This window comes from Vanessa atalanta, chromosome 14 (assembly GCF_905147765.1).
Source record: "Vanessa atalanta chromosome 14, ilVanAtal1.2, whole genome shotgun sequence".
Taxonomy (NCBI): Eukaryota; Metazoa; Arthropoda; class Insecta; order Lepidoptera; family Nymphalidae; genus Vanessa; species Vanessa atalanta.
The window spans coordinates 9,564,008-9,636,096 of NC_061884.1; the positions used below are offsets into that span (position 1 = coordinate 9,564,008).

Genomic DNA, 72,089 nt, shown 5'->3' on the forward strand with positions numbered 1-72,089 from the left:
TTAAATTATAAGCGTGCATTAACAAATAATATAACCAATTTTTCTGTCTTTATTATTACATTGTCCTAATGTATCTCACGTAAACAAAGACACCTTGCAAGAACTCGTCAATGATACATTAGTGGAGGGAGAAGGCGTGGAGGGGCTCCTTTGTAAGTGAATAGATCTATAATAAATAATAGCTGAAAGATAAATTTGAAAGAGTCATCGCAACATACGCCGTGAGTTGAATTATCTCGTATAATTGAATTTATATTTAAAATTCAATTCTTACACATGTTCTATTTGATATATTATTATGAGTAGTAGTAACATCGTCATGACGTTACGTCATAAAAAATTTCAAACCACAGTTTAAAAATGTTTGCATGAATATTCAAAACCGCTACGCGAAGGATTGTTATTACTGTCTTTGTTGTTTGTTTTCGTTTTTTTATCTGCACGTCGCAAGATCTGGATATAAGCTGCGGAACCTCGTAATGAGTACGAAAGTATAAGTTCGTATACATTTGTATGTGCAGATGCAAGTCTTCCCGCGTCTTTATTATTTACGTCGCAACGATGACACTCGTTAAGGTCGGAATTCTCTACTGCGATAGTAGATATAATGGTTTATATCGCGATATGTGTTTTTTTAATTAAAAAAGATGACTTTCTTTGTCCATCGAGTATTTACTGCTTCGAATTCTTAGGATCTCAAAAATTGAAGACGAAGATTATAAACCAATCCTAGTGGCGATTTAATTATTTCTATAACTTGAAATAAGAAAAACATAAACTAAATAATAATTATAAAAATTGATCAGTGATAAATATTTTTAACTACAAACTGATGGTCTTTGCAATCATCTTATTTATTTTATAGACAAAAAAAAATACTAAAATAAAAAAAAACTCGTTTCTAACATATAATCTTTATTTGTTGCAGTCAATTCAAAGTTTTTTTTTTCAAGATGCGTTGGCAAAACTTGACCTTAACATCAAAATATGAAAGCCCGATGAAGTAGCGCCATACATGCGCAGTGAAGTAACAGACCGCACCCTTGCGTTTTACGAAGATTGCTTTTGGACAAAACGTCGTATTTCTGAAAAAAAAACAACAATTGTAAACATCTCGTCACTATTTCACGCCTCACTGGATATGGAACGCCAAGACGATCTCATCTGTTTTCTTAAATCTTCTCAGATTTTCCACGTACTTTTTGGTGTGGTAATTTTCATTGTATAGACATGTGTATTCATATATCATAAGAAAGCATAACTACATTATTTGCCTCAAATGCAGTAAAAATACAAACTTTTACAATAGTATCTAAGAAACAATGTTTTTATTCTGAAAGTAGACTGAATGAGATTTGGTCGACCTTTGCTCAACTTTGTCAACTTTGACACCCTGTGAGATAAATCTATACTAACATTATAAATGCGAAAGTAAGAAATCACTGAACCAAACGTGTTGAAACTTGAAAGGAAGCAAGCTTGGACCCCATGAATGGTCATAAGACTTCGCTCGCGTTTTCGGTGTTAGCTACTTACGTTTTAGGTCTTAGGCATATAATGTAGCCTATGATAATCCTCGGAATTCAATCTTGCTTAATAAAATTTTCATCGAATTCGGTAGTTTCATATTCCAAAAAATATGTATTCGGAGAGAGTTACTATAGATTCATATGACAAAATATATTGACGTTAAAGGCCCATTTGTGAAGATAGGCATATACTTAAAATATAAGATTACGCGGGACGGAGTAGTAGCGTTTGACGTAGGCGAAATTTCGCGGAACTAGTTAAATATAAAATTGAATCTTTATGTTCTGGCCCTTATGTCCGATTAGAAATATAAAATTGAAAGAAATACTTAAAAGTCACAATCAGTATAATTTAAATGAGATATTTTACAAGTACTCGATAAGTGCTTTTGTACAATATATATTTTGTGTAGTGCAGTAAGTTATAAATAAACAAAAATCGAGGTTTTAAGGTCAAGATGGTTGAGCGGTTAGAACACATGAATCTTAAACGATGATAAAACCAAGATACTGAATTTTCATGTGCTTTAATTGTACTTATAGATACTCTAGTTTAGGTGTCGAAGGAAAACAATCGTGAGGAATTCTTGGCGGAATAAGATCGAATACCTTCTACAAAAAGTAGAAGAAGTCCAGCTGTCAGACATTTATTGTTTTCGACTTCTGTGACAAATCTTTGCAAAGAAAGGGAGACTTTTTAGAACACATTATTACGGCATATAAGTGTGTACGCAAACTCAGCTGCACTCGCTGTTCCCTCACTCTTTTAACCCGATGAGAAGAGAAATTCAACACGACCAGAAGGAGTCCAAGCACAGAAAAAACGGCTTTATGTGCTTTCCGAGGCACAGGTGTCTACACACTTCAAATTTCCAAAAGTCGGATGATTACAGAAAAACCCTAATGACTTATGATCCTCTTGTCCTAGGTTTTGTATACAGAACCTGCGGTCATATTTATCCACTACACAAAGGAGGCGATCAATTTACGATCACTGTTAATTAATTAAAATACTTTATCATTCATCAAATAATAATAGTATATATTTATGAAGAAAATTTTGAAAATCGAATATTAATACAATAACCGTTATATACAGCCTAAGCTCTAGCGATAAAATTTAGAGACATTATTATTATCTATCATACGTGTGGCTTATAGTGTTACTAGATGGAAATTAACTTAGCGATAATGAACGTATCTACGCCCACATTACTATCCTGTATAGCGTACACATTCGCTTTAATGGCATACGTTACATCAAACGCCCAATATATAGGGTGTTGATTAAAGATATAGCAAGTAATCTAATGATTTACGTTATTTGTCACTAAAATAATGATTATTAAGCATTAATAATATAATTAAAATGATGTCACTGTAAATTTACGTGGTTTCCAATACAATTACATCCCGTAAGGTAAAAGAGATATACAATCCAGTCGACGTCTCTTTCTTTTCTCTGTGTCTCTTTCACATCACATATCACAAATGTATACTGTTTTAAATAATACTAAATGAAAACCCGACTTCGTTCGGGTAAATAAACTAAACAAGTGTAAATATAGGTACTAACTGCCCGAATTTATTACTTGAAAAACACTTTCTAAACGCACTCGTCAAACATGGCCGCCCTTTGAAATGTCATGTCATTGAATTCAATGGATTGTCGTCGACTAGAGAAATAATCATTACTTTTTAACGATCTATAATTGTGGATAAGTTTCGATCGGGTCTATCGAAGACTTGAACGAAATTATTAATATAGATTATTTAAACATTTTTTTTTTATTATTTTAAATTTAGACAACATAAGAGACAAAATAGCGGATCTTTAATAAGATTATTTTCTATCATCGTTAATTTGTCTCAACAGTTGTTAATTTATTTTATTGCGTCTGGTTTTTAATACAATGAAATGAAAATTAAAAAAAAAAAACATATTTTTAAGTCATTTTCATCATTAGATGTAGAAATTATTTTAATACCTTTTATTAACTCTCTTGTGAGAGAAATTTAAATTTAGATTTATAGAAACCAATAAATAATTATTTGAGTTTACTGTAACTAGGTAAAACCATTTTGCATTTTTAATGTGATGAAACTAAAATTTACTGTTCCTGAGATATTCTATATAGATATTCAGCGACCTTCTTCGAGTTAGCAGAAGAGATTTGCTTGAAAAAAAAATTATTATGTATTTTACTAACACAATCCAGTACTCTAATCCCAGACCTTGGTATTTGTGGCCTTATAATGTCGCTACTAGACCAAGACTCTCGTATACTCTTAATAACGCTGATTTATTAAAATCACAGCCCAAGATACTTTACTTCAATTATATGATGAAATACTTGCTAGTAATACTTAGTTATTGTGTTCTAGTTTCGAGCCTGAATGAGTCAGTGTAATGTTAGCCACAAATCTGAGTTCCCAAAGTTGGTGGTAGGGGTAAGGTATACTATTAATTCTTACAGTGCCGACGTCTATGGGCGGTGGACCCCTTACCAACAAGTGGCCCGATAACCAGCCTACCTATTACCTATTGTTTTGGATTTTTTTCCGTAGAAAATATAAACGTAGTAATTAAACAAGATCATCTATTATTATGATCTCAATAAGAAAGTCACTATTATATGCATTTATCATTATGATATATCTTTCATCTCCATTCAAACAACCTTTCCAACACAAAAGTTAATCTTATTGCGATTGTAAACTTAATAGGCAATTACATCTTAAATAGAACGTTTCATTTATAGCTCTTATTTCTTACGAAATAAAGGTCATATTTGTACAACTTAGCGAGCTCTTAACTAACATAATCTCTTTTATTAGATGTACTGAACCATGCTTTCCGCGCAATAATAGGGTACATAAAAATAAGATAAAATATAATTATATTAACACACCAAAAATGTTGTGCTAATCTTATCAACCTTATGACCATAGCATTAAAGTTCATTCTTAAGCAAAAATTAAATGATATTAATTGTAATTTTTTGCTTGTTAAAATGGGATTGGGATGAATCGTTATCCTTTGAAATGTATTTGATTAAATTCTTAATTTCTAGGCTATAACGATATCCAAATTCAACATTTCTATTTCACGATATAAAGACTGATTAAGAGTATCTTTAAACTCAAATTATTGACAAAGTACGTCGTGCAAAGATAATCTGTTCCTGATAGATTATAACACCTCGCCTGCACTGGTGACAGGAGGGCTGGTTCGTTTTTTGCCCAGAGGATAGCTAAAATGTTATTATATAGCTATTTTAAATTCTTATCTGTTAAGTAACCTTAAGTGTTAAGTTAGTATATATTTAAGGACTTAATGTAATTCTTTTGTAAATAAATGTTTCTTCTGATAGACTAACATTGTTATTGTTTTAAGCAGTAGAGTTATTCCGTAGAAGTTTCACTCGAAATGTTTTAAAAACCGACGCTATCTCGATTTATGGTTAATTGTAATAATTGTTACTGTCACCATGGCATACAATTTTCTGACATTTAATGCTAGTGTTCTTCAATGAGTTATAGAATAGCTAGAGTTATGTATGAAATTATATATAACAAACAAGACATAATATTTGTGTCACGAAAATTAGACAGTTGTGGGACCACGACAGTCGTTGACACACTAGCTTGATTTTAAATTCAGTCGACCGCATCAATGGCGAGAGCCGCGACGTCCATTTCGAAATATTCTCGAGGGAGTTAGTCTGAAACGTCGTTGAAAGTTTAATTTTGACATCTGAATCAAATGGACACGAGGCTCGGTTTCTTTTTAAACATTTAAAAATAACGCACTGCCGGTTAGACACTGGCAACTCATCTGAGCTTAGCCACGCCAAGAAATACTACCAGGTTTTTAGTGATGCCATATCGATGTCACGTCGATTTGTTTGTATATACGGTATCTCTAGTCGTTAGTGTTATCGGTTCAATAACTTTCGAAATTGCGTTTCCGAGCAACAAAATGTAAGATATTCTCCGTTTAAACTTACGTTAACTCAACTGACCGATGCCCAGTTTCTGAAGTTTCCAGTTACAATATGTGTGAGTGACTCACTAGTACACACACGACAAAATACAAATTAGATTTTACTTGTTAAATTTGTTTTATTAAAACGCTAATAATTTGAGGTGTAGGGGTTTGCCTTAATAAGTTTGAAAGCAATAGTTAGTTCCTTAATGTGTCACTGGACAGTCCGTAACAAAGAACAGAGCCTTAAATAAAATTTGTTTTTTATTTCATTATTAACAACCAATAAACTGCGACTTCGCTCGCATTTTATTGTTTGTTGTTCTGGTGTTAGGCATTTAAAAGTTAACTATGTTTTTTCCTTGTAGTTCAAGCTTGCTACATATTAAATTCTATCAAATTCGGTTTAGAGCTTTAGTTGCCTTTGAAAGAGAAACACACAAACAAAAATATATATAACCAGACAGACAGACACAGATAGTTACTTTCGCATTTATAATATTAGTATAGACGTTATGCAATGCCCAGTTTTTATTTCAGCTGCATAATAATAAAGCGTTTCATAAATATTTTCAATTATTTACAAACGGCCTCATAATATCCTGACCAGCTGCGTTAAATAATTTAAAATTTCAAAGATAATTTAGATTAAATTCGATGGAAACATTGAAACATATTTTAATTTCCGCAAGAGCTATTCAAAGTCTACATTGATGCTAATATCGCAGTGGACGGTAAAATACCAAATTTATAATAAAATGTCAAAACTATGTTAAGCTGAGCGTATACATTGTGTATTATAGAACTATTTTTTATATTGAAATTTTATATGTTTATTTATTTTTTATTCTACACAAAATTACTTAAATTAAAAAAAGATAGAGTACATGAAATAAAAATATGTGCAGCACAAAAGGCGGTTTTTCGCTTACTGGCGATTTCTTCCGAGCAACCTCGTTTAAGAAATGTTAATAATAAAAGAGTACGTGCAACAGACATTTTACATAGACACGTTACGCTCACATCGCGCCTAACTAAATGTTTTGAAATAATACCTACTCCTAATTATTCTTACTTCGGACAATATAATACTGTAAACATAAAAATACCCGATCTATCTTCCGTTTACTTATCGGGATGTAGCATTTTAAATTGTATTATTACAATCGAAAAGTTTAAACGCGTTAAACAGACAAGAATTTACTTGGTGGTAGGGATTTACCGCTAAACAGCAACACTCATTATAACATTTTACGTCCTGGTGCAATATTGTGATGTATGGAATGGTTATTAGTTCTTACAGCGCCAATTTATATAGGCGGTGGTGACCACTTACCATCAGGTGGTCCATTTACCCGTCCGCCTACCTATTACATAAACAACTGTATTGATGAAATATCAATACGGGCAAATAAAGTTAAACGTACAACATCAATAGCTGTTACGAGTATTTTAGTTGTGTGTGTACACCGCTTAATATCGAGCTTTCTGCTTTAAGGCTACGGATATTGAAATTCTACAGCGAACGATCACGTCATACGATGTATGCAATGTTTAAACTTGCATGGCCGAAAGAATTATGCATTCATCGATTTCCATACAACCATACAAATATGAGATGGACTCAACAACGGAATTATTAATGTATTGTTAGCGTGCATATTTTTACATAATTTTAAATATTTCGCATCGTTTTATCGAAGGTTATTAATTTTAACCGTGGATTAATTTTTATATTAAACTATGTTATAATTAATTAAGTAGATTATTTTTATATGATATCGATTCGTTTCACTGCGCGCGACTACGGTATATTTATATTTCAACGTGTACGCAACCACGAATATTTATGGACATTTTTTATGTTGGCAGACTGGCAAATGGACCACTGGTTTATAAGTAATTACCATAGACGTTGGTGTCGTTAGAATTTTGTTATGCCAATCGCCAATGCACCACCAACCTTGGAAACTGAGACTTATGTCTCTCGTGCAATATTGTGTTACGCTGGCTATTTCAGCCTTCAAACCGGAGTATGTTATTGTTATTAATGAACAGGCTTGCAGCCTACTTAGCTAGTAAAAATGTTGACAGTAACTTGATAAAAATGTTTTTTTTTTTTTTCTTTTTATTTGAAAATTACTGTAATGCGTAGTATTAAACTTGGATAAGTTTCCATATTTGAATGCTTATAGTTTTTTCGTTTTACCTGTTCACCGCGAAAACCGCGTTTTGTGCTGCACATATTTTTGTTTCAATAAAAATAATAAAAAATAAATGAATGTGTAAAAATTTCAATATAAAAAAGAGTTCTGTAATACACAATGTATACGCTCAGTTTAACATACTCATTATCTATCTTAAGAATTTCAATAATGTAGATCTCAAATTAAAATCACTTTTTCAATGGATTTGGAGATCGAACAATTCGGCCTTTATGAAACTGCAAGATATACATGCGGCATACAAGATATTTCCTTCGTGTTTATCATTACACCAACTCACTAACTCATTACGCAACGCACCAATATACAGTGGTACCCAAACTTGGGCTTGAATAAATCCCTAAATCGAATACAAAACTCCCACCCAACGAATCGTAGAATACTGAACAACTAATAACATTTCATTCAACACGCATGCAATTGTTTTTACGACGCGAATAAAAAAAAATACACTATTGTTATAGTAATCTATGGTACAATACAAATCAAACAATGATACCGAAACTGAGAGCTTACTAGCCATTGAAAAGTTTCACTACCCAGTTCGGTTCATTATCAAAGCAACTCAATGATTTCGAGCCATTGTATTAGAGACATACTTGTAAAGTTTCAAGTCGGCATAATAAACAGAAGTAGATTAGAATATACTTCCTGGATTTGTTTCTATAGTGTCTGTATTAGTTAGACAAGAAAAGCTGATAGAAAACTATGTAAAAGTAAAGTCTATTACATATGGGACGAGTAAAGGCAAATAAACAATTTTGAAATTTAACTGAAATGATATAATTTGTCGAGATCTTTAATAAGCTATGGTGTTCGTAATAGATGCGTTAAGAAATTGCGTTTTGAATGACGGCGAAATTGTTATCAGTACTTTGGAAGAAAAATTAAAGTGCATATAAGTAATGAAGTTCAATCGTATTGTACTATTTATAAGACATAGCAGTCGTACTTATCTATATATCTATAATATCGAAATAGTTCTTATACAAATACATTTTCTTTTTTAATATAATTACTGTCAATTATATAAAATGCACAAAAATTGTTGAGATATTTCGCCGCAAAACAGCGGAAAACTTTAATTGATTTACACCACGTGCACATACATTAACTAATCATATTACTTGTTATGTTTAATTAACATATTCCTATAGTAAATGTACAGATATTTAGGTAAATGAAAACTATTATTAATTTGTACGGTACTTGATCAGTTTTTATTTACGATAAAATAAGTTTCGACATACTTTAATTGCAAATATTTGCATTTGAAATACTTGAATCTTAGCATAATAGTGAAACATTATTACTAAAACACACTTACCACACTTTATTGATTTCACTGGTGATAGGAGGTCGGATAATTTTGCTCCCAAATAGTTGAAATAACATTTCAACAGGAAAAGATTTTTAAGGCACTTTCTGCCTCGCACAACCACTCTGTGGAACCAGCTCTCGCCGGCGGTTTTTCCAAACCGATACGACTTGGAAACCTTCAAGAAAAGGAAACCTGCAGTGTTGCAGATGTCTATGGGAGGAGGTAGTCATTTTACATCAGGTGAGCTTTCTGCTCGTTTGCCACATATAAATAAAAAAAAAGGTCTTTACTTTATTGCCATCACTCTACGCGATCCTGATTTGTTTAGTAGCAATTTTTCATATAAAGTAAATACTTAATATTAATAAATTCAATAGAAAAAATTATTTTCTTAGTAAACATATACACAGGAATTATAGTAAAATGTTATACGATAATAAAAGTTCAAAGAAATTTATCCGGCTTTCATAGTATGATAGTAAGCAGAAACTAAGTCTCTACTAGCTTCGAGAGACACCTACAACATCCTATCTTTACAAATGTTTTCGAGGCTAAATACATTTACAAAGTTCCATAAGAAGTTAGATTTCAAAGTGTCCAGTTTTGAGTTATTTCGTCCGCGGTATTTTTGGACTTTTTCCAGTTTTCAACGAGCTATTTAGTTAAAAATAGGTCAATATATATAAAAGAGTTTAATGCTTATATTAATAATATTTATCAATTTATTCAAGCCCGTCTACCAGGTAGGTACCACCCACTCATCATATGCCATACCACCAAATCGGTTCTGTTCCGGTTTGGAGCGTGATTTAGCCAGTGTAACAAGTGACATAAGTTCTTTGTTCCCCAGGGTTGGTGGCGCGTTGGTGATATGAGGAACCATTACTATGTCTTGCAGTATTGACACTGTAATATTTATGGTAGTGGTGACCACTTATCATCAAGCGGCCTATTTTCAAGTCCGGCAACCTATGACGTAAATAATAATATCTATCTTATACATAATTTAATCGTTTTCTGGTTGGTTTTTGATCTACTCAATAGTAAAGAGCTACTATTGGGAATAAAATAAGAATTTAAAGCCCCTTTTTAACACTGTCAGCTCATTTTTATTATTTTCCCAATCAAAAATCTTCAAAGTGGAACACAATGCAGTACTAAATTTATTTATGTTGTGTATTTTACCTTTGCACAAAGCATTACCATCAGTGGAACTAGTATTCAGTTAAGCTAAAAAGAATATATTTAAAAAATAATTGCTATCGAACGGTTTTATTATCCTATTTGTAATGCATAGAAATTTACTAATAATATAATTGTCAACGGATGATAACGATAAATGTCTCCTGCAGTCGGTGTACAGTAACTCAACAGTAACTCAGGCTGTACGTAGTTTTCTGAGTCAAAGGCAAACACTACAATTTATATAGACCAGAACAGTAATTCTAACTGAGAATCTCGGGTTCTGAATTCTTATCGAGATAAAATTATCTATCTATACCATCAAGTTGTAGTTATCATAATGTAACAGAGCGTTATTAATAGAATTAATTAGAATAATTAATTAAATGTGCTTCTAAACAACAGTTCTAAATGTTCTATAACTTTTTGCGTATCGCTTTTAGTTTTACCTTTGTACATACATAAATTGCAGCTGATATGGCTCAGTGGCGACAGAGCGGGATTAGAGATAGAGATTAAAAAAAGGGGGAAACTACAATATGAGCTTTCAGTTTTGAAATAAAAAAAAAAAACCGGTAATTCCTGTTCTGGTAAAGAAAAATAGATACACATTCATCAGGCATTTTTTGTACGACGGAGCTCTGAAATATTTGGAAAAATTACATCTATTTGAAAATTTGCTTAAAAAAAATGCATTTTGTGCCTCCCTTTTGAACGTAAGCAAACTATACATATAGCGTGCATCATTAGCAAATCATAGTACGGTAAAATAATGACAAATAAATAAAATTACACGCGTTTGGTGGTTGAAGATTCCATTGTGGACATTTCATGTCGCCAGTGAAAGTTTGGTATGAACGTATCTACAAAAGATCTCGACCGGGTATTGGCGGACTTATTAAATATATTATAATTTTAGAAATAACACGAATATTACGTTTAAAATCAATGTAACGACGCTTTCTTTATCTTTATTAATTATCGAAAAATGCTCGACATGTTTCCGAGAGAGTACGGTTCCCACGGTCGTAAAGCGGACTCGAAAAATAGTCTATCATCATTTTGCCGAATCACGCTCGCTCCATGTCATGTCGAACATTTCTCGATAAATAATTATGGTGGAATCAGAATACTTAATTATATACTCTATGTAGTCAGTATTGATATAAGTGAATTTAATAAAAACATATTATTTTTAGCATTAGCAGCCTGTAAATTTCCCACTGCTGGGCTACAGGCCTCCTCTCTCTTGAGGAGAAGGTTTGGAGCATATTCCACCACGCTGCTCCAATGCGCGTTGGTGGAATACACATGTGGCAGAATTTACACATGCAGGTTTCCTCACGATGTTTTCCTTCACCGCCGAGCACGAGATGAATTATAAATACAAATTAAGCACATGAAAATTCAGTGGTGCCAGGTTTTGAACCCGAAATAATCGGTTAAGATGAACGCGTTCTAACCACTGGGTCATCTCGGCTTGAAACATATTATGGTATGATTAATTGTCACGTGGTATTGCCGCGTTTTAGAGATTAGTTGTCAAATATATCTTTAGAGTTCATGATTGCTTCATACCAATATTCAACTATTTCGATTCAGTGGTTTGGCTACAGACAGACAGACAGACAGTTACTTTCGCATTTAATGCAGATAATCATTAATAATTCATTCATACTTATAAATTTTATTTTATTTGCAATGTTTTTTAATTTGTTCAGAACAAATCTTGTAAATTGAATTGCAACGATGTCCTACGAAGTTAAGAATTTACATGTTGGTTAAATTTTGTTGATAATCCATTTTACGCATTTTGCATCCAACCCCAAGAATCAATCGTTTGGAATGAGTTGACTCCAGACGAAGGAACTCCTATAGATCAACATATAGACGAAATTTAATGTATAAAAGCTTTTTAAAAACACGCTCTTACTACTTACTGTGTAGTTTTTACTAATTGTAATCTTGCGAATGACTCAGCTTGGATAAGCAAAACAAACGTAGTAACAATATTATTTTCAGTAAAAAAATATAAATATAAGTAAAAGCAAGCCGTTTTATACTTAACAATATCAGACAATGATTCAAACGGTCTGACCGTACTGGAGGGACGATGTTTTGAATTCGCTGCAAACTTTCCATTTATCCCGCACTTTATTATCCGAGAGGGTACTTGTTGCGTGCAACAACACCGTGTAAAGAAAAACAAACGATGCCACATCGTAATAAAAACTGTTATACCATACATCTAGATCTTGACTGTGCAAGTTGCAGTTTTATTACTTTATTCAATATCGGGTTTTATGCAAAATGTCTATGTTCCCTTACACTTGGGAAGTTATGATGTTCGAAAATTTTCATATACCTATAAGCACAATCGTTTTAAGTTTTTATTTTAAATTTATTTACGTGTTTAAAATAAAAATGCACCGTTGATAACTACTGTTATCGAGCAAAAGCAAGATGTTTATTTATGAATTGTACAATTAAAATAATATTTATATGTTAAAGAGACGAATATTTCTTAAACAAATGTGTGCTGGTCTTCTTTAAGACGGTTAAATATAAATGAAATAATAATAAATAAAAATATATACTGAGGTATTTATATAAAACGGAAAATTTAAATTTGGAACAAGTTTATTTATTCTGCATTTAAAACGGTTCAGTTAAGTTCACGTTCAAAATTTATTAGCTAGATAATGATTATGTACAGCAAACCAGATTTGTGTTTCAAATCAAATAATTTTATAGGAACTTATTATCGTAAAGCTACCACAAGTAACTCAGTAGTAACTCTTTTCAAAGTACAATTACTTTTATAAAATATATCCCGCCATATAAAAGTAAGAATGTATTGGTCAAAAGGATTAGCGTCACGCTTTTTTTATCATCTATATAATGTTGTGTTCAATGTGTCTTATTTCTTAATGGTTTTTAAGAAACAATTTGAATTTATGAATCAGGAAAGAGAGAATAAGATTTAAAAATAGAGAATATAACTTCATGTAGCATAGTAACAAGTAAATATTTCACATCCGGCCTCAGGCTTTCTCTTCTCTTAAAGACAAGATTTATAGCTTATTCCACCATACTACACATGTATGGTGTACACTTTCAAGCGATATTATTCGACGCTGAAAATGTGTATACGCCAAAATATTATTAAGGAATCTGATCCTTTAGATCTAAATACAATTTTAAATTACGCCGTTTTTAAATTAACTTAACAATTTATGTTACCTTAACACAATAATTAATGCGTAGTTATTTTTCTGTCAAGTCTTAATCACATCAAATGCAATCATAATAACTGTAATTCGATTTCCCCATTGGGTAAAAAATACGGTAGCAGATTATTCTTGTATTGTGGCAATATAGTATTGAGTCAACAACAATAGAGTCCCAACAATAGCGGGGTGGACTATTGTAACAATATTGTCGGAGGTGAATTCGTGTGCGAGAAATTATAAAAATATATTGATATAGTTTCGGAATTTTTTAATAGTGTGACTTTTATTTTTTCCATTAAATTATTTATCGTATAAATATAATTTAATGTTTTGAGCATTAAAACATATCGATTTAAAAAAATATAAATAAATAAATAAATTTGGAAATTGTGTATAATGTATATTTAGATTGATAGAAAAAATTACTTGTGACACAGATTGTAGACAATTAGAAATAATAAAGTCTAAGGTATAATTTAAAAATCCAGCCTAAACATATTTGATACACAACCAAAAAAAAAACGAAAAAATGTGATCACTATAATTTATTTTGTATTGAATCATTGTATCCCGAAAATTTATTGTGTATACTTGATATTGTTGACATTTTGTCCGCTTTTGTTAATGTAGTATTATAAAAGTGCCGAGTTTCTTGCCACATATGTTAGGTTTTGTAAACGTTAAGTTGGAGTAAAACGAAGGATATCTTTATTTAAAACTAGCTGTCCCGACAGACGTCGTCCCGTCCTGACTATGGAAATTGAATTATAATTGGTATAATTAATTGAGATATATTTTTTTATTATTCTAATGCTTTATGATACACAACGTTCTGAGTTTTATTTTCTGGCGCTTCTAAGAATAGTTTTGTACTTTTTCCGACTCAGAAACAGGTGACAGTTGTATAACTGTAAGTCACTTGTACATTGTAAAAAATATGGATTTTTAAAGATCGATGCTACAAGCATTTATTGCCGTTGTGATATATTTATTGACATTGCATAACATTTAAATGATAGGAATTGATTATTTTATCAAATTCCAATTCAATATTTTATCATCAATCGCGGCAACTGTCAAACAACAGACATAAATGTCAAACGAATAAGAAATGTTAAGGTCGTTAAGTTTTCTTAAATTTTCTAACTGTCCTCCCAAATTTCTTCTTTTTCTTACATAAGACTCTCTGACAATAAGAAACCCAACAGAAAATGTATTCGCGAAACTGATCCAGCCGTTCACGCGTGATGCCGTCACAAAGGAAAATAGGGATTCATTTATATAAATAAATTCATATTATAAATATTTCTAATAATAACCAAAAATGTATTAACTATAAAATATTTTTTATACTAATTTCCTCCCGCGGTTTCGCTTGAGTATGACCAGTGTAGGCGTCAGGTATGTTTTCTATATCTCTGAAAACTTGTACGCAGAATCTCATCATTATCATTTGAGTAGTTAAGAGGAAACAAATACATTCGATAGCATTATAACATTGATAAGGATTACTAAGATTAATATAAAAATAATAAATAAAAAATTGTTAGATGTGTTGGAACGCGTGCATCTTAACCGATGATTTCCGGTTCAAACCCAGGCAAGCACCACTGAATTTTCACGTGCTTAATTTGTGTTTATAATTCATCTCGTGCTCAGCGGTGAAGGAAAACATCGTGAGGAAACCTGCATGTGTCTAATTTTAACGAAATTCTGCCACATGTGTATTCACAACAACAACAACCCGCATTGAAGCCGCGTAGTGAAGTCTACTCCAAACCTTCTCCTCAAAAGGAGAGGAGATCTTAGCCCAGCAGGGAGAAACTTACAGGGTGCTAATTTAAAAAAAAAAAGTTTCAATTTTATTCATAAGGCATAAATTTTATGAGTCTCCTCCTTAGAGTATGTAAAATTGAATTCTGTTAGTTTCGAAGCATGTCTATGTGCATGTGTTACGTATAAGATCGTTTCTTTTGTCTCGCACGGTATATTTATTACAAATTTTCAGACCAATTGCACCCAATGCGTAATTGCATAATGAACTTGATTAATTTTTCATTACATTCGAATCAACCGTATTTTTTAAATTAATACTGCATATTGTCTGTTTCTGTAGTCACATGGAGATAATATTTTGGAGTATTCCATCACACTGATCTAATGATACAGGCAGGTGTGGCAGAATTTCATTTTCAACGCGATGGGTGACCTACCTACTATTTCCCACTAGATAATCTTGGCTCTAATTTATTGCTTATGAGAACCATGTGGCCTTGGAGAGCAGTGATACATTAACATTAAATTTTTGACTTAACACTCCGTAGTTTCTAATACAATTATATACATGTATCAATTCCTATCTTGTGCTAGATAGAACTCTTTTACAACCTCGTAAGATTTCAAGGACAATTTGACTTTTTCTTTACAACGATACGACCACGGACGTAGGACATCTTACTGTATTCCCAACTACAATTAATTTGATTCATGCATATTATCGCAAATGATGAGAATGGGAAGACTTGGTAAACCTCCATACAATTACAGCTTTTACAGTATTATTTTGAGATCACGCTTTCCTACGGTCTCGGACGTGAATAGGGACGGAAGTGTGTAACAGGGAACAGCGCGCGCTATTTGATTTGACCAATGAGAGCGCGTTGCTAGAGTTTACTCAATCATTTTCATGAAATTGTGCTATATAAAGTAATATTTCAATGAGTTCAAGTATTTAATACCATTTAATTGACTTCAATAACAGATTATACGAGTGCAGCAGCTATAATATTTTTAATTTGTACTCTCGTCACGTAGATGTAAAGTAATATATTTTGATCCCGAGAATTTAGATTTATAAACAGCTAAATATCATAATATATAAATAACAATTGTCATCATTTTTCATTGCTATCGATTCATAATATAAAATGATCACGGTCACGCTTGTCACTTAAATAGTCTAAATTAAGAGCATGGCAACTGCAAAATGTAGCTACTTGTAGAATAATATTTTATACTAAAACCTTGTCCGGAATGCATTGTATCTTCAAGTATATAAATTTTATATATGTCGGCTTAGTATTTTTTTTTGTAAGCAATTAAAGCAAAAAAAGGATTCCCTCATGCATTAGTATAGATCTAATAAACTTTTTCATTTTTGATACAACAACGAAGAATACGCACAACGAAGATGTTTTTTTTTAAAAACACGTATTTTTAAATAGTCTAAAACATAGTCTACATTCATTTTTTTTCAATTAAAATAAAATCAATAATAATATAGGTACGAATGCTATAAAATAAAGTATTAATGAAATTTTACTCGGGTGAAGCGTTTATGGTATTAAATATTACTTGTAATTTACACGGTGAACTGTAATTACAGAAGTCGAGTGATTGCAGAGTAATTTACGTTATGTGACGGCTACTGGCGACAATTTTAATTCATTTTGTTTATTTATTAAGATTGTAATAGTCGTTGTAAACGTGGCCTAAGTTAAAACCGTAGAGGTTATTTTGAATTGATGATTAAAAAATTATATTTGTCAAAAATGATTGTATTCATTGACCAACTTACACTTCACTTAAGTGGGACAAATCATTACCATTTAAGTGAAGTTACTTAAAGATTATAACCTCATTTTGAATTATATGTTTTCCTGATAGTTTGGTGGCTGATTTTAAAACTTTATGTCTTATTTAAGTATACTTGTAAGTGATTTGAAATATCCTAAAATAAGCAGTAATTTTTTGGGTGTTTTGAACTATGCTGAGTTGCTATGATAAGGGCATTTCGATTTTGCAACTTAGATAAATATTTAAACCTTTTCTATATCAATGTAATTGCTAACAATTTTTTTCCTTCATAAAAACTTTTTCCTAAGGTCAAAAGACTCGTGATTAAGGTTAGGATTTTTTAAAAAACTTTATCAATTACAAATTTTTAGAAAAGTTAAATTTAATAATTGAGTTCATTTAATTTTAAACGACTTTTTGACATTTTGAAAAGATCTGTCAGAATTGTTCGCAAATTACGGGGCGAATGCTCTTAAAAAACATAGCCAAACATATAAGGTAGGACACATAATTATAATATGCATTAAATTGCTTTTAATTATGGACAAAGACAAAAATCTAGTATTATTTTCTTAAAGTCATTGGTAGGCGGACCGGCAAATGGGCCACCAGATGTTAAGTGGTCACCACTGCCCATAGACATTGGCGCTGTTAGAAATAATTACCATTCCTTACCTCGATGTTATGTCCCCTGTGCCTGTAGTTACATTACTTACCCTCCAAGCCGGAACACAACAATACCAAGTATTGCTGCGTGACGGCAGAATATCTAATGAGTGGGTGGTACCTACCCAGACGGGCTTGCACAAAGCCTTACCACCAAGTAAACATAATTACACCTAAAGTATGAAAATGCATGCAATTGCTAAATATTTTCATGAAATAGAATGTGAATAATTTTAATGTCATATTTCGTGAACAGATCGTCGTATAAAATTTAATTATAATATTTTTAAACAAATGACAGTATTTATTATATAATATATTTAATCATTTATTTTATATGCGGTCATGTGTATATGTAGCTACTTGAGGGCTTAACGTTAAGAAATACATTAACTTTACATCCAGTAAAGTATATTGAAATGTTACCGCGTAAAAAAATTGCGTGTGTATGTAATATGAAGGCATAGGTACATATGTACATAGGCATATTCACATATTATATAACTTAAAAAAGATTGTTTCGCTATAATATTTTGAAAAGAAAACTTATGTATATATATAATAAAAAGAGGAGGAGTATTATAGGAGTAACGTAGGAGATTTAGTTGGAACGAAGTTGGTTTAGCTGGTTTATATTAAAATAAATTAAATAACAATAAAATTAGATATATTATTACATATTGACTATACAAAAGACGATAATAACGATAGGATTAAGTTTGTTAGACGTTCTGTATTATTAAATAAAACACCCACACTATTAAAGCAAAATTATCGTGACGAACTCTTAGCTTTATTTTATCCTTCTCTTATTCGCTAAGTGGAGTATAAAGTACGATAAGAAAGTTCGTTCCAAAAACTTAAAATACTGCAGATCAAAAATTGTAAAAGTACTGAATATCCCATTGAGCTCAGGCCTTTAGCCTCTCCGCTTGAGCGGAAGGTTAGGTCATAATTACACCAATGGTCCAATGCAGATCGGCGGATAACTAGGTACACATGTAAAAGATTTTTACGTGACACATGCAAATATCACGATCTTTTCTTTCTTAGCCTAGCGCAAGATGAAGTATTAAGATCAATTAAGCACTCTGTAAAAACTAAAACTTGAAAAATTCTGTTGCCTGGTCTTGAACCAGCAATCTTTGTTTAAGTTTCCTCTGGGCCATCTCATTGTACTTTTTTCTATTATATATTGTATGTATCTAGATAAGGTATATAAGGAAGTAATCAGTATCCACAAGTAACTCACCGAACCTTCCCGTTCCCAACGGACGTACAACCAGGCCTTACAATGCCAGTAATATCAATACGAAAACGCATATCTTTTTCGTATATAATATTTTATTTCGATTTTCCTCCGAAGCCGTGTTAGATGTTAAGGAAATTGATATTACAATATGGCGATAATGTGACCTGCTTTTTGTCTTCTCGACGACATTCAATGTATCTTCTGATATTATTTACGAAATTTAATGTTAAGTTCGTCTACGTTATATATAATATTAATACGCGAACATCGAGTATAATCATTTTTTTATTATGGAAATGTTATTTTTATATTATTTGATGGATAGTTTGACATAGATGTATGTATGCAAAAAAAATGCTACTAACTTTGACCAATATCGATATCAATGATAGGACTTTGTCGCAGTCAGTCTAGGTTTTTTATCAACAAACACTAATACTTGGTATTGTATAGTGTGAACTGAAAGGTAAGAGAGCTAGTGTAATTACGCACACAAGGGACATAGCATATCCGTACAGAATAATAGCTTATTGACGTTCTATAAAACGTATCTATATTACTTATACTGCAAATATAGTATTGCTATCGTTTCCAGGTGTTATTGTGTCATTCATATATAAAGAACATTTATTACTTAATAATTGACAATTATTCATTAATCATTTTTAATATGAAATAAAATTAAATACGAGAGATAGCGTACGACTTTCAATCATTCTAATATCAAATCTTAGAATTATTTTAATTTTATTTTATTTATCTAAAGGTAACAAAGATATAAAGAAAATTACCAATAGCAGTAAAAATACTATTTTTACGTTCGACCCAAAATTTCTAACTCGAGTGATCTCCAAAAAATTCAAAGCAAAGGATGTATTAGTTTTAACAAGTAGTGACCCTTAGTTTCGTTGGACACCTTATTAACAAGTTCTCAGCGTGTGAAACTGAGGTGCTAGCTCGGGTCCGTGTTTGTTTAAGTAAACTTTTCCCGTGTCCTTTAATAATGTTTTGAAATCCCACTATTTGATAATATTTACGTGTTGATGTTAGACCGCAATAAATTAACACATATTAACAGACAACTAACTGTACACACACTTATATACGAGTAAAGATACACCTACATACTTCCCGGACACGTTATAATTTCCATATTAATATTCCACGTTTTTTTTACCTTGGCCTATCAATACATTTAATTCTCATGTCAAAAAACTATTAATAAATAAGACATATTACTAAATACAAGAACATTTTAATGAACGCGTGGTCATAGTACTTGTTGATTTCTGGGCAGGAATACATATTTATATACCATATACATTTAATTGTATTTGATCGCCATAAACTCTATAGTTAAAATAGTGGATTAGAGTAACTACTGAGTTGGTGGTTCTTCTCGGTTGAATCTACTTTCCGAACCGGTGGTAGATTTATCTTATGGATCTACTTATTAAATTATTTTTTTCAATATTTAATTAATAAGCGTTTTAAAACAAAGTTAATATTTTATAGCTATGGTTAATTATAATGAATCCTTCGATCGTCTAGTGGGTAGCGCATAAGAATGCAGATCTTTAGGTCCTGGGTTTAAACTCTATGTCAGGCAAATAAAACTTCAATAAGTCAAACCTTTAAATTTTGGTCTAGCGCCTGAGCTCTGTCCGTCGTGTCGAATTACCGTACAATCAGATCATGAGAGGACTAACACTTATATATATATATGTATACATATATAATAAGGCTGGCTTGGCTGACTAAAAAACATTAAGAAAAGAATAGAATTAAATTGATAGTTTTAATGAAAGGGGATGCGATTAATTAGTGGAATTCCCTAGGCCAATCACAAATGCGAATCACAAGTCTATCGCCGTAAGGAAAGGGACGCATTTTAAACAATATACTCACTGGAGAAAAAGTACTAGTCTAGCACTAGCGAGTCTATTTTATACACATAATTATGCAAAATAACTGTGTATGTGCTTGTATTATAACGCTAAGTAAGTGAGAATGTTCTATATAATTAAAGATGTTTTTGAAACGAAGTTCTTTTGCGCGGCTTACAGAAGAGTAAACTGATAGAAACCGTCACGTACTGAAAATTGATGTGCCCCCCTCCAGGTGATATTTTCCTCCCTTTCTCTATCTCTCTGTCTCTTTCTATTGTATACGACTTAAATAATATTATTATTATTTTTTTAATCGAAAGTTTTCTTTGTCATTTTTTTTTCAAATTTATACTATTAATTTTAGTTCACTGTGTTTGTTATTTTATATATATGTATATTGCGAAAGCAACTTCGTTTCAACATGTTAGTCCGCTTTGCGTTCCGTATTAATCGTCTGACTTTGGTCTTCTCTGGCTGTGCATATGCCCAAAAAGGTTCCTGGATAAAAATAAAAGGAGAAAAATCATATATTTATCAATCAATATAAAACCTTAATGTAGACTCTTATTCTAAATGTACTAAGACAAATCGAGTAGCTTGATATAAGTTGTATAATATTTTAAAAAATGGACGCTCGTCTTTAATTGGATAACTGGATTAGTGTAAAACCATCTACGTTTAAATCACTCAAAGGTTCAAAGATGTACCGGACGAGAACTGTTTGCATTGAAAAGTACTAGTTTCGTATAATTTATTTCGTTCATGGAAAATGTATTAAGTTCCGTTTTCTTCTAAATTACATAAAATGTTGCAGCTTAAGGCGGTTCAGACATAAACTTGTATTAAAACGCTATCCGTGATCTGCCAGTTTCATGTAAACTTTGCAGATTGTTTTGTATGAGAAAAATAATATACATTTATCTTAATAATCCATCCAGCTATTTCGTTATTTTATGATAATTTCTTATGGCAAAAGATGTCGTTTTTTATGTCAAATAAGTAGACTGGCACATTGACCATTTGATGGTAAGTAGTAAATATTAAGCATTCCTTGCTTCACCAATGCGCCATCGCCCTTGGAAACTAAGATGATGGAGATGATGAATGGGTGGTACCTACCCAGACCGCCTTGCGTAAAGCCCTACGACGAAGTACTGCCGATATAAACATAATTTCTTAGAACCCATGATTGTCTTGTTGATTTCTTGCAGTATCTACTCATGTATATGGGCGTAGAGAACTGCTCCTTACACGTGTTATAAAAAAAATTGTTCCGAATTACGCGGACGTAATGAGTCTTTTATATGAATTGTATAGGAAAGTTTATTGTCTCGAATTGTTTGTGTTTGTGATCAATGAATATAAAATTAATAAACGTGAATCAATTATTACATGATACTTAAACAAAAAAACGACTGAACCGATTTCGATGAGATTTTTACTGTTACATTGCTAATATTTTAAGGATAGAATTCTTAGGATACGGTCATTTTCAAAATCAGAATTGCGATTCCATATGAAAAAATAACACCAAAAAAACGTGTTCAACCAGGAATATGTACCAAATAAATATATTCAACTATTTCGGAATTAATTTATTTAACGAGGAGAAAAAGTCTCAAAAAAACATATTATATCATATAGATATCGCTGCTTCTCTATTTTACACCACAATAAACTATCGTGTTTCAACTTATAAGTAAATCGAATACCTATAAGCAAATGAACGCTTGGGAACAGCAATTCCTGTTATATTATATGTACATAAAATATTAATTGATTTGAGTGTGCTAAAATGGCGTCAGTTAATCCCTGTTTTAATTAGTCAGCCATATCTTATAATTGTGTAATATGAGTCTAATATTATATAATCAAAACGAAGCCATTTAAATGAGTTTGTGATTAAAAAAAGGTAGATATTAAAAAGCTCGCTTTATGTTTATTTTTAAACGAATATAATTTTTAATTCTACATGACTGCTAATGTTACCATATTTTTTGTATTAAAAACGATTTAAATTGATGTTACAATAATTGTTGTCTCCTTGTCATTTTTTAAACGTTTATTGGCATTTTACTTATTTATTTACTTTATAGAAACTGGTGCTATAATTTTTTTTTAATTTAACAAATAAATATCGGACAATTTTTTATTCCATTAATTATTATTTGTCAAACAATAGATTTAATAATAATATTCGTTTGGTTAAGTAAGAACTTAAAAACTTTATTTTACATTACTTCACATTAGCAGCCTGTAAATGTCCCACTGCTGGGCTAAGGCCTCTTCTCCCTTTGAGGAAAAGGTTTAGAGCATATTCCACCACGCTGCTCCAAATCTACCAAGATTCACTAGTGGTAGAATTTCGTTAAAATTAGACACAGGCAGGTTTCATCACGATGTTTTCCTTCACCGCCGAGCACGAGGTGAATTATAAACACAAATTAAGCACATGAAAATTCAGTGGTGCTTGCCTGGGTTTGAACCCGCATTCATTGGTTAAGAAGCACGAGAAAAAAATAATTTTATTCCTAAATTAAGCGATAACATTTGACGGAGCATTCTAAAAGTAAAAAAATTGTGATCGTTCATAAAACTATAGTTTATAGAACAAGATGATCGTCGTTTGAATAGTTTCTGAAAAAATATCATTTATCACACATTAAGAAATGGAAATAAAAGTAAAAAATGTTTATACCATTTTTGAATAAAAAATACAAATAACGTACGTACTTGGTGAGGTGATTGTCTTAATTTTGGTTGTGAATAACTCACTGCTGAACTCCACTTCTTAATACGGCATATAATGCATGTTTGGATAGATAGGTAAATTCTCATCAGGCTTAATCTCGATCCTAAAGTTCGTGTGAATTATGCCTTATTTGAACCTGAAATTTTTGGTCAAGATTAATGTTTTCCAACCACGGAGCCATCTTGGCTACATTTTCATATCAATAAACCATTATAGCTGAGATATTCTTTTTTGCTCTTTACCAGTCCATCTGGTAATCCTATCCACGCAATAATTAATCTAGCTCCAAACATATTTTGTTGGGCGTAATTTTTTTTTGTTCCAACGGTTGCTAAGCTACGGTTGTTTGTTAAGAGATTATTAATTCTTCTTATATTACCTATATATTTTATAAATTTACCATCAGGAACCCTAAATATAAAAACAGAGTTACTTCAACATGACTATTACAAATATAAGTAATTCTCAATTTATTTAAAAAAACGGCTAATTTCAATTATCTTGCTGGTTCTTTAAAGAACCTCTACTTCATGTATCACAAGATGTTCCTGTTGTTAGTATTTGGGAACGAATGATTTGATAATAAAAATTAGAAATAGTGTCATGTCTATTTTAAAGTATATAAATATTAATTAAGATATAAAAGTAAATATAATCAGTAGCAATAAGTGTGAGTACATTGGATTTGAGTAGAACGCGTAAGCTTAATAATATTAGCTCTGCGTTTAAGTCTCCTTACCTAATATTATTTAAAGGCTTGCTTAGTTAGTCCTTCATTGATCTCATAATGGAAAAAAATGTAATCATTGCTCGAAGTTATAAAGGATTGGTGAACTAATATATTACATATTACAATATACTCTATCCAAAGTCCGAGATGTAAATTAACCAAAATAACAGCACACAAATATCGAATGTCACTTAAAAATAATTTTGCTATTTCACAGTTAAATTTAAACAGATACGAAGTCTTTTATAGACCATTCCGAGGATCGTTTTAATCTACTGAATACATTAATTGAATCCTATAAACGTTTTATAGCTGATGAATTTAAAAATGTCACTGACACCGTTGATAAATAGGCTAAAAATATTACACCCAATTAATCTTTAATTCTTTCTGTTATGAAACAAATAAATGCCTCTGTCCAAGAAATTAAAAAAAATGTATTAATCGGCAACAAAGTTCATCATTATCCTATCAACTGAAAGACGTCCACTGTTGGGCAAATTAATCCCCGAAGAACATCCATGATGGCCGTTGCGCTTTTGGCACATATTTGCGATTTCTCATAATATTCGAAAGATTAGTCGAAGTTGAGTTGCTGGCTACGCTGCGTCTTTCTATCGCTACTTCAGGACACTATGCTTTGGCGTCGGTTCTAAGAGTGATGTGTACCAATGCCAATTAGTTCACTAGGTTCCATTTAAGTCACAGACTTAAACTTTATTTACTATTGCAAGATTGAGCAGTTTTGCTCCCAAAATTGGTGCTCCTAAATATCTAATTTGTCTTTCATTTTCATTTTAAATAAGCTTAATTTAGAAAATTATTTACGACAAAATGAAACTCTCTACTGAAATACTTACAAAGCTTGGTTTTGGTGTTTTCATGAGCGGTTCCGCCACGCCAGACATTATTGAGAAAGATGACTTAACTTATACTAAACTAAAAGTACAATTACGCAAATACAATTGTACTTTCTTTTTTTGCCCTCAGTATCCAATAAGGCGGCAATCCCACAGGACCGAAAAGAGTTCAGGCCTAGTACTAATATTATAAAATAACATGTCCTGACTGACTGATTCATCATCGCCGAGCGTATACTATTAAAGTTAGGGCCATGAAATTTGGTGAGTAGGATCGTTTTTTTGAGTAGACACCCACTAAAGATGAAATTCTGGAAATTATATCCCTAAGGGAGTCAAACAGGAGTTGAAAGTTCGTATAAAAGTCCGTTATTTTTTAAGTTAGAAACTTAAAACACGATTTTTGGTATACTGATTAAAAATGAGTAGATACGTATTTAAGCGTTTCTGCATATTCTACCTCTAGGGGGATTGAATAAAAGTTGAAAGTTTGTATGGAAGTCCGACATTTTTTAAGTTAGGAACCTGAAACTTTATTTTATGGGCTACTGATTAAAAATTAATAGATACGTATTTAAGCTTTTTTGGACATTCTACCCTCAGGGATGAAATATACACCATGTGGCATACAAAGAGGTCTTAAATTAACGTAATACGTTAAGTTAATCTGTAAATATATTCAACTTCAACGCGAGCAAAGCCGCGGCTAACAGCTTTACTAGATATTACCCGCGTTTTATAAATATTTTCCATAATAGTATGGTTTTGTATAGAAACGATCAACATAATGACTCGTTGGTGAAGTTTTGTAAATAGTTATGAATGCTCATAAGATATTCACGAAGTATTCAACAAAATTAATATATATTTTGTCAAGGAGTTGATTTGTATACCTTCTAAAATCCTAAGTAAACAAAAGATATTGACTCCATTGTAAAAGATCCTGAAACTGAATTCGAAGACGTTATTTTCGGACACTTGAAACTTGTTTTCTTCTTTTTAGATATTATTAATTGAATTATTTATTACTTTAAGGAATAAATAGGTAAGCCTATTAAGTAAAATTATGTTTAAGTATCCACGCTTAAGCGTTAATTTCTAATATTTATTATTAAACAAATTACTTCAGGAATTGCTCTATCTTAAAAGCATATTAATATTTTAACAGGAAATACCACCTTGACTTGTTTAAGATGGGATCCAAAAATTTAATTCTTGTTTAGTTATTTTAATTAGTTACTGTTTTTTTATATAGATTGTACAGAATACTGCATTTTAATAAATTCTCTATTAGTATAATTCCATTATATTTGATGCCATAAACGTTATCATCCAGTGTTCACTATGAGTGCAGTGTGTTGTTGAATCTTCACAATATTTTAAAAAACATAGTTTCTTAAGGTCAAGCATAAATCCTTTTTTTTACGTCCAACGTTGATCTCCGTACTTAACCCTAAACTTCGTGTATCAAGTTTTATTCGCGGCAATTCACTCACGTGATTATAAAAGCTATGGTAGTTGGAAATAAATAAAAATTACTTCTTGATATACATTCAACTTTTATAAAAATAACATTATTTATAAAACAATGCTCAAAAATTGTATGCACTTTTTTTTCTTTTTTGTGGCGTTCATTTTGGAGCCACATATACATTAGAATACTCTCGTTGATTTTATACATAGTAATATACAACGTAGATAAAATAGTATGTTCCGTATTCAAAATTCTGCCTCCTTGAGTTTCATTAATGGTTTCTAAATCCATTGAAACCGCCTTTTCTTAAATTGGAACCTGGTTTCAGTTTTCTATAGTTAGCAGTTAAGTAAAATATGATAAACAGCAATCTCCTTTGATTTCGTAAATCAACTCTATTTCAGCCTTGTTATAGAATTATTATATTTGTAAACCTAAACGCGTACCTAAACATCGATAATAGGGTACTATTTTGTAAAATAAGTACTACTCATTTTTCAATTTCAACATTCGATTTACGAATTTATTTCGGTACAAAATTCTCACATACTTCATTTTCCACATTAATCTAGTCTCTATTCGATTGTTCCTGATCATCCGAATTATCTTCCTACAACTTGAGGTAAATAGTTGCGTCCTCAAATTCAATTTGGTCTGTCGCTTAACCAAGGTCACTTAGATCTTTGATAATAGTTTTCTTATCGTATGTAAAATAACGCACTCTTAACCTACTTTTAAGCGCGTACAAACATTGCCCTTATGACAATAGTGAGAAGATATATCACACGAAAAAAGTGGTTGTTGTTTGTGTCCTAAGTGTTTAGGTATTGATGTAAATGATACCGCTAAGTACACACCACAACAGCCCCAATTAGGATTACAAACCAATACTCCATTTACAATTCGACGAAGCATCCGAGGAAGCATATCTAAGAATTTTCTAAGAAACTTTCATGACTAAACCATTTAGTGTTGTTTTATGTTTGGTTCTATACGCCTTTTATTAATATTATTATGCAAAATTTCGAATGGTTAATATAACTTGTTATCATTATACCACTGGTACAATTTATATAGTATGGCAATGTGTAAAATATGTACATGTATATTTCGGATATCTGACTTATTATATAAGCGACGTTGGTCCAGACGCTATTCGAGAGAATACTGCTAAAACTTTTACAGATATAAGAAAACTTTGTCTGTTAGATTTGTAGACCAACGGTAACCATTTATTTGTCTAAAGAAAGGGGAAAAAGAAACGATAAATTACACATTATTATTAATTCTTAAAAATTGCTGTATATATTTGCAATTTAGCCAAGCAATTTTTACTTTTAATTGCAAAGATTTAAAGAATGGTGTGAAAAAAAAATAATACCGTGCTATGAGCATTATCTTAACCTGATACAATATTAGCTGTACCAAGATTTAATTATTTAAAGCATTTAATTCGTTTAGGAAAATGCTAATTTGATACATGTTAAATCAAAATCTGATATCATGATAAATGAAGAGCCGAGATGGCCCAGTGGCTAGAACGCGTGCATCTTAACCGATGATTTCGGGTTCAAGCCCAGGCAGGCACCATTGAAATTTCATGTGCTTAATTTGTGTTTATAATTCATCTCGTGCTCGGCGGTGAAGGAAAACATCGTGAGGAAACCTGCATGTGTCTAATTTCAACGAAATTCTGCCACATGTGTATTCCGCCAACCCGCATTGGAGCAGCGTGGTGGAATATGCTCCAAACCTTCTCCTCAAAGGGAGAGGAGGCCTTTATCCCAGCAGTGGGACATTTACGGGCTGCTAATGCTAATGCTAACTTAAAATAGATGGTCGAAGATAATTGAAGCTGTTACTAAATAATAATGTTTTTGTAGCGTATTTTTAATTATATAAGTAGGATAGATAAAGACCATTGGCGCTGTAAGAAATATTAACCAATTCTTACATTGCCAATGCGTCACCAATCTCGAGAGCCAAGATAATTACATATTATGACCCATGTACCTGTAGTTAAACTGGCCGACTTACTCTTCAATTCGTAACATAACAGAACAAAATATTGCTGCTTGACGGTTCCTGCTCAGACGGGCTTACACAAAACCCGAACAACAAGTAAACTAACCTAACTTATGTACTTGAAATTGTTAGCTGTCATGATAAGAATATATACATTTTAACACAAATAACTAAAACAAGACTTGGTTTTTTATTTATTCCTTCTTTATTGACTTAATTATTGTGTTATAACAATATCCTTATTATTAAAGAAGTCTTGTTATAACGTAATATGACTATTTTAGCGATATTTAAAAAATACCGCTTATATTTCGATCGTAAATGTTTTTCTTAATTCCATATATGCCGTAAAAAAATCGTTCAGAAATTTAATAACTAAAACGTTAAGCTAATTTACAGATATTCAGAATTATATTTCAAACGTTTTCCCAGACCATGTATAAGCAGTTACAAAAGCGTCGTAGAATCATTTACGCCAAAGGAAACATCTTCAAAAGACCCGTAAGTAACCCAATCAGGAATGAATGAGTCGGAATATGCTCGGAAAAATACCTTGGAGGTGACGAAATGTGTTATGCCGAAACTCATTTTCTTTACGATACAGAGGTTTCTTGAAGAAAGAATAATAACGATAATGGTGGCCACCATTTACCGTTACAACGAAACATCGCATTAACAGCTATGGTGGGGATTAGTGAGAACTACTATGAGTTCTCACTATTTTATAGTTGAAAAAAAAAAAAAAATGTTGTCGGGTTTCGGTAAGCTTCGTTTTTTAGCAGAATCAATTCATAATATAATACAAAGTCGCTTAACTCTGTTTGTTCCTGTGTATCCTTAGATCTTTAAAATTACACAACGGATTCTGATACGGTTTTTTAATAGATAACCATTCTTTATCTTTTACTTTTTACGAAATAATGGCTTATTTTCGAACCGATTTTAAGTAAAATAGCATTCATCCTTATCCAATTAAGAACCTTAAATACATTTTGCATAGATCAATATGGCCTTTTACAGCATGTAATGTAATATGCAAATGAATATTTTCGAAAATATTACAGATTAAAACGCAGGGATGGTGTTTGTATTGTCTAATAACTGATAAATTGTGAACGTTGTAAGACATTCTGTAGTATATTTAGTATTAGCATTGCACCTGTGCGAAGCCGGGGCAGGTCGTTAGTTGTAAGTATAACTTAGCATTATCAAACAAATAAGATATTCCTTCGTAGAAGTGAATTATAAATTTGGAGTAATAGTTTATATGAACGAAATTGAAATACTTTTTGCATCTCTGAAGATATGAGATAAAATAACTCTTAAAAATGTTAAGGGACCAAGGATATTTCTATTTATGCGGCTAGTGTAGCTTTTTTTTTTGGTGTAGTCTCTGAATGACGCTTTGGGTGCCTTTAGCTATTTTTGAGGATTTTCTTGAGACTGTAATCCAGGTAAGATGAGACGCCGGTCATTTAAACGGAATATAAAGGAAATATTCTCATTTCTTTGGGAGCAGGGTTATATTTTTAGTTGAATCTAGACAGATTTTAATAAGGGAAGCGAGACCTCATTTGCATGCGACGCCGATGCTCTAGTGTTTTGATTACGCGATTTCAACGACGCTGGATTTTTCTCATAAAATCCGCCCTTCATAAAACGATTTCATACTATATTTTTTCTGTTTAATTTATACTTATTAAAAAAAAGTAGAACGAATAATAAAACCACGAGTATTTACCATCAGTTAGGGGGGGGGGATACCTTATAAGTGATCACAATTGACTATAGATAATTGTAAAATATTTTAACAATTAATTTCTACTCAAAAGCGTACATTATAAGATAGCGTTTTACAGTTGTTTTTCGCAAAAACAAAATATAAATAATGGAACTAAAGAGTAATTATAATAAATATACTTATATTTATTATAATTACTCTTTAGTTCCATACTACGTAGCTTTCCTGTTTACCATGTGACCTTTACTAATTTCAATTGCATATTTCGGATACACTACATTTTAGTTAGATATAATTAAAACTCTCTCCTAAAATCAGTTTGAATAACTTCATCGGTACCGATACTGTGGAGTCTATTCCAACGAGAAAAAGGTATAAAAGTGAATTAACCTTGACAACTTAAACTTTGACATTGAATTAACGCGACATCATTGGTCGAGGTCATAAATAACCTATAATATTTATTATGGCTTCATGATAAAATTGCGTTTGGAATGTAGGCGAAGCTGTTATCAGAACTTTGGAAGGAAAATTATTGAGTATATTTTTAGTGAAGGAGCATAATTATAAATGATATATAACGATATACCAATCAAGAATCGTTTATAGTGTAAAATACAGCTCTTTCATCGATTGGAATTAGGTATATTTTTACCAGAATAGCCAACAATTACATAGGGTACATCCAAATTAGACGAATTGTGTTGGACTGCTGCTGCACGGTTGATACTCTTGATTTATGTACGAGGATATACTACAGCAGGACGGTACCAGTACTTTTTTTTTTTTTTTTTTGTATTGTTTGTTCTCGGCGATGGAAGTCGACACGGAGTTATCGTCCGACGCCCTAGTTCGCCGAAAACGGCCATATGGGGGCCTCACTATTTTTAACTCCGATTCTGACACGGAGACGGAGACGAGAATGGCTGCGAAAAGCAAGCCTGCTATTCGCGGCAAAACTGCCAAAGGTCGTGGCAGTGGCCTCGCTCGGGCTAAGGCTGAGCTGAAGGCTAAGACCAATGAGGCTAGAGAGGAGGCCTTCGAACGATCGCTTCGTAGTCGAGCGTTTCGAAAGGAACCTCCTCAGACTGTTTTGGACTCCGAGGAATCTTCCTCCTCGGATGTCCACGCCGAGGATCCTACGAAAATGGGCGCGGAGGAACTTCGTGCACAGGCGGGCCGAAGCGCAGCCCTCATTTTAGAGGTGGCACAAAAGTCCTCCAACCTAAAAGGAGGATTTGGCAAAAAACTGCGGGAGTCGGCGGCTGCACTACAGGCCATTGTAGATGCCTTAGCGTCTCGGACAGAAGCCGAGGAAACTCGAAAGCTCCGCGCTGATAATGGACGCCTGCGCAAAGAGGTGGACAGCCTTAAGGCTGAGGTGAAGGCTCACCGCCGCGAGTTCGCGGAGATGCGGACCAAGGTCGCTGTGGTAAATGAGGCGTCCACCAGCTCCGCACAAGATGCTCTCACGGTGGATAATTTAAAGGCCTCCATTATGTCATCGATAGGCGTAATGCTCAACGCCCGATTTGCCGAATTAGAGGAGCGCCTCCCTCCTGCAAAAATACAGCGCCCTGCATTAGCTGCAGATAAGAGGCGGGAATCAGCGCAGCAAATTACTGTGACCCACGCGCAGGCAGTTCATTCGGCTCCACCGCCGAAGTCCGCAACTATGCGGGTGCCACCAGCTGCTCCACCGGCACCCATCGCTGGCCCTTCAAGCGTCCCGATCGCGCCGGAGATGATTCCGCCACAGATGGCCCAGGAGATGTCCTGGTCCACTGTGGTTAAAAAAGGAAAGAAGGGGAAACAGGCTTCCCCTCCAGTTGGTCCAGCTGGAACAAAGACCACGGTGTTTAAGGCACCTCAAGCGGTTAAGCCAAAGCTGACTGCTCCTCGTACAGCTGCAGTGGTGGTTACGCTGCAGCCGGAAGCGGAGCAGAAAGGTGTCACATATGCCCAGGTCTTGGAACGCGCTGAGCAAGGCATAAAATTGCAGGAACTCGGGATCAATGGCGGGTTAAAAGTCCGACGCTCGGCGACGGGGGCCAGAGTGCTGGAGCTGCCGAGAGCACAGTCGAGCCAAGTAGAAAAACTAGCCGACAAACTCCGCACAGTGTTGGATGGGGTGGCCAACGTCGTCCATCCCATACGGAAAGTGGACATAAAGTTGACGGGGCTAGACGACTCCGTCACCAAAGATAAGATCATCGCGGCAGTCGCTCGCGAGGGTAACTGTCCCACTGAAGTGATAAGGTGTGGAGAAATTGCACGTGCGCACAGTTACATGGGTATGGTCCGCGTGACATGCCCAATAGTTGCGGCGAAGAAACTATCTGACGCCGGTCGGCTCTTGGTTGGGTGGAGCTCGGCCAGGGTTTACGTGCTGGAGCAGCGCCCTCTGCGTTGCTACAAATGCATGGGCCTTGGCCATACCAGGATGCTATGCCCATTTAGTGCGGATCGAGGGAGCCTTTGCTTCCGGTGCGGCGCTGATGGTCACAAATCGGCTGAATGCACCGGGAAGCTGTGCTGTGCGGTGTGCACAGACGCTGGCAAGCCTTCCGGACACATGATGGGGTCAAAGGAATGTAATCCCCCAAACACGAAAGGTAAGGTGGCCTTAGGCACCCAGTCCACCACCAACGTCGGACAGCGCCCAGCAGAGGAGGAAGCTGCAATGTCAACATGAGCGCACAATTCAGCTTCCTTCAGGCTAATATCAACCATTGCGCCGGGGCTCAGGACCTACTACTGCAGTCCATGGCGGAGTGGGGGATCGATCTGGCGGTGGCCTGCGAGCCCTATTATGTCCCGCCCCTACCTCATTGGGTAGGGGACTCGGATGGTACCGTGGTGGTCCTCGCGAAAAGCGGAACGGGTCCCTCTATCTCACTCGTTGAAAGGGGCTCGGGTTACGTAGTGGTGGGGTGGGGGGAGTACGTGGTCGTTGGAACGTACTTCTCCCCGAACCGCAGCCTGGCTGAGTTCGAGATCTATCTCGGCTTCGTCAGATCTGCGGTGGCCAGGCAGTCGCCTAAACCGACAGTGGTTCTTGGTGACCTAAACGCAAAGTCGCGTGCCTGGGGCAACCCTGCCACAAATCCGCGAGGAAGGGCCGTCCAGGTGTGGGCACTGCTCTCCGACCTGTCCCTTCTCAACAAGGGGCAGGTTCACACCTGCGTGCGCCAACAGGGGGGTTCCGTGGTGGACGTTTCGTTCGCCACCCCTGTCGTAGCACGCAGAGTGGTCGATTGGAGAGTGGAGGAGGAGGTGGAGACTCTATCGGATCACCGCTACATCCGATTTGAGATCTCCACCTCTCGCAGGCCGGCGGAACCCCAGAGGGTGCCGACCACGCTGCCGAGGTGGTCTCTCGGCCAGGTCGATCGAGAACTGGTCAAGGAGGCCGCGATCGTGCAGCGGTGGGGTTCCGCAGGGAGGACGGAGGGCGCTAACGCAGAGGAGCTGGCGGGCCGCATGCGCAGTTCGCTCAAGGAAGTCTGCGATGCGGCCATGCCTCGGACCCGGCGCAGGGTTCCGCGTCGGCACGTCTATTGGTGGTCACCCGAAATCGCCGACCTTCGGGCGACTTGCTGCCGGGCGCGGAGGGCCTACGTCCGCTGTCGAAGGCGCAACGGCCTCGACACGGATCTGGAGAGACAGATGCTGGATGCTTATCGCCAGCTGAAAAAAGATCTGCAGCTGGCGATAAGCAAGGCCAAGGAGAAGGCCAGGGAGGAGCTTCTGGCGGGTCTCAATCGAGACCCGTGGGGGCGCCCGTATCGCGGTGTGCGCGGGAAGTTCCGCAACCAAGGCGCCCCCGTCACTGAGACGATGCCGCCGGAACTCCTCCTACGCCTGGTCGGGGAACTCTTCCCCCATCCAGGCGAGCATGTCCCTCCACAGATGGCCCGCTCCGTGATCGAAGACGCAGTGGCTCCACCACTGACCACGGAGCGGGAGATGGAGATGGCCCTCGGCCGCTTGAGGGCCAGGAACACGGCGCCGGGTCCGGACGGGGTTCCAGGGCGTGTTCTGTGCGACGCCCTGGAATTCCTGGGTGCAAGGCTTCGGGAGCTGTTCGACGAGTGCCTGTGCAGCGGGCAGTTTCCGAAGCCTTGGAAAGAAGGGAAATTGGTCCTGTTGCCGAAGGAAGGTCGGCCGATGGATTCGCCTTCGGCGTACAGGCCAATTGTGTTGCTGAACGAGACGGGAAAACTTTTCGAGAAGATCCTCGCAGCCCGTCTCGTTCAGCACCTCGAGCAGGTCGGTCCGGGTCTCTCAGAGGCTCAGTACGGGTTCAGGGCGGGCCGGTCGACGGTCGACGCTCTGAACGCCCTGAAGACTCGGACGACGGAAGCGGTAGCCCGGGGACAAGTCATCCTGGCGGTGTCACTCGACGTGGCGAACGCCTTCAACAGTCTCCCTTTCGAGACGATACGGGAGGCACTCCGATACCATGGGGTGCCGACCTATCTCAGGAGGCTACTGGAGGCGTACCTCCAGGACAGAGAGGTCCTCTGGGCGGGGGTCAATGGGCGGTTGGTCCGGCGTCGGGTAGGTTGCGGCGTTCCACAGGGGTCGGTTCTCGGCCCAATTTTGTGGAATGTCGGTTTCGACTGGCTCCTGCGAGCTCCCGTCCTTCCCGGGATGGGGGTGTTGTGTTACGCTGATGACACCCTCGTCACGGCGACTGGGCGGGACTTTCGGGAGGCAGCTCGCCTCGCCGAGGTCGGAACGGCTCTCACCGTGGACCGTATGGGAATGCTGGGCTTGAGGGTCTCCATAAATAAAACGGAGGCCCTTCTATTCCACGGTCCACGGAAAGGACCCCCACGAGGGGCGAGTATCACCGTCCGGGGGACGGTGATCAAGGTGCAGGCCCAGATGAAGTATCTGGGCCTCATCCTGGACGGTCGATGGAGCTTCGGGCAGCATTTTGTCCATCTTGGCCCGAGGCTCATCAACGCCGCCGCCGCTCTCGGCCGCCTCCTTCCGAATGTGGGAGGACCGGGATCGCTATGCCGGCGTCTTTATTCCGGCGTAGTGAGGTCGATGGCGCTGTACGGTGCTCCGATCTGGGTTGACGCCCTCACCGCTCACAATCGGGCCCTGCTGCGGAAGCCGCAGAGGGTCATAGCGGTGAGAGGCATCAGAGGGTACCGTACGGTGTCATGGACTGCGGCGACACTTCTCGCGGGCGATCCTCCCTGGGAGCTCCAGGCGGAGGTGCTCGCGGAGGTGTACCGGTTCCGGGTCGAATCGAGGAACCGCGGCGACCGTCCAGGGTCGGCGGAGGTCGGGCGGATCAGGGCTCTAGCCCAGAAAGCCCTGATCGTCCGATGGCAGGAGGATCTGGGGTCACCCACGGCGGGCCTGGCGACAGTGGAGGCGATCCGTCCCCACTTGAGTCGCTGGGTCGAGAGAAAGAAGGGCACACTCACCTTCAGGATGACACAGGTACTTACCGGGCACGGGTGCTTTGGCAAGTACCTGCACGGAATAGCGAGGCGGGAGGTGTCACCCTCCTGCCACGAGTGTGGTGCGCCAGTCGACACGTCGCACCACACCCTGAGTGAGTGTGCTGCGTGGGGGCCCCAGAGGCACACCCTGGCGGCGACTATGGGCGGAGACCTCTCGCTGCCGAGCATCGTCAACGAAATGCTCAGTAGCGAGACGTGCTGGTCGGCGATGCGCTCCTTCTGCGAAAACGTGATGTCGCAGAAGGAAGCCGCAGAGCGGGAGCGGGAAGAGGATGCCGCTGCAGACCCGCTCCGCCGAAGACGACCAGGGAGGAGGAAGAAGCGCTACGCGCACCTTCTCCCCCCGCCTCAATAGGCGTCGCAGGGACTAGGAGGGTCTCAGTACCCTGAGAACCCCTTCTAGGTGTTGGAGGCCGACCGTCAGGGCGTCACGGTAGCATGCGTAAGCGATCCCGTGGCGCTCGCCGAAAGACGGAGAGGGTACCGCTGGTTTTTTAGTGGGTAAACCCGGCGCACCTGGGCGCACTCCGCGTCCAGGGCTCCGGGGAGTCCCACACACCCCCCCACTTACCATCACGTGGGGGAAGCGCGTAAAGCGTTTTTCCAGCGAGAAAAAAAAAAAAAAAAAAAAAAAAAAAAAAAAAAAAAAAAAAAAAAAAAAAAAAAAGGACGGTACCAGTACGACATGAACCGTCTCACTTGAAAGGATATACGATTGTAGTTCTACTGTATTTTAGTCATTTCCACTTACACTTGGCTTCAGTCGAGCCTCAGATTATTGTGAGTGCTGCAGAAATAATACGAATTTCATAATCTTTGCAAAATTTCGATGATTTTATACCTTGTATATTTGTATATAGCATTTGTGATGTTGCCGACCTACCGATTAATATCCGACGGACGGTTCCCGCATGTTCCCGCGTCGAGTCATTTCGTATGAAAAACCGCTCCTGTGCTGTACGATAAAAGTCCTGTTCTAATGCGATAGCACTGCGACGTCAACCATATAATTCGAAAACTACTTTCGTAGTCACAATTATCCACAAACTAAATGCCAAGTTATTTAATTGTATAAACGATATATTTCGGTTCCGTTTTAAGTACATTGTTGTAATTTGTTAGGATAATGACCAAAACAATTCGTATGTAGGAAATATAACTGCCCAGAAAGGAACATTCCACAGGCCGATACTTCAAGACGGAAATTACAGAGTAATGTGGCACAGAGCACTGCAGTACTGTTCTGAAAGAAATCACTTCATATTCCAGTTGAGAAATAGTAAATGAACGGTATTATTTCTTGATAATTTCAATTTAGTTGCAAGCAAATATGTTTGTATTGATTTTATGTGCATGGGTGGATGTTATGTCAGACTATGAATATGTTCGTAACCATTGGGAAACTATAAAATATTTTTGTATAAAAGATTGTTATCACAAAAATATTAAAGGAAATATCTACGATTTTCTTTATATGTCTCATAATAATAATTCATTCTCAGTAATCGTTAAAATGTATATTATTATGTAAAAAGTTCTTATATGAAATAAACAAATATTTTTCTACGGTAAAATACATAACAGATTTATAATAACTTATAGATATTATATTATTAAACCAACAAGTTTATTATGAGTGGGGATTGGAGCCATCCCATCACAAACTGGATGTTGTTACGCTAACTTTTTGTCGTAAAAACTCATGGCGATTTACAGTTAAAGGTTTTCCATAGATAGTTGGCGTCTAAGTTGATCTACCGGTAAATAGCACTTTAAATTATTGTGTTCTGGCTTAAAGGACCTGTGCGCATGTGTAGTTTCAGGCACAAGACATAACCACTTAGTTCTCAAGGTCAGACGTATATTCCACTTACCTATTATAGATTAAAAATAAATAAATATATATATATAGTTTTGGTGGCAGTCGCTTTAAAGTCATTTTATAAGAAAATCTAGACTACATTGACGTTACGAGCTTCCCAATAGCACACATGTGAAAATATTTTATAATACATTTTAATTCTTAAACTACAATCTATCATTTTGCAAGAGTTTCATATATATCGGATTACAGGTTATTTCGTATATCCGGTTAGAATTATACTAACTAGAAAAACTTAGCTATTTAAATATTAATTTTGAACACAAATATTAAATTTCATTCATTTTTTATCTGTATTTTGAAGTTGAATGTATATTAAAATAATAATAAAGAAACATTTATTTTTAAAATTTTATTATCCCTTATTTTACATTACAATCCAAACTTTATACAATCACTCAAAGCTTATATTTAAACAATATAATCAGGTATACCTATAAATTATAATATGTATTATTAATTATAATAAAAATGAACACAAAATATTAAATTTAATCGTATTATCGTTTATTGTTATTACAAACAATAGAGTTATATGAATTCACACTAAAGTAATTGTTTTATACATTTAAATTATGTTTTCAAATTATATAATTTTAAAAATAGAATTTTTGAGAGTGAATATTGAATTCTTGTTGGCTATTGGCTGATTTCTATTCAATAACATATTTGGAAATAGATTCTATAGAATATTGTGTAGATGTGTGGGGTAGAAATAAAATATGTGTGTGAGAAAGAAAAATATACACCAGTAAGAATAAAATTTAAACTTATTGTTTTAATATCGGCCGTATTTTTTGTGGAAACCCGTCTGAGTAAATATTCATCACTTATTCTGCCACAAATTAGCAAAACTTTGCATTGTTTTATTCCGGTTTAATGGGTGAGTGAGCCAGTGTATTTACTCGCACAAAGCACATAACATATTAGTTCCCAAAGTTGGTGGTACATTGGCGATGTAAGGAATGGTTAATATTTCTTATGGCACCAACGTCTATGGATGGTGGTGACCACGTACCATCAGATGGCCGACCCATTTGCACGCCTATCTATTTTATATGTATGAGAAACAATGACTCCAAATTTATTAACGTTAATTATCGAGGAATTCTCAATAAACGCCGGGAAGTTCTCGCTTGTATTGTTACCAGTATGTACCGGATGTATCGAAATCGTTAATCCAAAACAGGTAAGTAGTTTATTGTTACTATAGTAACATTTCTAAATAATGTTTACCGGAAAACTAAATAATGATACATTGATGCTTTGATTTACACGTTTTACACGTTAAGTGGGAAATTAAATTCACAAAACAGTATTCTATATTTAAAAAACATCGATAATAAAAATAGATAAAACTCAAGATATAAAAATACCTCAGCTTATATAATATTAAATACATTTATTAAAATACACACAATCGTAAACCAGCGTCTTCAATATACACACAAAAAAAGCAATATAACTAACTTATTATAGTATATGTACAAGTATGTCTTATCTACGTAACCGACACTCTTTATAAATTAGGAGCACTAATTATATCACAATACACTAAACTAGAAGAGAATGTTATTTTTCGAAACGCTTCCTCACAACCTTCAACCTTTTTAAATTTCGAATGCAACTAAAAGCTGTAATTGGTCATAATAATTTTCTTGTTACTTAAATTATATAGTATTATGTAGTTTTAATTGCTTTGGTCACAAGCTGGATGTATTCAAGGACAAAAAATATGCGATGTGACCCATTGAAATGTTGACAATAGTCACTACGACACGTTTTATGGCGATCAATCATTCAATGGTTTCTATGATCTTGTACAGACGAAAAAATCTGCATTGAGGTACCCCACGTCTATTCTTTTATAAAATATTTTATGGATGCAGTTTAGTTATGCTACATGCCGTATTGGTTTATTAATAACATTGTGAACGTATCGTTGTGTGCGTAGAACAAACACATAAAAGTTTTCTTGATTGAATTTATAAAATATTTAGTAGTTATTGCAAGTTGAGAAAATTTATTGTACATGAAAAATTTTATGGTATTTTAAAAATGTTAAGAGAACAACTCTTTAGAAATAATTTTAAGTTAAAGTTTTTTTTAGGTTTTCATGTTAGAAAAAACAAAAATCGTATTAAACGACGTGTAATGAATGATTAATATATTTAAACCACTAAAATTGTAAAGTATGTTTAACATTTGTTTTAATCCAATAGAAAAATTTCTACCGAGTCAAAAATAAATTTTATATCATGACATTACTATTTGAAAGTTTTTCGTATCTTTGAAACGATGCCAAATGTGGTTTCGAATATTGAAAATATCAATAGTTGGCTACTGAAACTACCAGAACTATAATGTGCACAAATCCACACAAGTAATTTTCACAAATATTCGATGCAATATATACAAAAGGGCTTTTAAAATTAATTAATTTCTCCATTACAAACTTTTTACCGTTTTATATTAAATTCATAATATAACAAGAGAAATACTTAAAACCTCCATCCCTTTCATTATAATAAATCAACGTTGTTAATTATTTCTGATTACGAAAACTAATCTTACCAATTTAAGCCCTAAATTCGTATTACCATCACGCGATTCAGTTCAACATTACCATCCAAATAATTGTCTTCTATAGATAAATTTAATTACATATCCTTAACCAGTCTTCTTCATTTATTCGAATAAGCAACACAATGAGATGTTATAAGAATCAAGTCCTTTAGAAATCCATTCTAATTAATATTTTGTTCTTAATGAACAAAACTTATTATTACTAACGTAAGCACTAACGACAAACTTGATAATATCTTCAAACTGGAATTAGGTTGCCAATAACTTTCATCTTTCGATGAAAGCATTAAAGAATCTTCCCCGTTCTGTATTAGCTCTCCCGGACACGGCAAAGATTCCGTCGGTATATCAACTAATGCAATTTGATTAGGGATGGGTTTTAAAGTTGCTTCAAACTTATAAGATGGATTACTCTCTCCAAACAGTTCTTCATCATTGCCGTCCTGTTGGAAGACGTCACTGCTAGATTCCAATTCGAATAGGTTTTCGGTTTTAAGAGATTTTTCGTCCTGTACTATGTCTCCATTCAAATCGTTAGAAGCACCCACACTTTTAGCAGTATTAGGAACACATGTTACATCGTCAAGTGCTATTCGGAGAGGTTCACTTTTAGTTTCATTACGCAATAGTTGAATCCACGATAAACGACAATCACAGTTTAATTGATTACCTGTTAAAAAAAAAAAAGTTAGTAGAATAGTATTCACTATCTGAACTCTATATGCCAAAATATAAAAAAATATATATATTACATCATTGGTATATTCTATAGCCCTTTATAAGCTCATATGAATAATAATCCGAGGCCTAATGTAAAAAAAAATCTCTGGCTTTATCCAACGTACTCATATCTACGGTCAACAAAAGTCGATAATAAAATTATCATGAGAACACGCCCGTTATGTTTGTTGATTTTTAATAATACATATTTCATTGTGCCTAAATCGTGTTATTACGCCATTGTTGACTCGCTAAAGGGAGCTGTTACACTCATTAATTGTCCTTAACGTTCGAAGGGTACTTTTGCTCTTTGGTAGGGGATTAGAACCCCGTAGGGAATGTGGCATTGTTTGCACAAAATATAGTTATTTATCTTCCTGTGAGTGTGTCCCAAGCAATCACTGTGTGTTATTAAATCTTTAACAACACGTTTGTGACATCTAAAATAATATTTTTAATATTGAATATAATGGTTTGTTATAAATGAGTTTTAAAATAAGTATTAAATTTAAATTACAAATATTTTTAATTTTTTTGGTTATTTTTATAATAATGATAAATTTAACTATTCTTTAAAGCATGTTGAAATTCATTTAGAGATACAACTTTTTGTATTAAGTTGTCTCTAATATTTTGTATATTCTTTTATATAAAATAAATAATGACTGCGAGACGACTTATCTCTTAAAAAGTACACAAAAAGTCTCATCGTCCCAAGTTCGATTGACAGCCTGATAAAGATATTTTTTGACAAATATTTATCATAGACCTCGGTTGACCATTCACCCTTCAGAGGCTTAAAAATAATTCATAGAATATTTTTTACAATAAATATAAAATAAATATTGATGAATAAAATTATAAATATATAATATGTTTGCTGGTTCTAACTTACCGCTTAAATATAAGACAGACGTTTTCATCTTCAAATTCTCAAGAATTGGTTTAACAGTTTCGTAAGTTAATAATTCAATTTCATTATTTCTCAAATCTAATAACTCCAGTCCTCTTACGCCTTCCAATAGGCCCTCGTTAATGGATTGCAATTGATTTCCAGTCATAGATAATTTCTGAAGTAAAGCCAGTCCATCAAAGGCCCTTTCAGATAAATATTTCAATTCGTTATTGTCTAAAAGGAGTTCGTTTAAATTCCACAGTTCTGAAAATGTCAAATCACCAATCATTGACAATTTATTCGATCTCAAATCTAATCTTGTTAAATTACCTAGACCTTTAAAAGTATCTCTAGTTAATACAGATATTAAATTTGCTTCAAGGACTAAATCGTTAAGAACGTTCAAATGTTCGAAACATCCATCATGAGTAAGACTGATAGCGTTAGATGACAAATCTAGGTATCTGAGATTTGGCAAATCCACAAAAACGTCCCGTTGTATTTCAGTAACTTTGTTTCCTTTTATCGTTAAATTAACAAGTGCCGGTAGATTTGAGAATGAGGAAAAATCTAATTCCATTATTTTATCATTCATTAATGTTATTTCTCTCACTGTGGATATGTTTGTAAAGGTCTTCTTCTCGATTTTATTTAATGTCGCGTAATGAATGAATAGCTTCTGCAATTTCTTTAAACGATGGATTACTTGTAAAGGAATGAATTTGAGTGCACCGTCTGACCTTACGTTGAATGTTAATCTTTCAAGATACGGTTGCGAACTAAAACTCGTCCAAATTGGATCGGTTTCGTCTATACCTCCATTAAAAACCCAGCAGTCCGCTCGTGTAGCGGTTTTTATGGCCGTGTTTTCACAATAGCAGTGTACTTTTGATTCTCTATTTGTTATTTCGCACATATTATCCTTAGCTTGTACAGCATGATATCTCCTCTCAGTTTTATCTCTACGTTTTTCATTTAGACGGCTTTCAGTAAAGGATATTTGCACTGAGGTCAGCGCAAGAGCCAGAAGTAAATATTGAATGACGGTCTCCATATTCCCTAGCTTTTTTAGTGGAGTAATCTGTAACAAAGAAAAAAATCATTAGAACGATATTGCTTTTGATATACAAAAATACTTATAACCCTTTCGACGCTGAACTTATTTAGACATCTTTATTGAGACGGAGAAAGTTTTGAAAGAAAAAAATCTTTATTACTTTAAATTGAAATGAAGTCAGTTTTCCACTAGTAATAGCTACATTCAGCGGCATTGCTTGCAATAAAATATTTCTGCATTATTAGTCGTAGATTTACTATAACCATACTAATTGAAAATATTTATATTAAAAAAGTAGTCGTATTGTACATGCGAAGTCTAGAAGAGTTGATAATATTATGACAATATGCAAATAAATCGTACGGATTGTTTTGTTTGAGTCAATAGCGCTTGATCAATCGACTAATGCGTTACATGCATGCATGCATGCATGCATGCATTACATTGGAACTACTAAGTGAACCAAAAATTGTTTAAGTACGTTTATAGACGTAATTTTAATTATAATTATCATAATTTTAATGATATTTATCAAAATTTCCAAAGAATAAAGCGTGGGTTTCCTCGGTTTCTGAATATATTTTTTTCCAAAACGTATTTTTATACACACTTAGAGCGTCAATTGTTTTACCTTTAAAGGGTTTTGAAGAGTTCATAGAAAATGTTTCCATTTACAGATAACAATGGTATACCTATTATTAATATTAAAAGTGTGTCTATGTATACATTTGAGGATTGTTGTAATAAAACCATTGAATATACGCACATTAAAATGACCCATACAATACTAGTATCAACACTAATGTCATTATTAAAGTCTGAAACATATTGTCTATGAAAATGTTTTATTACAGCGTCCATTAAATGTTAATTATCCACCAAAAAGCTTATTGCGTTTTATTACGGTACACCGGAATTAAATAGCTCTTAACATATATCAACCTAAACAGAATCCATATGTATATTTCATAACCCTGTCGTGTTGTCGTGTAAAAATATTTGGTTAAAAAATTTCATTGAGTTTGTGAAGTGTGAGTGACACATGGTTCTATGTCATTGATATTGTGGTTCAAAAACCGGTGCACTTAGCTAATTTGTGGGGTGTGGAGTTTCTAACGTCGTATCGTGTGTATGACTCATTCAATACCCTCGTTTGCTTTGAGTGTCTATAACTGTTTATCGAGTCAATACCTCGTTGGGGATCAAACAAAAGCTAACAGATCGGCTTGGAAAGTCAACTTCTATCGACTTTCATGTCGAAGTAAATAAGCGTAGTGACCTGTTCGAAGTTCTTTGAAAACTGATGTTACTTATTAAGGAGCGGCGCTTTTATATACATTTTCTGAACTGTTTTCGATTTCAGTTCATCCACTTTAAATAAAGATTAATATTTATTAAAAGCCCATCTCTTATTCAATTGATAACTATATTTATATATAACTAAGTATATATTATAAGTAACAAGTAATAGACAGTAAAAGTCCCACTGCTGGGCTTATTCATTCCTAAGGGATAAGGCTTGCTATGTAGCTCCAGATCGATTAGGTGCTTCCAGCTAGATAATGTATTGAACGAGATAAATTATAAACAATTTTAAGTACATGTAAATTTAGGCAAACATTTCAAACAGTTATCTCGATGTACGTTTATTAATGTTCAGTTGTATAAAAAGACAATCGATACAGATTGTGAATAAATATCCACTTTTATTTTACTATATACGAGATCAAAAATTATTGTGATAATTTAAATAATGATTAATCATGATTTTTTGCTTATAAACAAAAAAATTATGCGTAATTGTAATAGTCATTCAAAAAGTCTAAGTTCAAAAAGGTTTTATTATAGATTATTATAAGTAGAAAGTCATTTGTTTTATAGTAACGATCTCATCAAACAATCTAGGCCGGATGGAATAGAATCCTTTGTCACCCTAAATTACTATTGTATTGAATTTTTCTAGCCCTCACGATTTGAGCTTTAATTAAAAAACTTTTGTCACGATTTTATAATACAAATCTTTTTGTACTTTCGACTATAGGTCTTTTAATTTCTTCAAAACGTCCAGATTCTTTGAGAGTGGTCATTTTGTCTTCTTTGTCTCCATTGTGTTTCATTTCGTAATTCTTAAAGGAAAAGTATGTATAGATTTTAATATTGAAATGTCTTTGTAGCTTTGCCTTTAGACGCCGAAGTTTGATCTCTCTTTGAAGATGTTTGAAGAGACAATTTTACGATTGTAGATAAAGTTCGTGCAGGTAAAATGGAGCCACTTTTTATCGAGTTGTTTCGGAACGTCTCTGTTGTTACTTTGTCTCTTTAGACAGAATTTTTCAAAGGCATAAATATTATGTGATTGTAAGTGACTTGAATATTTACGACGAATTAAGGAATATTTTGTTAACCTATTGCTGATGGATATATTTTCTTTTTTTGGCATAATTTTTGTATGTTCATTGACATAATTTAAGTGTATAAAATTAAAACGAAATAAGTCTTGATTAATAATAATTAGAAATAGATATGCTTAAATTCTCATTTTATAAGAGTAGCCGTCGTGAGACTTCTCTTTTATACAGATACTAGTATAAATAAAATAATATATTTAATAAACTTATTAAAGATCATTGAACAAGATTACATTTTGTAGTATTTGATGTGCTTACTAGCTAAGCATTTTACATTATTGAATAAAACAGTAGCTGGAATCGGGCATGCATTTCAATTAGAAGATCTAAAATATTCAAGTTATTCCAAACACCCTAAAGTGGTTCTGAGAGGGTTGATGGGAATTTACAAATACTCTCCGCGTCTTGTCTACATTGCGCGCCTTCTTTGGCTACTTCATTAAACAAGTATTTATTGACCATTTGTATATATTTAATCACATATTACTAGAGAATAAGACAATATTAGAAGTGAAAAAAGTAAAACTTCTTCTTTTATTTGTCATAATTATAGTTCTAAATTTAAAGCTATTTATATATTCAGTTTGAATTGTAGCTTATACAGAAAAAAAACAGTAGTTGTTCTTGACATTTTATGCGTTGGATAAAATTTTGCCATTATGCAATAGATCCACGTGGTGGAACCAACTCAATACCTTTTTTTAAAGATGTTTTTAATTATTTTTATTAGTTTATAAGTACTAGCTGTTTATATAACTTATATGTAAATGTTATATTTTTTTTTATTATAAAATTATGTAAACTTTATCAATATTTATATTTCAATATAAATAAAATCCTAGTTCATTAGATTTTAAATTTATTACATAAATTGAATTTAGTAAATGTTTTAGTTAATAATATGAAATAAAAAATATTATTGCTAAATAAGACTATCTTAGAATTTTTATCTCTCTGTACTCTATTAATAAAATAATTTAAATATCAACTATAATCCTATAGAGCCGAGATGGCCCAGTGGTTAGAACGCGTGCATCTTAACCGATGATTTCGGGTTCAAACCCAGGCAGGCACCACTGAATTTTCATGTGCTTAATTTGTGTTTATAAATCATCTCGTGCTCGGCGGTGAAGGACAACATCGTGAGGAAACCTGCATGTGTCTAATTTCAACGAAATTCTGCCACATGTGTATTCCGCCAACCCGCATTGGAGCAGCGTTGTGGAATATGCTCCAAACCATTTCCTCAAAGGGAGAGGAGGTCTTTAGCCCAGCAGTGGGGAAATTTAAGGGTGCAAATGCTAAAAAAAAAATGATAATGCTATAATCTTATATAGGCTATTATATATATAGGTTATTATAGTTTATTACTTAAGCTTTAATTCTAGACTGTCTGTTTAAAGCTAACATCTTTCATCATCCTTCTGTTGGAGTCTATTTTAGTAACAATCAATACGCTGATATCAGCGTGCTGATGGCCGAATTTCGTTTAATGAAAATGCTTGCCATTTTAAAATTGAGTATTGATTTGAATATAATAGGAAATCTCGTATTATAAATTTATTATTATATAATATAGTAAGCAAGTTCTGTATTAATGTTTTATTATGATGATTTCTGTAGTAATGTTTACGTAATACGGTTTCGATTATATATTATATAAGTTGTTTAAATAACGTTTGTTTATTTAATTAGTAAAAATTAAGTTATATTGTGCCCGTTGGATCAATGTTTGAATTAAAATATTCTTTATTCAAGTAGTCTCATGAAAGCACTCTTGGAACGTCATTTTACGGCGTTGAATTAAATGTAAAGCGTCATGTATAGAAAACGAATCGGAGATAACGTAGATTTTAACTGAATCACGGGCACTAATTTTGAGAAGTATAATATTTTTCAATCTCAGTGAAGGAAAATAATCGTAGGGATACCTAAAAGCTGTTCTGCTACATACAAGAGCCCCTATGGAGCACTACAGTAGAATATCCAAATATTATCTTCAGGAGGAGTAGGCCTTTGCCTGCAGTTTACTTCACTGAATTTTATCAAAACTGAAACATAGCTTATACGATATATAAAGAATATAATTTATAAAATTTGGTGTTAACAGTTTTCACAAGAACCAGGTACTCTATTTTGTACTAACGTTTTGTTCAAAATAAAAAAATAACGATAGCACTATGTCAAAGTCTAGTGTACATGGAACGCAGTATAAATGACGTTACAGCCGAACACTCTAAACGTTATATTTTTCATAAGACATGGAATTTTTTCATAAACTTTCTACGCCGCGGAATTCAAGCAGTATGAGTTGGCGAGGGATCAAAATTTCCTTTCATCTTTGCTATTAGAAGAAGAAATTACGAATTCCGTTTAGACGTCCCTTGGTTTTGTATTATATTATTTTGTTTTGGTTAACAAATTTACACCTTGTCCAATCAAATTAAAGGAATCTTAACGAACTCTAGAGTTCATTTCATTATAATCCCCTAAAAGGAATCGAATTTACTATGAGAAAACTTGAAGGAAAGGTTCCTCGTGGAAAGGTGACAATCGTTATAACGCTGTCTTGACATCTAATCCATTTGAAACAAATAAAATATTCATACTTAATAGCTTCACTTTTGCTCAAACTTAGAGAGTTACATTGAAAGGAAACTTTCAAAGATAAATTGCAATTAATTTAATTATTTAGTCACTAATCAGTCTATTTTTAAAAAATACTGACGTTAAAATTCAGCATATGCAGATATAAACCATATTAAGTTGGCCAATAGACCAACGAGGAAGTCATACAAAGTTTGTTACATAATAATGTAATTAAATGTCAATTCTAACGAGGCTGATACCGGTAAAAACTAGTTTAGTTTATTTTTTTGTCACTAGCTGCGTAAGCCGATTTCGAGACTTTGAAGATCCTCTAGCCTACCTCCTCGTTGAAATTAATCTCTTAAGATCCTTGTTGTCTACGCAGTTAAGAGTAATACTTAAATAGGTTTTTTATTTAATATTTTGATGGTTTTATGATGTAAAATTTAATAAAATTTATATTCATAACTAACTTAAACTATGAAAGTCGGACGTTGTTGGTCCTCGTTTGTATGGTGACGAGTATTGCATACATACATACATACATACACGAAATGCAATAAATAAACCATTATACTATTTTAAACAATAAATTGCAAACCTTCCTCAAGTTACGGAAATCAAAAGAATTCAAACCTATTTTTGTCTGAACAAAAGAATTGGTAATTTCAACCAGTCGCAAAATTACCTGAATCCCTTCTACCTGACAATTGTATTATACGAATGTTAAAGATTTTTTTCTTACAAATACCACAAAATGTTTGCACACTTGCTAAAAAAAATGTACCTGACTTAATCCTGGACGCGTTTCGATACTATGAAAAATTCAATTGATTTTGAATGACAAATGAAAAAGTACTCAGTTTCGAAACCCAAAAACCTTCTCATAATATTATAAATTTATTTTTTAAATTCGTATTTGTATAAAATAATCTTTGACAGACGCAAACAAAGTCAATTTCGTGTTTATTATTTTTTTTTTTCAATCTAAATCTGTTAAAAAAAAAAAAACATTAATAAAACATATATTCGAAAGTCGTAAAACAAAGTCCATGTCACAATATAAAACAAACTTAATGTTTCCATATGACGCGCACAAAATTTAATACGCGCCATTTTGTAAGCTAAAACAATCGCAAATCCATCATTGTTCTAGGATTATGAACTGCTTGTCTCCAAAATAAGACAAACACTTTGCTTATTCCAATGGCAAGAGGAGTAAAGATAAACAAACCTTAGATTTACATATTTTATGCGATTTACTGATAGCTCAGCTTTAGTATGTACTACGGACAATTGCTGATTAATTGAATTTATAATACAACACTAACAACCTATATTCACTTGAATTTAACTTCCAAAGTTCCAGATTTTTTTTATAATTCCAAAATTAATACTATAGATAATTGAATCCACGAATGACATGAGATCTATTCAAGTTATTTGTCTTTGGTCCTCCTACCGTTGAAATGGACTATATATTCATATACCTTACACTTCAAAGCATCTTTAATATTCATCTTCATAGCTTATTTACTTTGATCGAGAATTTGCTGACAAGGCACCTAAATTTTATATTAGACATATTATTTGGTACCATACGGCTTATTACAGTATAAGTAGTGTTCGTATTTATAGGAATATCGATTATATAATTGGCGCAGCATTACTGAACATGAAGCATTTCTATTCAAATTAGTCTGAACGGTTAATGTCCAGTATATAAAATTCGATGCGATTCGTTTTGCTTACGAATTGGTTGGCGTTCCTGAAGTTTTGAAGTTTCATTTAACTGTAGAATAGAAACGATTGCAACGGCTCGTTAATCGTTATGCAAAAACGATACGTTAACTATAACGTACAAATCTGAGTTATTTTTATTCGGCAATACTACTATGATATTTTATTTAATCACAAAAGCGATCCGAATTATTTAATTATTCCTTCTTAATTATAAACTCGAGAATATTTTGAAAGTTGAAATCTTCAGAAATTTCAATTTGTGGTCAATATAAACTTGGAGACATACTAAATTTTGAAGGGTATTTTATCATTTAGCCAGTCTTGCAAAATTAATGTAAGTCGACTTTATCACTGAACGGAAGGTTTGCGAAGTTTAAGTTAAATTTGAGGAGTTCAAGATCCAGTTTCTGCTTAAGGCAATTAGTTGTAAAGTATTTACGTGAAAATTTGATTGATGGCTAGAAACGGTTACAGATTGCGTCGTAAGTTTAATTCCTGTCTCTGTGAGGGCGGATAAGTTCTTGTAACAGTTTGATTTTAGTTATTATCGTCTGACAGATTTATTGTTTGTATTGAGTTTTGTAAAATTAATTGATTAATAAATGTGAACAAATTTATTTAGCTATTACGTCGGTTAAATAAGAAAATTGTGTCTCACAGGACGCCCGGCAAATCGGAAAAATAGATAGTTGGAATTTTAAATTAAATAAAATCAATTAATAAATTATATAAATGAATAAAATGAATTCAAAGAGTTTCTTAAATAAAATGAATAGCTTATCTTCTTATTAAAATATTAATAATAACGTAACAACAAAGTTTATAGTATACGCGACGCAAATACAAGCAAAAACGTGAAAGCGTGAAGCGGCTTGACGGTATAAGAGAGCGACATGTTGCTAGCTGTCACGGCATATATTACCCTCAAGGCACGATCAAATTTAAAGTAATTAGAGACTAACAAAATAATTATATCATTAAAAAAAAAATAGTGATTTGCAAAATTTTATTTATGCTCGTTGGTCCAGTGGCTAAATATAAAGCCGCAGAACCCGAGGTTTTAGTTCAGACCCAAGGTCGGGCCGATAAAATGTTACAGAGTTTCCGATCGATAGATTCTCAGTTATTGTCAGGAGTCTGAAAATAACATAAAGTCCTGCGTTTGAACACTTTCCGGTCGTGTCGGATTTTCCGTCCCATCGGATTATAAAAAGGGGATAGAGAGTGCACATATGGTTGCACACACACACTTGAGATTTGCCGCCGTAGCCGAAATCGGTCAGGACAACATCAATTATTTAATCAAATTATCGTAAAATATAGGTCTCATGTATATACTCGGATAATAATGTACATGTGATTTATGTGATATCACGATTATATACTGACGGATGAGAATGTGTGATCCATTACAATTACTGGCACTAGGGACAAGGACAACCTTGTATTCATAGACATCACAGGCATATACATCGTGCTGACAATATACGGTATATTATATACAATCAAAGGCAGTGAAAGGTATTGATCTTGGCCAGCAGTTTCTTTAATATAAAATCTAAAATAATGAATTCTTTTAGATATGTTTGAGGTACGTTTAATGGTTAACACTGATAAATTCACTATAATCAAATGAGTATATCGTTAATTTGTAAATTATTCTCATGTCTCATCTCGTCATTATATTTCGGATTATTAAATATAACGAATGTTATATAATATTGTACTGTAAAAAGTTACATTATAAAAGCGATCTATTTGAACCTTAATCTATACGTGTTAATCACATTGAAAATGACACTAAGTTTTAGCAATGTATAAAAAAAAATAAAGTTCGGATGAATATTAAGTTTTTACTAAATAAATAGAAGCAAAACTCTGTGTTTACGAAGCTATCTAGCGGCCGTGTTCATTAAGCAAATATCCGAAGAACTTTTCACAGATAAAGGTATAAACTAAAAATAAAATATATTAAACATATTATTTCTTGTTCTTCATTGGATAAATAATGTCTATGTGAGTATTACGATCAGATCATGAAATAAAATATTCTCATGGAAATATTCATACAAGGGTGTGACGAAAATATATAGTTAGGTTAAATTTAATGGTTAACATGAAAGTATGTAAAGTAAATGTCCTATTACCGGACTAAGTTTTCTTTTTCCTAGAAAAAGATTTGGCGTTTATTCCGACACGCCACTATAACGCGGTTTGATTTTTCAAAATATGATCCAGGTAATGCAGCAAGCACTACATAGCAATAAATTAATTATAAATTAAGCATGTAAAAACTTTGCCGTGCTTGGTCTGATAAAAACCCACTATCTCTCTATAAGCTCCATGTATTCTGACCACTATCTGTCCACTAGCGAAAGTCTCGAAAGATCAATTATTAACATTTTTCTCGACTTAAAATTGGATCATCATTATTATTATAATTTCTATATTCCCAATGCTACAGTCTTGTCATGTTCTTTGGTTTTTTTTTAAACGAAACTTCCGTATTGTCAATGTTGCAAAATTTGGATACAATGGATACATTTTTATTAATTTACAGTGTACGATAGTCTTTCTATTAAATGTGCTACCTCATGGTACTCTACACTGTATAAGTATAGAAAAGTATCCATGATCGCTAATATACTACCAACCTTAGGAACTATGCTGCCCCTTTTGCCTGTTATACTGAGTCACCCTTCAAATCACAAGAGAGCAATACAAAGTATTGCTGTTTGGCGGTAGAATATATAATGTGATTACATCACGTAGTTATTACCAAAAATCTTCTAAATTCTTCACCTTTGAAATAAACGAGAAAACTATGAAGTCAATAAAACGCATAAGTGGATAACAAGCTCACAAAATGAAGACAAGGAAAGAATTATAAAGCCCTCATCAGACGTATCCGTATAAAATCCTTGAAAGCGTACTGCGGGAACTCGCGGAAGTTTATTATGTAATGTCTAGTTGCTCAGATATTGCTGGAACCATTTTATTTTGCAATTCTCAAATGGAAATTAAAGAGGGCTCCTTGCCAGGCTTAAGTGCTTAGTTTGATATCAGAAGTTCTCGTGTAGGAGTCGTATCGTGAGACACTCCTCGTTTCAAACTTACTTCTTTTCAACTAAAATCGTAACAACATGTTGCCACACAATTCGTTCCTTCTTAATGTGATCATTTGGAGTTGTTGTATATTTTTTTTAATGAGGGTAATATTTTATGTTGGGAATATTTTTGAAGTATCTACATTAGTATTTAATTTTATCTATGTTACAGAGTTTTTGGTGAAACTTCTTTAATTTAAATTGCGATGAGATTCAAATTTCAGCGAATTGTTTCTATCTGAACATCAAACAAACTAAATTTCACATCGGCCACGTGTGCTGAGCAAGCATTTATTTATTACTGTAAATAAATTAGTATTATTCCGCAAGATTTCACTTAGAATTTCACACCCCGAATTTTTTCATGCCGGTGACTTTAGTTTGTTCGCACAGGAAATCATTAAATATATGTAGATAAAAATACTAGTAAAATTAATAGATAAATAAAATATATTAATAATATTACTAATACATATAAATACCTTGCAATGTTTTTTTAAATAATAATTTCGAAGAAAAAGTCTACGTAGATTATTTATAATGTACGATTGTAATAAAAAAAAATACGTAAATTCAAAATGAGGACGTAAAAAGAATGTCGCATCAAAATTTCGTCGGAATCATCTCTAGAGACAATGATCTGATTTTTAAATCGTTACACCTGTGAATTCTCACAAAATTTTCGACACCCAAATTGTATCACGTAATACTTTATCACATATTCTTTTTCTGAATCTTTAAATATCTCGCGAAATAATCGCTCTTATTATTTTGCATATTAAATTAAACTGTGTTCAAATTTTAAGAAATTTGATAAGAAATTATTTTTGACAGTGTCATGTCAAAATCTGTCAGTGAAAGATGTTGAAATGGTGCATATGGAATTATGCTTCAAATCTGTAGCCATCGATGAGTTAGAAACGAACCGGTGAACTTTTAACAAGTTGACTCAACTTTTGAGATCAACTCGTCCGAACAATAATGGAGAACTTTTATGGAATTATGTGGACATGAAATCGAGAATTGGTCTTATCCTTTCTGTTAAACTTTGAATGAATTCGAATCAGATGAAGTCAAAGTTTAATAACGTTTCGCTGATCGATTCAGTTGTATGATAACACGAACTTTAAGCTATGGTTTTATTCGCATCGCTTACTACATAAAGTAAGCCAGAACTACTTTAAATTTTAAGGCTCGTTTAACCTTATCTTTAGCTTAGGTAATCTAAGTAATTATTTTTTTCACATCGGAATCAATAATTTATGAAGCAGTGGAGATATTTTTATATGAAACAAGAAGGATTGTCCTCTTCTAGTTGAGATTTAATAAAATTTTATCATAAATATTAAGAGATCTTAATCGTACGATTTCGAGCTTCCAAAGATTAGCGTCATCTATTGGTAGGTACTAATAATGTTGTACATAGTTGTTCCATGATCGCTGATGATGATTGTTCCATGGTCGAATATGTCCAATATCAATAATTAGCATTAGCATTTTTTTTAGCATTAGCAGCCTGTAAATTTCCCACTGCTGGGCTAAAGGCCTCCTCTCCCTTGAGGAGAAGGTTTGGAGCATATTCCAAGACGCTGCTCCAATGTGGGTTGGTGGAATACACATGTGGCAGAATTTCGTTGAAATTAGACATATGCAGGTTTCCTCACGATGTTTTCCTTCACCGCCGAGCACGAGATGAATTATAAACACAAATTAAGCACATGAAAATTCAGTGGTGCCTGCCTGGGTTTGAACCCGAAATCATCGGTTAAGATGAACGCGTTCTAACCACTGGGCCATCACGGCGGATATTATATCATTTATATTCATTACTCACTTACTTTCGATGTTTTTGTATAAGCTTAGAAACTGCACTGATAGATGACAAGAGCTTCTCGTAAGCTATTAGTTAAGTTTCAAACTAACGGTATCTTATTAGCAAAATTTATAATTTCTCATTAATCATATTAAATAAAACGTTATAAATATATAAATGTCATATCTTACAAAAACAAAACATTATATTTTTTTTTATATCAGCTTATTTTTTGTCAATTAACGCAAATAATGTGAATTTACTATGTAAATATAATGTGTATGTATACTGTTTATAATACACTCATACTAGCCAGTTCTATCTACTTACTTTTATTATTTACATTAAGCCATATGACTTTCGCTAATTTCGTAAAACCCTCAGAGATATCACCAGCTTTTTCTGTCTTACATCTACTAAATTAGTCTGAACTAAGGATCGGGAGAAGCTTTAGCATCAAACACTACTTCGGTGTTCTAAATAATTCCGTACATAAAATAGTCAGGCGTCTAGAGAGGACAATCATTGAGAGATTTATCATTCATGCGCCAATTTGTACCGTTAGTTTACCTTAGTATAACAAACACTGGAAATTTAGATGCTATTGTCTTTGTTCAATTGTATTAAGCAAATGCTATATTTAATCATTATTTATTTTGTTTATAAAAAAACAATTGAATGTTAAATATCTGTATTAATAATTTCGTGCAGGACTACGATAGTCCCAGTCGAAACTTATCTACATTTGTAGATCGATAAAAATATGGATTTTTTACTCGATAACATATATCCGCAATATTTGTATAATAGAGATATTTCTATATTAGATCCATGGAATCCAATGATAATATCATTATATAATTGTCATATTATGACAGTTCAACGGGCGGCCACGTTTGACGTTTACGGGTGCGTTCAGAAAGTGTGTTTCAAGTAATAATTTCGTGCAGGGTTACGGTAGTTAGTATATTTATATTGGTTGAGTTTTATTTATTTTACCCTAGCGAAGCCGGGTTCTCATAAATTATTAAATAATTTATACCAAAATAGAGCAAGACATTTAATTTATTAAATTATTTAATACTTATCGACTAATAGATTTTCTAAAGTGAATATATTTTAATTGAAGTCTATAATTATTTTTTTTCAGAATAAAAGTAAAATAATTGTCTGTTAATGTTGCACTGTTGTGTCAAGGCCTCATTTTCATTTAAACAAAAAAAAAATTGAGCTTATTACACCACGCTGCTCCAATGATTACACATATGACATTTTGTTATTTAACAAATTCAATTTAATTGACGGTATTTTCCTTGACTGACCAACGAGCACGAGATAGGTAAATTATAAATTTCAAACTTTGATTATTTTTTAGACTAACGTTTTCTAATTCCACCCAATGAGCCAACTCATAATAATGATGGTGATTAATTAAATAAATATCTTAATAAATAAAAATATGAATGTTGATTTTATTTAACCGTTTTATACATCGTTAACAACAAGACATAAGTATTTTATACATAAATAATCATATTATAATCTACAACGAAATAAACTTTGTAACGTAGAAAGGCAACTATATCTTAATAGATAATACCCACATACATAAAGCGGCATTCACTAAAGCCCGCAATAATAAATGGATGACACTAATTGGACGGAGATTTTGTCGCAGGAACTCATGGAATTACTTTTAAAAATTTTACCAAAATTCTCAGCATTCGACCTATACTACTACAAATTCTTGTGACGATGATATAAAATTCGTATGCGGACGGGCATATAGGTCTGATGGTAAATAGATATTGGCGATGTAAGAAATATTAACCATGAATTAATAATTAAGCCAATGTGTCGCCAACCCTGAGAACTATGATATAATGTCCCTTGTACGTGTAGTTACACTGGCTTACCTTACAAATCGGAACACCACGATATTTTGAGTATTGTCGTTTGGCGTTAGAATATCTTATGAGTGGATGGTGTCAACCAGTCGTAAAATAAAATAAAAATTCAACGAGTAAAGAGAAAAGTAGGAAATTTTTCCGTCGAAAAGTCGAGAAGATAAAGTTTTTCTTTTGTTATCACATGTTATTGGTTTAAGGACTTAGGTTTCCTGAAATAAAGTTTACCTTTGATTATCATAAATTGTTCTGAGCTACAGAACTTTGACATTTGAAATTTCATACATTAAATTATGTTATATTAGCTAAGAACAGAATTTAATACTAACGAAAGCTATTATAAGTATAAGTTGTATCAGTATTAAAAAAAAAAGTTATCTGACAGTTTCTACACATAGGTATAAATATTTTCCTCCTAAAAACGATCGCGTATATTATCTTTACGGGTGGTAAGCTATTAGGTACGAATGGTACCAAATCGAACAAAGTTCTGCATGTTTCCGCGCACTATTTCATCTCATCGTAAATTTTATTTTAATTTAAACTTTTACGCTGAGCTACTTGGGAGCTGATATTCGTACAAGTATAGGATCTCAGTGGAGTAATGAACTAAGGGATAAATGTGTGTTTCATATTACAGACACCACATTGCAGGTAATATTTTGTCATATAGTAATTTTATATACAAAAATATAAAATAAAATAATTTATATTTATGTAGTCTCACGCATACTAAGATATATCGTAAGCAAGAGCGTCACTCGTATAAGTATACTCGTTATACGCGTTTATAATAAATTCAACGTGGAGGGACACCTTCATTACTTAATAAATATATTAGAGAATGCAATATAAATGAAATTCTTTCCATTCAACGGCTTTATATGACTTTAAATTGGCAATATGATCATATCTTTCACGTGGCTTAAATGATACCAATTCCATTTGACCGGTGTGAACTAATAGTTTATAGTTTTTTTTACATTGAGATAACTGTGAACAGGATCGCTTTCATAGTCGTTTTGTATTGGTGGGTATTTCACGCGTTTGTTTATCCGGTTTTATCCGGTTTCAGCCGGCAAAAACCCGAATGAGGCAGAAAATTGTCTAACATTTTATAGTAAAACCGCTCGCGCGAAACGGAAATGTTTTATCGCGTTCAATAAATTTTAAGGAAGTCGGTTTATATGTGTTATGTGCTATGAATTCTAAGATTTTACCTGTACAGTTCCATCATCGATCGTTACATTTTTAAACGTTTGTTCGTTGCGACGTTTTATTAAGTCGCAGTTTTATTCGATTAGAATTTCAATGAAACTCGGGTCTCATTTTATAGACTTACTATAAGTACATTTTAAAATTTACAAATCTTATTATTATTATACCAAACGAAATCCACTACAGATTAATACGTGTAAATGTAGTTGTAACCGTCTACCGTGCCATTTTAACAATAATACAATACACCTGAATTGAATCAAAACTTTGATATCATATAGCACCCATATTTATACATTTTCATTCGGACATTGTAGCTAAAGTAAAAACATAATCATTTTAAGTGAAGCGTCGTTTGTTGATTTTGTAGCGAGCTTCTGTTTACATGGCATGGCATTGCTATTAAGAATATTAATTAACTGAATTAAACACTTGGTTTCGCTTGCATTAAACTAATTAATTACTCACTTCTCAGTTTCCAGACCTATCCACATTATATGCATTCCATTTTCAAAATAATAAAGTAAATTCCACATAGCTTTACATTACTCTTAGTAAGATGAAGACGAAATAACAACCCCCGTTGTTTATTTAGTATGACTTGCGGTATTGAAGTTATATAAATTGTATTCAAATTAAACATTTTATTTTCATTAATAATTCTCACAAATGCAGGTTTATTTCGTTTTATTTACCACTGTTTATTTGGATTAAAAATTAAGTGCAGCTTGCTAAAGTTTATTCATCTGACTTAAAGACTGCTCTATCCACACTATGACGAAAATACGGGTTATTCTCCAGTCTCATAATGACTTTATTTAGAATTTTCAATTAAGTCTTAATTTTTTTAATAAGTTGAATATAAATGTATTAATATTTGATCGAGCATGTTTCTAAAATTAAAAAAAATAACAAAGAATTATTAGCTTCCGACAAAGAGCCATTTACAATGACTTCTGTATGTATCATAATTTTAAAATATCATATCAATTTGATAGTACTTTGTACTAAAGAAAAACGGCACAGTTGTTTTTTTAAGACTATTTAATGCAATAATATAACTTTAATTTTTGACGCGTAAGATCTTATTTCTACACATACAAGGCTGGTCCATATAATCAATTTTATAAATATAAGCTTTAACTTTTTTCAGACGATATAAATGGTTTACGAGAATCTGCGGAGTCAATTACATGTTGAGCGTATCAAGTTGTGTAGGTATATAATACCATTTTGTAATGGAATGCGACCGTTGGTTCAACTTGTTAAATATATCGAGAAGAGTCACAGATTCTCTGCCTTATATATGTTCAGTGTATTTCATATTTGTAAGCGTTAACTAAATGTAATATTTATTTATTTAACTTATGAGTCTCGAACAAAAGATACACTTTATATTCTTAAAATTAATTAGTGTAATGTTTACAAATTGTGAATTCCTTCAATTGTAGAATACCATAATATTTAAATTCATGTATAATGAAGAATATAAAAATAATACATCACAGTAAAAATATATAACATATTAAAAACTTATATACTGAAATTTAAGAATAGACTTATTCATTCAACATTTTTGGTAGCTTAAAATATTAGTGAGACATTCTGAATTCGGACAAGCTATCAACATCCATCGTTAATGATCAAAATCGCTCAAAATAAACTAGTTGAAAATCCGGCTTCACTCGGGTAAAATAAATAAAACTAAATAAATGAATATACTCATTTAAGTATCACTGAACGGAATTATTATTAAGAACACACTTTCTGAATGCACCTGTAAACGTCAAACATGGCCGCCCTTTAAACTTCATGTCATTGAATTTCATGCCTATAATCTATACATATAATAAAATTAGAGTGTCTGTTTTTAATATTAAAATAACCGCGTGTTACTAAATGCATATGTATGTATACACGGTACATATACCTAAATAACATTTTTACAATTTTTGTTTGTCTGTCTGTCTGTTTGTTCCGGCTAATCTCGGGAACGGTTGGGCCGATTTTGATGGGACTTTTACTGGCAGATAGCTGATGTAGGCTGTTTTTATTTTCGGATTATATGTAAAGTAATAATAAAGTCACCCTTTTTATTAAATTCAATCGCGCACGAAGTCGCGGGCACAGCTGTCAAAATGTATCAATGAAACGAATTTTGCGGATATATTTTATCGACAATAATCATTCTTTTTAACGATCTATAATTTCGGATAAGTTTCGATCGGGTCTATCGTAGACCTGCACGAAATTGTTAATAAAGATGCAGTTCCATTTGCTTTAATGAATAGATACCCTCTTTTCATCCATTAAGTTTTCACTTTTAATCTTCTAAAGCGATTTTGATGCAATTTGCTACATTGCTCACACCCTCAGGGAGTATTTACAGTTTTTATGATTTAAAAAATCTATTTTGAAGAGGGTGAAATACCAAGCAATTATTACATGTAAAGTCGGATGTATAAGCTATGTAGGTTCCACTTAATACTAGAAAAGAGCGGCAGAGGGTTTCATATTGTATTTACAATTAATTTCCCTAATAGCAGACGTAGAGATGACATGATAATGGAATAGGATGTATGTATATTATATTACTGCCTCGTTGGTCTAGTCGTAAGTATTTAAGGCTGCAGATCTCTAGGACCTAGGTTCAAACCCCAGCTTAGATCATTATAAATATTATTGGGTTTTCTGTGAAATTCTCAACAACAACTAGTAGAACTTTTTCCATAAGATTATGATAATTTGTGAAAAGACAGTGCCAGGTGTACTTGTACACTATAATAACTACTGCGTAGTTGGATAACCTCAGTTGTGATGGACTCCGTGACCGAAAACTATAGATCTAGATTTTTTTATAGCATATGTAGGTGGGTTGGGAATTGGGTCACCTGGCCACCTTGGGCCAATTACCAAAAAATATTTTTTCGAAAAAAAAAATTATAAATAAATACAAATTAATATGACTCTAATACGACTCGAGAATTTCTACACGAAATCTAAAAATTCTTAAATCCAGCATTTTCATCAGATATTTATTCTGATACAGCGTAATAGGCTTTACTATCTAAAATCCCTTTGGACTGGTATATATTTTTATCAAACTTCGTGTCCTATAAAAAACGTTGAGAGGATTTAAAGTCGCTGAAATAGCCGAGACCCAGTAAGCGTTAGTAACCCACTCAAACCTTTTGCAACTTACGTGTGCAATGTATGAGTCAACGCCTACATGTGTACCTTTGCCACGTATTCATGTGCCTAATTATGGAACGGAGTGAAATGTTAAAAAATCACTATTTTTTTAATTTGATAACAGGTAGGCAGACTGGCAAGGATATAATTATTTATTGTACATTTAGTTTCACTCAGTACAAATTATACGTCATCTATAACAATAGAGCCGAGATGACCAAGTGGTTGAACACGTGAAAGCCTAACGTGAAGATTGTGTGTACAAATATCTTTCAGCATTGAATGTTCATGAGTTTAATTTATCTTCATAATTCATCTCGGACTCAGTGGTGAGGGAAAAAATCGTTAGGAAACCTGCATTTGGCTAAACTAAATCGCATTTGACTTTGAATTCACATCTGAATTCAAGTAGGCTTTATTAACATACACACTTTTGAATCGTTTTTCATCGTTCACTTTATTCTATATTAGACCGACAAAAAGCTATCAAACTAAGTATTGTTTGAAGGAGCAGTAAGCTAGTGTAACCAGTAATTACAGGAACATAAGATTCTCAAGATTGGTAACGCATTAGCGATGTTATCATTTCTTTCAGCGCCAATGTCTATGGGCAGTAGTGACCACTAATTATCAGATATCGCAGCTGACCCTCCTATAAATCGTATTTTAACAGGATTATGTTAAATTTAAAGCTACCAAAGCTATATGTCAAAACCAAATTTTAAATCAACAATAAAATACAAATAATGGATTGAAAATATTATAACAGATTACAAATAGTCGTAAAATAGCAATGTAACCCATACCGTCTATGCGGCTTATTTACATTCCATTTTCAAATCAAATAACATATTTATGGTCCGGATAATTAAGGCACATCGGAAATTTAACGTAACGATATTAATCGGATAATATTATTATGCAAATGTGATAACAGTTTACTAATGAATTCATAGCATTTTATTGTAAATATTCAATTATTGTAAATGTAAATTATAATATCAAAAGTTTCGAAGCGTTACCTTTAATCTTGCAGTCTTGTTTTAATCGCAGTTTGAGCTTACACTTGCGAAACTTATTTAAGTACTGCTAATCGTTAACGAAAACATTCAAATCGTAAAGGGTTCCATTGTTAGTTTTGAGTTGCCAAAGTATATTAAGAGTTCATTTTATATCATTTTGTATCCTCTACATTTTTTGGACTATTTAAAAAATATATTTTTTTTAGTTAACTCTATTTTTAATTGGTTTCATTACTAAATGCCTAAAGTTTATAATTGAGTTCATATAAATTTGTACTATGAATGAATAAACCAAAAGCCTGAGATACTAAAATTGAACCCGAGTCAACTAGCTAGGCGACACCTTTAAGCTAATGAGGCTAAAATGCTACGAAATTTGAGTCTACGTGTCCCTATATAATTATGTATATACAATCTCTGTTCCCAAGACGTAAAATGCTGTGCATTAGTGTTTTAAGCAAAGACTAATAATTATTTCATTGCCGATGTTGATAAGTGGTGGTTATCTATTATAGAGGCCCTTTACTTTCTTATATATAAAAAAAAAAAACAATTTTAGTATCTATTTTTTAGCGCCTCGGATATCACGTCGCACCAATATCGTTATGGTTATAAATAATAATATATAACAGATAATTAATTTACCAAAAATTAAGAATGCCTACTAGTCAAAACATGTTCAAGAAATGGTTAATATTATGTATAATAAATGTATCGAAATATACTACCGCTTCAGCTTAGTAACAACCATATAAGATACCGAGATTCTAGGTTTCTAATCTTTGTCTAAGAAATCTAAATAGAACCTTCGGTTCTGCTTCTGAAATCTTTCCAATCAACAGATAATATATATAAAAGTAAGGTATAGTATATGTGTGAGTGCATTTGCATCTACCTTCGTGCTTTATTACATCTCTGGGTCAGTACGCAATTGTATGTTAAGAAATGTCATCGTAACCGATATTGGTCGTAAGTTCTTTATATATTCTAATGATATTATGGGTTAGCTACGTTAAATTCCGAAGTGATATTGGATGTAGCGCAGTGACTTCAATACGGTCAAAGTCGTAAGAAACAGATAAAATCTATACGTACAATAAAATTGGGACGAGGTCGTGTCCATTGGTATACGAAATACTTTTTTAACAGTATTCAATACTATTGATCTAGATGTCATGAAAATTAAATAAACTTGAAAAATTAAAACAATAAATTGAATATAATAGTATTTAATTTCAAGGTCACGTTTGAGAGCAATATTTAAGAGCTTATGTGTAAGCACGCATCGCACAATTGAAACATCTTACTTATAATTTACTCAGCATATTACTTTCCATTAAAAAATCAACATATAAATCACTAGATAATATAAAAAAAAGTAGTTAAAGTACGTACTTTTATTCAAGACTAAAAATATTACCTAAATAATAACAAGAACCCACTGAGGCAGGCTTTTCAAAATCCCGCCGTAGATTAGCCGTTGAATATGCGTCTTAGAATTTATAAGACGTGCCTTATGATTCTCAGCCAGAGATTTCGTAATGAATGAAACTTTATTTTTCTTTTGAGGCGGTTACATTCTGATCTACAACAAAATTGCCGAAATATGTTAATATTTAGATAGCTTTTATTTTCATGTAAACATTTTATAAATGATGCTTAATATTCATAAAAGGTGCGACTCTGCTTACATATATTTTTCCGGGATAAAAAGTACGTACAAACTTTCTCTTTGAAAAAACATTACGTTGATCTATTGTTCGTTTGTATGGAAAGAAGGACAAACTAACACTTATACATTAATAGTATCATTATGGTTTTTTTAACAAATGTTTCGAAACAGGTGTCGAACATGTAGAATGTTTTGAATGTTACTAATAATAAAGTGCCCTTGTTAATGTCTAACTGCGGGACAATGGACTTATTTTCCATACCGGACCATAAGATAAATTATAAAACACAAATTATCTATAACCTTTCTTGGTGGTAGCGTTTTGTGCAAGCCCATCTGGGAAGGTACCACTCACTCATCATATATTCAACCTCTGGTTTGAAGGGTGAGTGAATCATTGTAACTACAGGCACAAGGGACGTAACGTCCCAAGGTTGGTGGCGCATTGATGACGTAAGATATGATTAATAACTCTTACAACACTTATGTCTATGGGCAGTAGAGGCCGCTTACCATCAGGTAGCTTATTTGCAAGTCCACCTAGCTAAAACAAAAAAATGGCACGTGAAAACTACTACTTGCCCGTTTTGGATCAGAAAAAGGTCATGCGCGTGGTGTGAATGGCTTTATGCGTTCCGAAGTAGCGGAGTATAAACACCAACGTCGAAATTAATGCTCTTTTATTTGATACAAGCCGGTATTGAACCTTGGACTTTGATATCTACAACCATACTAGACATGTTTAAAAATGTATCACACTTACATAGTTTTATCACACTATAAAGAGATAAGTTTACCTAAGTTTTGTAATTATTTTCTAATTAATGAAATAACAACTAATACGATTTATATAAATAAATAATATAACTCTTTATTTATTGTGATAACGTAAAAAAATGTATATTTTTTAAGCCACCGAAACCGCATGATATTTTCAATTAAGGAAAAAATAAACAATCAGCATAAACAAAAATTTACCGAAATATTTTAATTGTTCAATATTCTGTACGCCGTTTGTATTTGTTGAAATAATAAACACAAGCTTCATTGGAAAACCGATTGAATAAAGGATTTACAACATATACATTTTAATATATTTTATAATATACGCTTATAAGGTATACAAATGAGTTCGTATTTCATTCATTTTATAATATTGTCGATAAATAATCAAATATCGATATATAAGATAATTTTTTTTTTAAGGTTTCGCCGTTTTTTAATATTGTATAAGTTTTCTCATCGCACCTCTTTAGTTTTAGTTTTGTGCGAGCCAGCAGTAGGTACCTACTTAGTATTGTTGCGTTCCGATTTGAAGGGTGAGTGAGCCATTGTAACTACAAGCACAAGGGACGTAACATCTCAGTTCCCATAGTTAATATTTCTTACACCACTATTGTATATCGGCGGTGGTGACCACTTAACATCAGATGACCCATTTGCTCTATATATATTAGGGTGGTAGGTGTTAAGAGGTCACATGATGTTAAAAAGTCACCATCACACCTATAAGAAGCCACTTATTTTACCATCAATATGCCACGGAATATTAGATGTTATGTTCCTTGTAATACATGTCAATATGCCTAATAACCCTGGCTCGCTTGCGTCTTCAGACACACCAATAGTCCTTTTCACTTCACTTTTTTCCTTAAGATTCAAGGTTCCTAAAAAATCGATTCTTAAATTTATTAATTTTAAAACAGAGCGCATCTCATCGCCATCAGGCCTCGTTTTTTTTAGTAATAATTTATACATAATACTCATTATTTATAAATAAAAAGTACACTTCTATTCTCTTCAAAAACTCGGCGAGATGTATTGACATAATGAAGTCGAAAACTTTGGTTGTCAAGTTTATCTTTACTTCTCGTGATTGTAAAATATCTGTCACTGTAACAAAAAAAGTAATAACATCCAAGTTTAATTTTAAATGTGGAAGTACGTTACAGAATATGAAAATGAACCATAACTGTAGAATAAACGAAACAATTTATTACGGATGTGGTATGAGAAATCGTCGAAAATTGTATAACATTTGAGTTTTTCGTATGAACAGTTTATTATATGTAAATTTAACGGCTTCTTATATTTCAATATAACTAAATCTGATGCTTTGATAGGTTTCTTAAGGGTTTTTGTAATAAAAACGTCAATAGCTCTCAATTTACTTTCGTTTTATGAATATTGCTATCGGTAAATTTTCGGATGTTAAATATTATGATTTGAAGAATATATCTTTTGTATATAAATTCATAAGAAGCTTGTGAAAAGTCAGACTGAATAAATACCTATATACAAATCTCTACATAGTACAAAACAAAGTCGCTTCCCCTGTGTAAGCTTAGATCTTTTAAACTGCGCAACGGATTTTAATGTATTTTTCATCAATAAACTGAGTGATTCAAGAGAAAGATTTATGTGTAAAATACATTTAGATTGTAGTAGAGAAAAACCGAGAATTTCAGATTTTCCTGCACAAAAAATACAAGGTTTTTTTTAAGTTTGTTCTTCAAACATGAAATTGTATAAAAACTATTATTGTACCCGTTTAGAGGACGGATAGCTAGTATATTTATATAAATTAATTAAAGTACCTATACTGAAATAAAAAAATAATTGAATAGCATAAAAAGTATCTATGCTAAGACTTATTTCCACACACACACACACAGTTACAAATGTTTTTGAAATATTCTTTTATTTTTGAGAATATGCAGCATACATCATTTTGCGTTCGTGCATTATGTATATAAATAAATTCTAAATAATTAAATTAATCTGGTTCAAGGAAATGATCAAAGTGTACATATAACTCAAGCTATATTTGTATATACTTAGTATGGAGTATTTATACTACGCCTAACAATTATACTGTTAATAGTGTTTCTATTAAGTAAATAGAGTCTAAACTCTAAGTACATGCGAACGGATGACAGCCTTACTTTTAATTAATCTTATGGAATAATCCAAAAGTACTCGTAAGGATCTCCTTGAATAAAGTAGTGATTTTATTTAAATAAATAAACTTATTCGATAAATAGATATTCGAAATTTAAATAATTTTATCGAACTAAAATAAACAGACATTGCATAATTTATTCACGAGATATCAAGAAAAACAGCAGGTTCTGCTTTACCGTAAAATATTTAACTGTTTTGAATTTGTTTTTAATTTTAATATATAAAAAAATAAAATATTATTAAAGATGTTCTGTAATTTTATTTTCCAGGTGTTTCATAAATTTATATTATAACTTATTTCATTGAAACACATCTTCTTAATTTTTAAAAACAATTATATTTAAATACAGCATGTTTTTGGAATTAATAATTTAACATGAACCAAAGTTCGAGCCCATTATTCTGCTTTAATATAATGAATACAAGAACATAGAACATTCCTCGGAAATTGCGTTGTTATATGCCAAAATTATCCGAAAACATCCATACATGGAAGCAAAGTTTTGATAACGAAAGTACAGAAACGCTGAATACACGAAATCGCTAAACTTCCTAACAACCTTAAGAAGAACCGAAATAATAAACTTACCAAAACATTAAAAGTTGCAAACTCCTTTAGGCACGCACTGTATAATCACAATTAGCGAATAGCAAGTCCGCGTAAAAGTTCCAATGGATATTCGAACGTATTCCGCTCGTAAGTTCCGCGTTTTCGGCAGACGTTCGTCCCGTTTCGCGAACGAGTTTACTACTGACTTACTGAGCGATGGGGCGAAGGAATGAGGGAGTGGACAATAGGGTGGCCCCAAAATTGATAGCTTAAACTAGTTTTTACGGTGTCTTTCTGGCGTCTACGATATTCCTTTATCAACCTTTTTTTTATTTACAGAATGAAGGTAATATGGATGGGATGAGTCAGAACGCATAACGGAAATGGTTATTTTTTTGTTACAATATTTTTTCCTAACTATTTGAGATATTTTTTTATAGATAATTATTACCTTGTCAACGGTTTTTTTTTTTTATCGAAACCATTTTTTTTATAAAAGTATGCGTGGAGCTATTTGGTTCTTACATATAAGAAGAAACAAGCGGATTTTATACTACATTATAATGAGTATCGTTCTAATTATTTTTTTTCGACTGATTGCTTCGTTGGTCTAGTGACTTGATATGAGGCCACTGATTTCGATGTCCTGGCTTCAATCCCAGGCCGGATCAAATTGGTTTTGGGGTTTTTGAAAATTTTTCAATAACAGTCCAACGTCTAGAAGTTAAAAGTGTTTGCACTTCCATGCCTCGGAAAGCAAGTTAAGCATGTTGGTCCTTCGCCTGAACTCTGGATGGGATTTGCCGTCCCATCGGATTATGAGAGTATGAGAGTGATGGAATAGACAGTGCACCTGTGTTATATATGTTTAGCGTAGTTTGTCTTCCATGAGTTTCGCCACCGTGACCGAAATCGGACGGATGGCATCATCATATACATACATATTTCGTTTAATTATTGTTATAGATCAAAGTATATAATAATGATTACAATTTCACAAATTATTTTAAATTTCTATTAAGTACATAATCGGCATTCGGTTCTAAAATGTAAATAGAATTTGTTAACATTTAATTTATCTAATAGATCAATCAAACGAATATTTATTTACGATCAGAAATATTTTTTAAAAATATTAATTAATTATCTTTGAAACGAAACAAACCTTATTTATTTAACGTAGCCAAAGTATCTGATCGCAGCTGCGAACAATTTTACCTTATTTATTTTTAATTTACATTAAACTCACCCTTATTTCGAAATATAATAGATCAGATAAGATTCCCCGAAGGTTTAATGGTTATTGTTTTATGTAATATTGTATTGATAATCTCAGTATGAAGTCACCTGTCTATTTTGATATTAAGGAATAATATTTTGATTTCAACACGATTGGTTCGTCGGCATCGTTTGACGATAATGTTTGGTTAATGCTATCGAAAACAAACTTCACGCAAGTTGCTTTCATTTCGTATCATCAACGTATTACACAGAAATGGATTAGAAAATAAATATGTTTAGTTTATTTAAACTTGTTAGATTTATTTGACAAAACTAGTTTATAAAATCCGACTTTGCGCGGTGTAATTTATATTTATTTTTTAACACACGATGCAAAAATAGCCTTCTATAAGTTCGACGTGTAGATCTCGGCTGTGACGTTTAATTTGACAGTCTGTAACACAGTAGCTTTTAAACAAATGAAATTATTAATATTTCGTTCTATTTCTGTTTGAAAGGTGGTTTGATTGAGAACTTTAGTTATTGTTAGAACTATGATAAAACAAATTTTGTTTAGTTGTTTGAAGATCACCCCGGCTACATCTAGTTGTTGAAGGATGGATCAATTGGATTAGAAATTTTCCATCCTGTGACTGTAATATTTTTAGAATCACCTACTATGTCCAATATCCAAATCATCATCTCAATCATGACTTGTAGAAAATGTATCGCTTTCGAGTTGATTTTAATGGTCTCAATGAGTAAGTTATAAATACAAATTCTTTTTAGATGTTCCTTGCGTCGTGATTATTAAAAAAATTAATTGTTATCATAGATAAAGCAGTAATGTAACCAGGCCTTATTCAAAGTTACCATCGGATTACCGCTAATACCGCATGCCTCAGGCCGTTCTCATGTCTCAAATTATAAAGTTATAAGGTAATTATTTTATAAGGGATATTTTTTTTAATAAGATCTTATTTCATGTTACGACTAATACATATTAAGATTATAAGTAATTTATAAAACTTTACCTATAGCATACAAACCATCACCCCTCATTTAACCAAAAGAGGGGTGAATTCTAAAAGAGGTCTTGTCCATACCAAATTTCAGCTAAATTGGTTCGGCGGTTGCGTAAATAGGTAACAGACAGGGTCACTTTCGTATTTATAATATTAGTATAGATAATCTTTGATTGTCTAGTTTGTTTAGTGGTCTTAGACTCTACCTCGGGAAGGGCCGATGTAATTTTTATTAGGTTCTTCCGCCTAGAAATTCTTTGTAGTAGGCCGAAATGTAGAATTTAATACTTACCTCCTCGCGCTTTGTAAAGCCGTTAATTCTCGTTGTTCTTATCAAAATGATCGCGACCACAACATGTTATGAGATTCTGATGAGAGTGGGCTGCCCAGCAGTGGAATTTATACAAGCTGTTACTCTAACATAAATTAATACTCTAACATCTTCACGTAAAACTAATTTTCATAATTAATTTTAAGCAATTTCTTCTTTATTTCACGCAAAATATCAAGCATAAAATATTCGAGAGAGGTTTAATGGACTTACTTTTAAAGTATAAAAGAAAATACACAGAGACAATGCAAAGTGTAGTCTTGAAATATGCACTTGAGAAGTGCTACACAATAATTTGGAGCACACAATAAAACACGGGTACACACTCAACTTTCTTTCAACTGAGTAATAAAAAGTCATAAATGCATAAGACAAAAGCCGAAAAACAAAACTTTAACGCCATTGTTGAATTTAACAAGTACTCAGGTAAAATATTTTATGATACTCTTGTTGAGTTTTAAGTAAGTTTAAGAATTTAATAATTATTTCTCATACAATTGTCTATGTTATTCTACTAAAATTTAAATTAGGAATAGAATGTTTCGATTGTATATTTATTTATATCTAATGTTTTAGTTGTTTTTACACTTTATTCTGAATAAAGTGTGAATACACTTTTTTAATAATATTTATATCATCTTTCTAATTGTTTTATAAATTGTTAATAAAATAAAATTTCAATTTGTTTCTCCAGTTTTAATTTGATCCTAAATCAACATCTATTTAACAGTTTTTGGTTTATTTGATGTTAAATAAATAATAATCATGTTGTTACACCACAACCAAACAAAAATTATTGATTATCTGTTGTATTAAAATATATTCTCTTTATATTAAGAATATTGTTTTATTGGTAATTCTATTATGAATAAATAAATGCTGAAATAGGAGTACGGTCAATTTTTAATTTTTTTAACGGACCCAGATTTCAGTAGTTTTTTTTGTAAATTATTCATATAAATATATCGTTACTTAAATTTAATTAATACTGACCGAAGTGGGTGAGTATTAATATCACAGAGGTAAGTTTGGTTACTTTACTTTTTCGAACTTACGGAATGAAGGTGAGTACCTACTAAATGAGTCTTTTTGATTTTTTGATTTGAAATTTATCTTTAAATAGGGAAAGTTTGTATTGAAATTTGTCATATCTTATGTTGGAAACAAAAATCGGTTTGAAGAATTTTGTTGCAATGGGTTGGAAGTCAAGGATGAAACAGCATTTGTTACAGCCTAACGTTAAAATATGGCGCTAATTAATTAATATGAGTTTCTTAATCACGCGGGGAACATCTTTGGTGCCGAATGTATCCCCAGGCTTATAGTCAAGTAAACTATATAGTCTAAAGCAAATTGTGAAGTTTGAATGAAAACTATTTTCATCATTTGATTAACTATTTATTTATTTATTTTTAAGTTTTTGTAACAGTTTCTCTAATCTAATAATTAGGTAACAAATAAGTTGAATTATTGTTGACATATATTGTAACATGGATTTGTATACAGTGTAACTACAGGCACAAGAGTAATGACATCTTAGTTCCCAAGGTTGGGCGCGCGATGTCTTTGGCCCGCGGTGATCACTTACCATCAGGTGACCCTTTTGCCTGTCAACCTAACTACATCATAAAAAATACGTTAGTGTTATGTATTGTAAAACAAACATAGTGTGTGACAGAGGTGAAATGAAAATACGTGCAGATTACGAATATACTTTATAAAATTCGAATAATGTTAAAATAATGGGATATTACATCGGACCCCATCTTACTTATTTTAAGTAATTTAACGGATTGAGATTTTCACAAATAAAAAGAGTCATAAACTAGAAAGTTTTGTATATATTATTTTTTAAACGTTTTGCACAAAATGGCTGACCTGCGACAGAGTTTTATCCAACACACTGTTTTTATACGCTTACGCTCGCTAAACGTTCGGAGATATATCAAAACAATGTACAAAATTGTGGGTATCAAAAAGGCCTACAGAAAAATCTGCGAAAATATATGTCTATCTTTTAAGGTACACTTATATATATTTTTTATTTGTTACAGATTATTAAAATTTGCCTATGAAGCGTTTTGCTACCTTGGACATTTAATTTATATTAAAATTGTCTTTTACAATTTATATTTCGAATTTATTTAAAAATACAGCCGATTTCAGATCAAGTGCAAGCAAAAAAAAAAAAGTGAGTTGTAAAACTTGTGATAAATGATTATAAGAATACAATTCAGATAACTAAAACTACCTAC

At 33.1% G+C, this 72,089-nt stretch overlaps 3 protein-coding genes across 3 annotated transcripts; 2 read left to right on the forward strand and 1 right to left on the reverse strand.

Annotated features, from left to right (window-relative positions):
* Nucleotides 1-31,257: 31,257 nt before the first annotated feature.
* LOC125069007 lies at nucleotides 31,258-33,138 on the forward strand. The gene has a single exon (XM_047678410.1). The coding sequence runs from the start codon at nucleotides 31,258-31,260 to the stop codon at nucleotides 33,136-33,138; it is 1,881 nt and encodes a 626-aa protein (XP_047534366.1).
* LOC125069009 lies at nucleotides 33,135-37,219 on the forward strand. The gene is made up of 2 exons (XM_047678411.1): nucleotides 33,135-33,504; nucleotides 37,083-37,219. Exons 1-2 carry the CDS (start codon nucleotides 33,135-33,137, stop codon nucleotides 37,217-37,219), a joined length of 507 nt encoding a protein of 168 aa, XP_047534367.1.
* A 3,109-nt stretch (nucleotides 37,220-40,328) lies between these two features.
* LOC125068820 (connectin-like) lies at nucleotides 40,329-43,069 on the reverse strand. The gene is made up of 2 exons (XM_047678140.1): nucleotides 42,016-43,069; nucleotides 40,329-41,070 (listed from the first exon to the last, which is right to left on the reverse strand). Exons 1-2 carry the CDS (start codon nucleotides 43,067-43,069, stop codon nucleotides 40,580-40,582), a joined length of 1,545 nt encoding a protein of 514 aa, XP_047534096.1. The 3' UTR covers nucleotides 40,329-40,579.
* Between the last annotated feature and the right edge of the window lie 29,020 nt (nucleotides 43,070-72,089).

Bases quoted from the DNA above. Each gene is read 5' to 3' on its own strand.
- LOC125069007 (XM_047678410.1), top strand. From the start codon at position 31,258: ATGGAAGTCGACACGGAGTTATCGTCCGACGCCCTAGTTCGCCGAAAA.
- LOC125069009 (XM_047678411.1), top strand. From the start codon at position 33,135: ATGAGCGCACAATTCAGCTTCCTTCAGGCTAATATCAACCATTGCGCC. The intron at 33,505-37,082 runs GTGACCTAAACG...ATTCGTATGTAG, and splicing joins TAAACCGACAGTGGTTCTTG to GAAATATAACTGCCCAGAAA.
- LOC125068820 (XM_047678140.1), bottom strand. From the start codon at position 43,069: ATGGAGACCGTCATTCAATATTTACTTCTGGCTCTTGCGCTGACCTCA. The intron at 41,071-42,015 runs GTAAGTTAGAAC...TTTTTTTAACAG, and splicing joins GTCTGTCTTATATTTAAGCG to GTAATCAATTAAACTGTGAT.